General features: G+C 35.4%; 1 protein-coding gene across 4 annotated transcripts; it reads left to right on the forward strand.

Annotated features, from left to right (window-relative positions):
• Positions 1 to 28,715: 28,715 nt before the first annotated feature.
• Positions 28,716 to 37,790, forward strand: LOC148209712 (uncharacterized). Of its 4 annotated transcripts, XM_088127931.1 has the most exons (7): positions 28,716 to 28,939; positions 33,874 to 33,973; positions 34,057 to 34,195; positions 34,273 to 34,353; positions 35,812 to 35,891; positions 36,336 to 36,478; positions 37,289 to 37,790. In XM_088127931.1, exons 2-7 carry the CDS (start codon positions 33,968 to 33,970, stop codon positions 37,485 to 37,487), a joined length of 648 nt encoding a protein of 215 aa, XP_087984057.1. In that variant the 5' UTR covers positions 28,716 to 28,939; positions 33,874 to 33,967; the 3' UTR covers positions 37,488 to 37,790. The 4 variants fall into 4 exon arrangements, with proteins under 4 accessions (XP_087984057.1, XP_087984056.1, XP_087984058.1 ...); XM_088127930.1 differs by lacking the exon at positions 28,716 to 28,939 and having other exon boundaries at positions 32,510 to 33,973; XM_088127932.1 differs by lacking the exon at positions 28,716 to 28,939 and having other exon boundaries at positions 32,510 to 33,973; positions 34,303 to 34,353.
• The last annotated feature ends 23,158 nt before the right edge of the window (positions 37,791 to 60,948 follow it).

Consider the following 60,948-nt stretch of genomic DNA (forward strand, 5'->3'; position numbering starts at 1 on the left):
AACATTGTATAAGATAGGGCAACATTTTTATTTGGTTTACATGAACCCAACCGAACCGAATCGACCCCACCCGAATTAAATCAGTTCGATTCGGTTCGGGCACTTACACTCCTAATTTTTATACTCACTCTACGTGGTTTCGATTTTTCTTTTTTTTTTCTAGATAGTTATGTAGATGATGAGAATAACGTTGAGAATGACCTTGGCATTGACGAGGAGAAGATATGAAACACTTGAATTTATTTATAATTTATACTTGACTAGACCACATTTTTACTTTGTTTTATTTAAGGATGATAATTTATGATTTCGCTACTAGAGATTTATAAGTTAAGTTTTATTAAGTTATCGTTTCTATTTTTAGATGAAAGAACAAGTTTTTATCTTATTTTATTTTAATGAAATTATATTTTATGAGTAATTATCTCAATTTAAGATTATTAAATACATATAGAAAAATTGGGTCATTACATAAGGACACTTACGTAGTTTTTCAAGGGGTGGGTTAAATGCCTTAAGCAGCAAAAGACATGTTTAATTTCAGTTTGGTCTTCATGGTTCACTTAGTTAATTTTAGCCACTTTTTCTTTGCTATTTTAAACTTTCTATGATCTTTAAAAACACTTACGTAGCTTCCAAGGGGTGGTATATGTGCCTTAGGTAGCCTAAGGCATGTTTAATTTAATCAGGCCTCCATGGTTCTCTTAGTTATCCTTTAGCCACTTTTTTTGTTACTTTCTACTTTCTAGGAGCTTTAAAAACACATACCTAGCTTCGAGGGGTGGTTTAAGGGCATTCGGCTTGCGTCAATGGTTTGGCCTCCATAGTTCACTTAGTTATTATGTAGACACTTTTTTTTTTCTACTTTTTAGGTTGTGCTAACCACTTGAATGCCTTTTTTTTTTTAACAGAAATACCAACAAGAAAGAAAACTTTAGAGGCTCATCTTCGAGCTAAACACTTACAATGTCATTTTTGTATAGTGTGTCATTTTGGAGGTTCATATTGTCGTTAAACACTTTAATGTCATTTTTTTTGTAGTGGTGGAATTTCTGGAAACTCATTTTGTAGAAATACTAATTTGGAAGAAGATGGAAGGCTTTTATATTAATTATTTTTTGTTTTACATGTTATACGGATCAGAAAATTCTTATTTTCTACAATTCAAATTCCCTTTATTTAAGGAATTCAAAAGGGGAGGATATCCTGGCTTTAAGATTCAGGAGAAGATATCCTATATTCAAAGGGAGAAGATATCCTGATGGCCTCAAGATTCTCCCTAGATTCATATAAGATATCCTAGTGATACTAGGTTTTTTCCCTCTATAAATAGAAGGAAAATACTCATAGTTGAGGGACGCTACAAATCTTTACGTTTTTTTAACTACCTTACTCTTTATACTCAATTACTCTGATACTGACTTAAGCATCGAAGCCTGAGACAGGACCCAGAACGAACGAATCAACAAATTCTAGGAGAGATCCTGGATGAGATAAATCGATGGATTCCAAAACAAACTGTAACACCCCGAGTCTCTCAGGTTAGTTGGTCTCGAATCAGGAGATTTTTATTTTAAAATTAAGCCCTAATTAAATTTATATTTATCGGGCTCTAAACTCTAATTAGATTTATATTTATCGGGCTCCGTGTGGTGGGTCTAGTTTTAAGTTGGGGTGGTTTTCTTTTTTTCTCTTGGGCTTAGTTATGTTGGGCTTTTGGGTTGGGTTGGTTTTAAAACAAAAAGAAAGAAAAAAAAAAGAAAAGGAAAACCCTAAGCTCCATCTTCTCCTTCCTTCTCCTTCCCGTTGGTAGCAGCCGCCCCCTCCAGTCCACCTTCCCTCTCCGGCGACACCAACGGCACACGGGCGGCGTGGCCTGTTCGGCATCCTTCGAACCGACGGCTTTCTGAACGCCACGACAACAGCCGAACTTCGGTGACCCACAACCCAACGGCGCAGCAACGGTGCGGTTGCAGCTCGAGATTCGGCTTCCTCTAACGTGATTTCGAGCAATCCGACGAGATTCTACAGTATTCCGACGTCGCCCCTCCCTCCCGCACTGATCTGTGGCATCGTGGAGTAGCTCCGGCGTGACCACGGACTCCCATTCGACAGCGACTGCCGACAAGATCCGGAACGTCTCCGACACACCAGCAGCGTTTTCGTTCGATTTTGACGTCCCTCTAGCAAACGACCAGGTGGGACCCATAGGGCGCGCGTCTTTGCTCTCACCAGGGGGGATGTTAAGCATGCCGAGGCGGTGGTCACAAGTACCTTCTCTTTGCGAGTCTTGAGTTGTGTGTATATGCTTGTGCTTTATTGCATGCGTGTTACTTTTGCAGGGACTGTTTTAGTGCTTAGTATGCCTGCTTACGCATTATTTGTCTCTGGATCTAGTCATTCTTTCATTGCTTCTACCTTTGTTCGACATGCGGACCTAGAGCTAGAATCGTTAGGCTTTTTGTTGTCGGTATCCACACCGTCAGGATCTGTGTTAGTCACTAGTCAAGTGGTGAAAGGAGGCCAGCTCTCTTTCGATGGTCAGACCTTGGAGGTAACGTTAATCCAATTGGATATGCAGGATTTCGATGTGATACTAGGCATGGATTGGTTAGCTGCTAACCGGGCTAATATTGATTGCTCGAAGAAGGAAGTTAGTTTTCGCTTGCCCTCCAGACAAAACTTTACCTTTAAAGGAGTTAAGGTCGGGGCCCCACAGGTGGTGTCGGCATTGAAGGCCAGCCATTTTCTCCAGCGTGGTGCTTGGGCCTATTTGGCTAGCGTTGTGGATGCAAGGAAGGTTGTGCCAAGCATTGAGGCGGTTCGTGTGGTTAATGAGTTCATTGACGTGTTCCCTGAGGACCTGCCTCCGTCTCGCAAAGTGGACTTTTGTATAGAGTTGCTGCCAGAGACGGCTCCCACCTCGAAAGCACCTTATCGAATGGCTCCGACAGAGTTGAAAGAGCTGAAGCCACAGTTGGAAGAATTACTCGACAAGGGTTTCATCCGCCCAAGCGTGTCCCCTTGGGGTGCGCCCGTGTTCTTTGTTAAGAAGAAGGACGGTTCTATGCGACTTTGTATAGATTATAGGGAATTAAACAAAGTTACGGTTAGGAATAAGTATCCGCTACCACGTATTGATGACCTTTTTGATCAGCTTCAGGGAGCGAAAGTGTTCTCGAAGATAGACTTGCGTTCGGGGTACCACCAGTTAAGGCTAAAGGAGGCCGACATTCCAAAGACAACGTTCAGAACAAGGTATGGACACTATGAGTTTATCGTGATGTCTTTTGGACTCACAAATGCTCCGGCAGCCTTTATGGATCTAATGAATCGGGTCTTTAGGGATTATTTAGATTCATTTGTCATTATGTTTATCGATGACATCCTGATATACTCCAAGATTGAGAAGTGTCACGAGGAGCATCTCAGGCAAGTTTTGACTACATTACGAGGAAATAAGTTGTATGCAAAGTTTTCAAAGTGTGAGTTCTGGCTGGACAAAGTGGCTTTCCTAGGTCACATAGTCACCAGGGAGGGTATTGCAGTAGACCCCACCAAGGTAGAGGCTGTTAGCAATTGGCCAAGACCTAGTTCAGTTACAGAGATTCGTAGTTTCCTCGGCTTGGCTGGTTACTACAGGAAGTTCATCCAGAATTTCTCTCCGATAGCGGCACCGTTGACGCAGTTGACTCGTAAGAATGCTACCTTCACTTGGAGCAGCGAATGTGAAGAGACTTTTCAAGAACTAAAGAAGCGATTGGTGTCTGCACCGGTGTTAACTGTCCCCGATGGGACGGGAGGTCTGGTGGTTTACAGCGACGCCTCGCGAAAGGGCTTCGGATGTGTGCTGATGCAACATGGGAAGGTTATAGCTTATGCTTCTAGACAGCTGAAGGTGCATGAGCTTAACTACCCCACTCATGACTTAGAACTAGCAGTAGTGGTCATCGCCTTAAAGCTGTGGAGGCACTACCTTTTACGGAGAAAGAATTCAGGTCTTCACGGATCATCAGAGTTTGAAGTACCTTTTCACACAGAAGGAGCTTAACTTAAGACAGAGACGGTGGCTAGAGTTGGTGAAGGACTATGATTGTGAGATTATTTACCATCCGGGTAAAGCAAACGTGGTGGCCGATGCTCTTAGTAGAAAGGCGGCAAGTGTGGCATCTCTTGTAGCGGCCTGCAGTCCAATGCACAGCAAGTTGGAACGCTTGGAGGTGGAGCTGACGGTGGATGATGTCTCCGCATTGTTGGCTCGACTCTCAGTGGAACCTAGCCTGAGACAGAGGATCATTGTTGCCCAAAAGGAAGATTCTAGCTTGGCCAAAGGCTTTAGTATGGTGGGCCATGGAGATTTCACTCTTTCGGGTGATGCAACTTTGCTTTTTCGCGAAAGGTTGTGTATGCCAAAGGATTATTCTTTGAGGAAGGACTTACTGGGAGAGGCACACAATGCTCCATACTCGGTCCATCCAGGAAGCACCAAAATGTACCAAGACCTTAAGAAACATTATTGGTGGAATAACATGAAGAGGGAAATAGCTCAGTTTGTTAGCAAGTGTTTGACATGCCAACAGGTAAAGGCTTCAAGACAGAGACCTGTTGGATTGCTGCAACCTTTGAGTATACCAGTTTGGAAGTGGGACGATGTGGCTATGGACTTCATTACAGGACTACCAATGACGGTTAAGGGATTTACTGTGATTTGGGTAGTCGTAGATCGTTTGACCAAGTCTGCTCACTTTATTCCCGGCAAGGCCACGTATACAGTAGAAAAATGGGCGGAAATGTATTTGCAAGAAATTGTCAGGCTACATGGTATACCGGTATCCATAGTGTTCGATCGCGACCCGCGTTTCGACTTTTTGGCAGAGTTTACACAAGTCCCTTGGAACTAAGTTGGACTTTAGCACAGCGTTTCACCCCCAAACCGATGGTCAGACGGAGCGTGTGAACCAGGTTTTAGAGGACATGCTCAGAGCTTGCATGTTAGACTTTGGTGGTAGTTGGGACAAGTATCTCTACCTAATAGAGTTCGCTTATAATAACAGATTTCAGGCCACGATTGGGATGGCTCCATACGAGGCACTGTATGGGAAGAAGTGTCGGTCTCCGATTAATTGGGACGAAGTCGGAGAAAGAGTTCTCTTGGGACTGGATTTGGTGCAGACGACTAACAGTGCCATTCAAAAGATCGGGGGAAGGATGCAAATTGCACAAAGCCGTCAAAAGAGTTATGCAGACGTCATGCGTAAGGAGCTCGAGTTTGTGGTAGGTGAACGGGTGTTTCTTCATGTGGCACTCGTGAAGGGAATTTTACGATTTGGGAAGAAGGGGAACCTCAGTGCAAGGTTCATTGGGCCTTTTGAAATTTTGGAACGTATCGGCCCAGTCGCGTATAGGTTGGCTTTGCCACCATCGTTGGCAGCGGTTCACAATGTGTTTCACGTGTCCATGCTGAGGAGGTACATTCATGACCCTTCGCACGTTTTGGACCCTGAACCATTACAACTAGATGAGTCCTTGTGCTACGAAGAGGTACCTGTCAACATTTTGGCAAAAGAAACCAAGTTGTTAAGGAACCGGACGATTCGCTTGGTTAAGGTTTTGTGGAGAAACCACCAAGTGGAAGAGGCTACTTGGGAACGGGAGGACGATATCAAGGCGAGATACCCTGAACTGCTGGGACAGTCAACTTTCGGGGACGAAAGTTTTTGAAGGAAGGAAGTCTGTAACGCCCCGAGTCTCTCAGGTTAGTTAGTCTCGAATCAGGAGATTTTTATTTTAAAATTAAGCTCTAATTAAATTTATATTTATCGGGCTCTAAACTCTAATTAGATTTATATTTATCGGGTTCCGTGTGGTGGGTCTAGTTTTAAGTTGGGGTGGGTTTCTTTTTTTCTCTTGGGCTTAGTTATGTTGGGCTTTTGGGTTGGGTTGGTTTTAAAACAAAAAGAAAGAAAAAAAAAAGAAAACGAAAACCCTAAGCTTCATCTTCTCCTTCCTTCTCCTTCTCGTTGGTAGCAGCCGGCCCCCCCAGTCCACCTTCCCTCTCCGGCGACACCAACGGCACACGGGCGGTGTGGCCTGTTCGGCATCCTTCGAACCGACGGCTTTCTGAACGCCACAACAATAGCCGAAGATCGGTGACCCACGACCCAACGGCGCAGCAACGGTGCGGTTGCAGCTCGAGATTCGGCTTCCTCTAGCGTGATTTCGAGCAATCCGACGAGATTCGGCGGTATTTCGGCATCGCCCCTCCCTCCCGCACGGATCTGTGGCATCGTGGAGTAGCTCCGACGTGACCACGGACTCCCATTCGACAGCAGCTGCCGACAAGATTCGGAACGTCTCCGACACACCAGCAGCGTTTTCGTTCGATTTTGACGTCCCTCTAGCAAATGACGTGCCCCTCCCTCCCGCACCGATCTATGGCATCGTGGAGTAGCTCCGGCGTGACCACGGACTCCCATTCTGTAACATCCTGCGTTACTCAGGTTAGCTTGCCTCGAGTTCCGGGAAATTTTTATAACAAAATAGATTTTTTATTTATTTATTTCATTTTATTTTGTTTGATTCATCAGTTATCTTTATTTAATTTAAGTGTGGCATCTCGGTTATTGTGTATTACTACAGAATTAGTGGTGAATTAGTCGCGTGTAGTTATTTATCAAATTATGGTTTAGTACGGATTCCGTTATGTGACACTTGTTTTGGGCCATTGGGCCAATTACGAAATTATATTATTGGCTTGTTTTAACAAGGAGCGGTTGGGTAAGTGGGCCTTAATCAAAAGGAAAAGAACCCAAGCCCAAAGGAGTTAAAAGTTTAAAACAAATAACCCTAGCCCTTGTTCTTTTTCCTCTTCTTCTTCCTCCCTTTCCCTCTCTTGTTGAAGCCGCCGGCCACCCCCCCCCCCCACTCGGATTCTTCTTCTCCGGCGAGCAGCTCCGTTCAGGCGACGCGACGAACAGCGGCGACATCGTAGCAGCAGGTGCGGCGTCGGGACAGCAGCACGGCAGCAGCAGCGTCGGGCTCGGGTAGCAGCAGGCGGCGGCGCGTGGTCTCAGGAAAGCAGAGGTGTGGCGGCGGCGGTGGTGGCTGTCGCGGTGTTTTCCTCGACCCTCGATCCGACAAACTCCAACGACTCGAATAGCTTAGATCCGGGAAGCCTGGTAATTTTCTTTGACCCACCCTTGTTCGAAGTTAGATTTGGATTACCCACACCTAAACGAAATCGATTTGGAATACCCACACCTAAGCGAAATTGTTTTGTAGTAACGGACATCAAATCGAAGCCGTTGGAGGTCGTTTTGGGCGTTTTTCGCTGCTGTAAAAAAACGTGGACAACAGTGTTTTGGGTGGTGTCCGGCGATTATCTTCATCCGTTCGAAGCCCGATTTACGCTACCCACCCCTTGCAAGCTAGATCTAATTACCCACACCTACACGAAGTCGTTTTGCGGTAATGAGACCCTTTGAACCCTCTTAGAGTGTTTTTCGAAGGCTGAACAGTATATTTATATTGCTGTAATTTTTTCCGTTTTTGTGCTTAGGTGTGAGTTCGACACAAACTTAAGGACGTGGTTGGGTAAGTTGCACCAGGGGGCGAGTGCGTGCGTTTTTTAGCGTTAACGGAATGGTTTTGATGCTGATTTTTAGTTAAAATAATTTAATTGTGCATGTAGGGATTGTTAGTTTTGATTTGTGAACTTCTAGTGATTTTGTTGCCGTCTTTCTATTATTGAACACTTATGAGGAAACATGCTTTCTATTCTTATTGTTAGAGGTGACTAGTAGATTCTGAATTGTTATGGTTAAAAGTAACTGGCTCATGACGTTTTGCAAACATGTTGTAAATGAAATGCTCGCGTTGTTAAACTGATAATTAGTTTATATTGTTTTAATTGTGAGTTGTTGGGTGGTGACTTGTTTATTACAAAGAAAAGCATGCTTGCGAACTGTGTAGTGAATTGGAATGTGGAAAATATACTTGTAGGTGGTCTTGGGAGGGCTAGTGGGAGTGGTGAAGGGTGAAGGGTGAAAGGACGGGTTGGCAGTCCGTTAAACTATGGGTGGTCTGATCTGAAAATGCATATAAATCGCTTGGAGGTTCAAAGCCTTGAATAGTTGCCTTGGGAATAAATGACAAGGCCGAACGTCAAATTTCTGTAAATGAGTATTGGGGTCTTGGGGATAAATGTCAAGGACCAATACGCTGGGAAGTCATCGGTACCTTGGGGATAAACGGCAAGGACCGGTGCACAGTTCAGGCCTTGGGAAATAAATGGCAAGGCCGAACATCAAGTTTCTGTAGAGGAGTATTGAGGCCTTGGGGATAAATGTCAAGGGCCAATGCGACTCGAGGAGTTAGGCTTGAAGGACTAAAGTAGAGTGGTGCTTGCGAAGTAGTGGTGCTAGGCCTTGGGAATAAATGGCAAGGTCGAACATCAAGTACTGTAAAATGAGGGGGGCGGTATCTTGGAAATAAATGTCAAGAGCCGTCATGCCTCGAGAAGTTAAACGGGGAGTATCACAAGGGGGTGTAGAGGGAGGTTTATTACTGTGGGACAAGGGCTAGTGAATCATATGGTTGTAGTCTTGGAAGTTCCGACGCATGGTTGTTGTATGTAAATGTCAAGTTATTGTTTTTTTATCTCTCGCTGTCTATTTAATTGTCTTGCTATCGTTTTATTTTATATGCCGTGACTGTGAGCATGATTTTTTTGTTAGTTAGAAAGGGCTACTTACGGAGTACCTTATGTACTCACCCCCCCCCCCTTTATCCTTATTTGTTTTCAGGTGTGAACAGGGTCGACCGTGGTGATGACGTGGAGGGGGCTTGACCAAGGAGGGATCACTAGTCGAGTTAGTGAGGATAGAGGGAAGGGTCGTTTGGTACGAGTAGCGTTGGGATTTATTTTATTGCTAGGTGTGGACCCGAGGAGCGATTTTGTTTTCTTTAGAACTACTTTTATTTTTTTTATGGATGTTATTGTTAAACGCGTCACTGTTGTCGTTGGAGTTTAGGTGTACGATTGTTTTATTTATTTAAGAATTTTAGCCACTGAGGCGGATATGAGATGTTTTTTTTTTTAATTGCCCACGGAGAGCGAAGTTTCGACAGTTTATAAAATTGATATTTTTGGTGGAATTATGGGAGTCGGAAGCTTTATTTTCTTTAAATTATTTCCCAGGGAGTTGGTTATCTCGTGTTTAGAGTTAAGACTAGACAGGTGGATTATTTAGCATTACCTAGGATGGTATATAACATCCTGGGGCGTTACACATTCGACAACGGCTGCTGACAAGATCCGGAACGTCTCCGACACACCAGCAGCGTTTTCGTTCGATTTTGACGTCCCTCTAGCAAACGACGTGCAGCTGTAGTCTTCTCTCCTATCCACGACCCCTCAACGACCCACGAACCCGCGACCAGCACGTGAATCAACGCTTCGGTGACCCGTTCTGTGATTCCAACACGAGCAGCAGCATTCCGACGTATTTTGGCTTTGACCCATACCAAATCGGAGCTCGATTCATGATACTCATGCTTGTTTGAAGCTAGAATTAAGTTACCCACACCCCTACGAAGTCGATTTTGGTGGTAATGAGTCATTTGAACCCTTTTAGAATTGATTTCGAAGGCCGAATAGTGTACGTAACTTGCTGTATTTTTCTGTTTTAGTGCTTAGCTGGAAGATCGACGCAAAACTTAAGGGCGCGGTTGTGCGTAAGTAGACAAGGGGTGTGTGCGTGCGTTAATGTGTGTTAAATGGTCTCTAATGTACTGGTTTTGTGGCGTTGAATATTAATTTTGATACGTCATTGTGCTAAATAACTCTCGTTGTGTTAATCGGTATACTTGGAGTAGCGTTGGATATTTGTCGGTGAAAATGGTGAGATTTCTGCTTTGCTAAACTGTTGAGTATGCTGTGGAATGTTTGTTGTCTGAACATGCATGAATTGTTCGGCGTGTTTTGTTGTGAGTTATTATACTTAGTAATGCTTATTGAATATTATTTGGATATTAAGCATGATTGGGTTATTATTTCATTATTAGAATGTTGTTTATGTTGTGGAAGCATGTTGAATTGGTTGTGAGCTGAAGGATGTATGGGTCATGGCTTAAGAAAGTATATAGTAAGACTCTGGGAGAGTTGGATTCTTGGAGAAAGTGAATGGGTGAGTGTCAGGGCCTCGGGTATAAATGGTCGGGGACTGATACATCACTAATTGAGTATCGAGGCCTCGAGTAAAAATGGTCGAGAGTCGATGCGAGGAGTCTTTTGGAAGGAAAGCTATTGGGGCCTTGGGTAGAAATGGTCAAGGGCCAATAGATGGTGAAGTCATTGGGGCCTTGGGTAAAAATGGTCGAGGGGCCGACTCTACTCGAAGGAGTTAACTGTGGAAGGCTAGGATAGCTGTGATAAGCGTAGAGGTACTTGAGATGTTAGGGAGACTAGAGGTTAGTAGTTAATGTGTTCCTGGTTGTGGTTGTCACCGGATTTTATAGAATGTGTCTATGTTTGAATGCATAATGTGATGAAAAGCATGACTATGAATGTTTCATGATTTAGTTGAGCATGATGTGTATGTGTTGTTGGTGAGGGCTACTTACGGAGTATATTTTATATACTCACCCCCCCTCTACAATTATTGTTTCAGGTGAAGGACTCGTTGGCGACCATGGTGATGAGACGGAGGAGACATGACAAGCGAGGACCATAGGCTGCTTAGTCACTCTTGCTTAGCTTAAGTTATTAGTTAAGACCTTATGTTATGGTCAATAAACTATTTGTTCGTATTAGAATAATTGGGAGGTTCCCACTTGTTGTTAATTTTATTTCGGGATAGGTGTCTATTTTAGTTTTCTTCCATTCATTGAGTTTTGCCTAGTTTGAATAATAAAATTGCCTCGTGAGGTTGTCCACGGATGTTATTGATTGATATTCTTTGAAATTGATTTATTGTTGAATTGATGAGAGGTGGAACTTGATTTTATATAATTGTTGCATAGGGAGTTGGCATCACGTGTTTGGGGTTAAGTTTAATCAGTTGGGTAGTTAACGTGACCTAGAAGCGTGTGGGAAATTCTAGGTCGTTACACAAACTTTGGGATAAACGAGTCAATAAATCCCAAAAAAGAAAAAAGAACTGATTAACATACGAAGTTTTCACTTCAAACAATTGTAAGTTTGCTATATAATTTTGGTTGTTTACGATTACGAAAATTTAGGTTTAATTTTCTGGTAATCGCATATTTGGTAGATCGCATAATTTAGGATTGATTTTTTGGTAACTGCATGTTGATAAAGTCAAATATTATGTTTCCAAAGATACTTACTCGTTTGTGATTTAAAAAAGCTCCTAGCATCTTAAATTTAATTAATTCTTTATTACTTGAGCAATTATCTCTTTATATATTCTTAATAAGACTTTGGACATTTGAATTGTAATTAAATCTTTATTTCTTGAGCATTTATCTTTTATTCTAAATGAAAATCCCTCAAGTGGGGGTATGGATAAGTCAATCAACAACTGGTCAAGGAACTCGAATCGAAGCAAACCTAAAAGCAGATCGATAAGCTAGAAGTCAGTCAATGAAACCAGGGAAAAGAATCCTAACGGTGCTGAAAGGCATGCGTACAAGCCTAGCAAGGTTAAAACAAAAAACAGGCAAGCCTAATCAATCAATGAAATCCAGGGGTAGAAAACCATTTGGTAAAAACCAAAATAGGTTAAAAATTACCCAGGGGTGTTGATGTTGGGTTTTATGCCCTAAACTCGTGGTTTGTAAACATAAAACAAATATTCATTCAATAAAGTTGTTATTGATAGAATTGCATTAACCCAAATCCAATAAACAAACATCCTAGGTTATGTGATGTAACTAGAACAGTATATAACAGATATACAGTATATATTTAATATACAGCGTATATATTTGATATACAGTATATATTCGATATACAGGTGGATAATATTCCAGTAGTAACCTAAAGGGTCTATAGTATATGGATAAGGTTGGGTCCTTATCCTGGTAACATTATGGATACGACCCACTTTGTAATAGTTACAAATGACTTGATCCGGGTCATTCGTGTGGAGACATACAAGTGGGGGTATCCTATACAATGAGTTTGTATAAGACCCGACCACGAAATAATTGATCTTTAGATTAATATTTCAATAGGATGACCAGGTAACTCAATCTCAATCCTGAATGAGTTATGGACTCCTGCCTATTAGAGCTCATCCTTTGATTTGTATCGGTGAGAGTGGCAAGTTGCCGACTCAATATGCCTACAATTTTGGGGACAAAACCGAGTGTGGAGTTGGGAACATAACTACACAAGATGGAATTCACTCCTTCCCGACTTTAGGGTAAATAGATGAGTGTTCTCTTAAGTGCTGACTTTGGGACTTGAACAAGGGGCCTCACCCTCTCACTGGCCCGAGAGGGACTTCCAGTTATTGGTTGGACCATAACTGGGTGGTTCATTAAAGGATCAGCAGTACTTAAGGTACAAGATGTAACATAGGGGTAAAACAGTAATTTGACCCAGTTGTGGTTACGAACACTCGTGAAAGATTGACTTACCGTTAATGGTCAAAATCCATGGACGCAAAATATTCTACAGTGAGAAGAGTGCAACTGTGGGTCTTTAGTGGAGTGACCGACAGTTAACGAATGTTGGTTAATATGGTTAATGAGTTTAATCAATTAATCTCATATCGTTGGAGTTTCCGATCTATAGGTCCATAAGGTCTCCTTGCTAGCTCGTAAAGGATAATTAAGAGTAGTTAGTCTTGAAAATAATTTGAATTGTTCAAATTAGTTAAAGGGAATTAAGATTAATTGTATGAGATGGAATTAATATAATGTATGTTGATACATTATAATATAAGGTTAATTTTTGACTTGGATTCAAAATTATGAGAGAGATATATATTGGAATTTGATTCTAATTAATTTTAGTTTAATTTGATTAAATATGATTTAATTAAATTAATGGTATATGTTGATTAATTTAATTAAATTAATGACTTATGTTAATTTGGTTAAGTTAAATTTGATTTAATTTAATTTCATTAATAATTCTTTTTTGATAATTAATTAAATATGATTGAATTAATTATTAATTTAAATAAAATAGTTTTAATTAAATTAAAATAAAAAGAAAATGAAAAAAATGGAAAATGAAAATGGGAGGAAAAACCTCCCACTTTCCACCATTAATGGTGGGAAGTGGGGAAGTGGTGAGTGGGGAAGTTATGACTTCCCCACCACTCTTCCTCCCTTATAAAAGGGACGCTCTCCCTTCTATTTTGGCTCTCGATTCCTGAGAAAATCTCTCTCGCTCTCTTGATTTACCTTCCAATTATAAGACGGTTCCCAGAAACCAAGTTCTTAACGTCGAGAGGATATCGAGGAAGACTTTGTGGTGGCATTGATATCTACATTGAAGAGGTGTCTTCAAAGGTATGTATCACTAACTTCTTGTCATTCATGCTTATGTGCCTTTTCTTTGTTGTAATTCTAAAACAAGATCAAAGCACACGCGTTCGCGCGCTTCCTCTATAGGATCTGATCCCTTCAGTTGATTAACTTAGGGTAAAAAACCGGCAAAAGCCAAAAAGTTAGAAACCCAAAGCCGACTAGACTCATGGTATAAAACCATTGACGAAAGTCAAATAAGTTAGAAACCCAAGAGTGAATCCTGGGTATAGAACCATGGGCAGAAGCCAAATAGGTTAGAAACTCAAAGAAGTACCACTAGCCCTGTTGAAAAGTTAAATCCCAAGGCCAAAATCTAATGGTAAAAACTAACCGTATAGCAGTACCTAAGAGACTTGATTACAGCCAACTACAACAAAATAGAATGTGGGCTATGACAGTTAGCCATAAAACAACAACCGACAACAACAAAAGCGTATCGACTGGACTCAAGATATAAAACCATTGGCAAAAGTCAAATAGGTTGGAAACCCAAGAGTAAACCCTAGAGTATAAAACCCTGGGCAAAATCAAAACAGGTTAGAAACCCAAGGGGTACAACTAGCCCAACTGAAAGTTAGATTCCAAGGTCAAAATCTAACCGTTAAAACAAACCGTATAGCAGATCCCAAGAGACTTGATTGCACCAACCACGACAAAATGGTATAGGGGCTACTCTACAAAAGTAGCCACTTATGGAACAACATCCAACTACGACAAAAGGATATGGAGGCTATTCTACAAAAAAAAGCCAGCCCATAAAATGACAAAAAACAGTTGCATCACTAAATGGCCGACAATCGACATACGACAAATACTGTCAAAGCAAAAGTCAAACGTTTCGACTAACTCATTATCTTCAACTTTGAGAGTGTGGGCTATTGTTATGGATGAGAAAATCTTTATTTTCTACAATTCAAATTCCCTTTATTTAAGGAATTCAAAAGGGGAGGATATCATGATAGCCTTAAGATTCAGGAGAAGATATCCTATATTCGAAGGGGAAGATATCCTGATGGCCTCAAGATTCTCCCTAAATTCAGATAAGATATCCTAGTAATACTAGGTTTTTCCCCTCTATAAATAGAAGGAAAATACTCATAGTGAGGGACGCTACAAATCTCTACTTTTTGCTAACTACCTTACTCTCTATACCAATTACTCCGATTCTGACTTAAGCATCGAAGCCGGTGTGGCGAGAGCCACACCAGTCTTTAATGCTATTCTATTTTGCAGGTCTCATCGATCCCTTTTATTATAGAAGATTGGTGGCAATTTGGCGAAATTCTGGAGGCCAAATTTCTACATCAATAACATGTATTTTGACACTTTCTAAACTTTAACGAAGAACGTACTGCAAAATTGTCTTAAGATTGTTGGAGAAATATACATAGAAAACTTAAGGAAACCCAAAATTAAAAATTCGAACCCAACGTAGCTTTGTTACCTTAAGACAATTTTGTTCCCTCTATGGTGCTCAAGGTTTCATGAACAATTGTCTCCCAGGATAGGATGGACATACCAACCTGTGAATGCAGCACTTCACATACAGGACTCAACAAACTCACATTATTTAAGTATTCGTATAGAGGAAACGAGAGAATTTAGAAGGATCGATTTTCTGTTTTTTCAAAATTGAGAAGAATCACGTATTTTTAGACTATTTGTGACCATTAAAATAGTCATATCTTTTCATATAAAGTTACGTCTTTTGATAAAAGGACATAACCTTTACAAAAGACGCACCAGTTCATGAAAATTTATGATTCTTCAATTTTAACAAAAATAATTTTATTCAAAAAATTCCAACAATCCCCCACGTGAATAAAATTTATTTTTAAAAACGTGTACGATTACTCATGAATAATAACTACATCAGGATAAGTAGTCTAAGACTTTGAACTTTCCTTAGTAAAAGTATGGAGTTTACATAGTCGATCAGTAGTTAAAGAACTTTGAACTGTCAACTTTTTAAGAGTAGATCAAGTCCATAATAATTACATAAATAATCTTCGAAATAATAATGGTTCTCATGTTTGTATTCATTTTGGCCCTGAATATCGCTGGGTATCATGAGTGTTTTTAGAGAATTTAGCCTTGAAAATCCTCATATAAGTGGCCCCTTCACACCCACATAGGTGACTTCTTTAAAGAGTATCATGGCAATACCCCACTCTTATAAAAGAGCAAAAGAGTCATTAAAAGCATATCTTAACCTCATCCGTTTCCAGGTTAGCACTAATTTTTGTAATAGGAAAGGTTAGGAATTTAGTGCTCCTCTAAGTTGTATACATAAATTTGTTTTCCCTTTTAAACCTAGATCTTGGGATCTCCCGTCAACTAGGTTGGGTTACCATTATGTTAACTCTTATATTATAGGCTTCAATCCTATTCCTATTGAAGACAATTTCACTTGCTCTCTTGCCAAAGCTTTCGTAAGTGGATCTGTAATATTATCTTCTGATTTCACATAATCAATTGATATAAGTCCATTAGAGAGCAATTATCTTATGGTATTATGTCATCGACGTATATGTCGAGACTTACCATTATACATTATAAGTTGTACTTGAATTCATATTACATTGAATATGATCCACCTTTGGATTTTGAATCATTTATATCAAAGATCTAATTTTCATCACTTTATCCTCCAAGTATGAGGGCAACCCGTCATTTTGGATATTTAAATATCTATAACATCATCACTTCTCAATAATCTTTTCCAAGATTATTTGCAAATTTTATAAATTTACTCACTGCATATGGTAAGTCCAACCGTGAACAATTTGTAAGATCCATTGGACTACCAACCACACACAATATTTCAATTGTGAAACACTACAACCAATATCTCTTAGATAAATGGAGATTTTACATCAATGACAGCCTGTTGGACTTAATTAAGAGTATTTTTCGCTGTTGCAAGGCACCCCCACAATTTCAAATATTTATATGAAGTCATCGTTCCACAACTTCATATGATATTGCATTTTACTCTCCTCATAAACTGTATGTGAATACTTTAAGGTATATCATTCATAACAAAAATATACCAATTGCAAGAGCAATTTGGATATTTAACTATATCCGATTCAGGCATTTAAACATGCCACTAAACTTAATTTCATATAAAATATGAAATTACTGTATATAGTAATTACTCAACACGTAATTACATCCACACTCATTCGCTATAATGAAATCATAACTCTCATGAATTATAGAAAGTCATCTCCTTCAACCATAACAGGAGAATCCCCTTTGAGAAATTGTGTCGAACACAAAGTTTTGAGATAGAACACCATCTTTTGTTGTTATGTTTGAACTCATTGTCATTAGACTACTCAGGCTTTTATCCTTTGATTTCTACCACCATGTGGTACGGACGAATCATCAATGATATTTTTGTGAATTCATCACAAAAAATACTTCTCAAAATTTGTTAAACATAATAAACAAATAACACCACCAAACAATTTTATCTCAACGATAATTAACTATAAAGGTGCTATTAAATTATGCAGCATGGAGCATAACGAAACAAAATAAATTCTATGTAAAGAATTGACCATGTAAATAACAAGATTAATACATACATATCAAAATACCCAATTTCAACATTGACACAAAAGAATATAATATCCAATCAAGTTTTCTTAACAAAATAACTTAAGAAAATAAGCATCATCGATCCTTGAAAAACTTATAAAAACCATCAAAAGAATTGAAACACAGTGGCCAATACGGAATCAAAAATTAGTATCCATAAAACCATAAGGAAAAATCCCAATAATATGGAAAGATCAAGGCTATGGACTAAGCAAAATCCGTCAGAGAGATGCATAAACAAAAAAACAAAAAAAAAACCTTATGCAAAATTGTCTTAAGGAACAACGCTACGTTGGGTTTGGATTATTTTATTTCATGTTTCCTTAAGTTTTCTATGCATATTTCTCCAACAATCTTCAGACTATGTTGGTTTTTAGTTGGAGAAATATGCATAGAAAACTTAAGTAAACACAAAATTAAAAATCCGAACCCAATGTAGCGTTGTTTCCTTAAGACAACCTTTGTTCCCTCTACAGTGCTCAAGATTTCATGAACAATTGTCTCCCAGGATAGGATGGATATACCAACCTATGAATGCATCACTTCACACACAGGACTCAACGAACTCACAGTATTTAAGTATTTGTATAGAGGAAATGAGAGAATTTTGAGGGATAAGTTTTCTGTTTTTCAAAACTAAGAAGAACCACGCATTTATAGACTATTTGTGGCCATTCAAATAGTCATATCTTTTCATGTAAGGTTATGTCTTTTGATAAAAGACATAACCTTTACAAAACACACACCCGTTCATGAAAAGTTGTGATTCTTCAATTTTTAACAAAGATAATTTTATTCAAAAATTCGAACAATCCCCCACATGAATAAAATTTATTTTTAAAAACGTGTACGATTACTCATGAAGAATAACTACATCAGGATAAGTAGTCTAAGACTTTGAACTTTCCTTAGTAAAAGTATGGAGTTTACATAGCCGATCAGTAGTTAAAAGAACTTTGAACTGTCAACTTTTTAAGAGTAAATCAAATCCATAATAATTACATAGATATTCTTCGAAATACTAATGGAATAACCCACTAAATCACAATATTTACAAATCTCAATTTTGGAGAACCATAGTATTTTGAAGAATATCTATGCAATTATTATGAACTTGATTTACTCTTAAAAAATTGACAGTTCAAAGTTCTTTAACTACTGATCGGCTATGTAAACTTCATACTTTTACTAAGGAAAGTTCAAAGTCTTAGACTACTTATCCTGATGTAGCTATTCTTCATGAGTAATCGTACACGTTTTTAAAAATAAATTTTATTCATGTGGGGGATTATTGAAATTTTTGAATTAAATTATTTTTGTTAAAAATTGAAGAATCACAACTTTTCATGAACGGGTGTGTCTTTTGTAAACGTTATGCTTTTTATCGAAAGACATAATCTTACATGAAAAGATATGACTATTTGAATGGCCACAAATAGTTTATAAATACGTGGTTCTTCTCAGTTTTGAAAAATAGAAAACGATCCCTCAAAATTTTCTCCTTTCTCCTCTGTACGAGTGCTTAAATACTTTTAGTGCGTTGAGTCCTGTGTGTTGAGTGCTGCATTCATAGGTTAGTATATCTGTCCTATCCTCGGAGACAATTGTTCATAAAACCTTGGGCAACGTAGAGGGAACAAAATTGTTTTAAGGAAACAATGCTACGTTGGGTTCGGATTATTTTATTTCATCTTTCCTTAAGTTTTCTATGCATATTTCTCCTACAATCTTAAGATAATTTTGCATAAGTTCTTTGTCATGCATCTTTTTAAAACTTTATGTCCCAATACTTTTCCTATTGGTATTGTTTCGTTCCTATCAGGCCTTGTAAATTTGATTTTAATTCATTGATATATCAGGTCCTTTTATTTTGTTTTTAATTCATTATGTGTTTTTTAATTTTTATATTATGTGCTTCTGTATCTTTCATGAAGTATAAGTTTGAATTCAATTTCGTTTTGCACTCACGGATTGCAATTGAAATAAGTTTCTTTTCATTTTGAGTGTTCGTTATTTTTTTTAAATTATTCTAATTCTTTTCTGACGGCTTTTTGGATGTTTAAGAGATTTTTTTTTCTTTTGGTTTTTTGTGCTCCTCTGGTTTTGGTTGGTGACTTCTTTTGTATGTGGTAACATCTCCATGCGGGTGGAGTTCTTTAGTTTATTAATTTTAATTTGTTACGCTTTATACGCCTCTGTAAGTCGTGAGATTCGAGGTTTTGGTTAAATATCTTATTTTGCACTGAATACTTTTGTTAGCAGTTTTTAATTAACTCAGTTTTATGTGGTTCATTGGGAAATTTTTATTATTTATCTTTACATTAAACTTTGTTTGCCGGTTTTGCGTTGTTATATATGCTTAGTTTTTTGTTTTAGCCCCTTGTATTGTATACTCTGTTGCATAATTTTTAATATAAATTTTTCTGTACATTATTGAGTTTGATTAATAAAAATTTCACAAAAGTAATCTTTGTGTTCAATTCACAGAAATGTCTTCGACAATACCGAAGATACCGAGTCCTATACCACATGGTGTTCATGGAAATGACTTCAAACGATGGCAACAAAAGATGTTGTTTTATCTCACAACTTTGAGTCTTGCACGATTTCTCAAAGAAGATCCTCCTGTTCTGGACGAAGGAGAGACTGACGAAGAAAAGTTGCTTGCACTCGATGCATGGAAACATGCAGAATATTTGTGCAGGAACTATATTTTGAATGGGTTGGAAAACACACTCTACAATGTTTATAGTGGAGTTGATTCGGCAAAAGGTCTTTGGGAATCATTAGAGAAGAAATACAAAACGGAAGATGCTGGATCAAAGAAATTTATAGTCGGAAAATTTCTAGACTTTAAAATGGTTGATTCCAGAACCGTGATAAGCCAGGTTCAAGAACTTCAAGTTATTTTGGATTAGATGCATGCTGAAAAATGTTTGTTAGTGAATCTTTTCAAGTTGCATCGATAATTGAGAAGTTACCCCATCGTGGAGAGACTTATCTCAAGCATAAACGCAAAGAGATTAAACTTGAAGAACTAGTTGTTCGGTTGAGAATCGAGGAAGATAACCGAAAATCTGAGATGGAAAATGGAGGCAGTGATCCTATGACCTCCAAGGCCAATTTTGTAGAAGGATCTTCAAAGGTCAATCATAAGAAGAGGAAGTTTCTGGGGCTGGTCTAAGTCAGCCACATAACAAAGACATGAAGTTCAATGGCAATTGTTACAATTGTGGAAAGCCTGGACACCGATTCAAGGATTGCCGAAAGCCAAAGTCTTTCCAGAAGAAGAAATCAAATGCTCAAGCACATGTAACATAAATGGATAATCTTTCTGATGGAGTTGTTGACATTGATTTATCAGTTGTAGTGTCTGAATGTAACTTGGTAGGCAATACCAATGAATGGTGGGTAGACATTGGTGCCACTCATCATATATGTGTCAATAAGTGGATGTTCTCTACTTATACACTAACTGGAAATAGAGAACAACTTTACATGGGTAATTCTTCAAGTTTCAGAGTTGACGGACGAGGAAAGGTAGTACTGAAAATGACTTCTGGCAAAGAACTGACTCTAAATGAAGTGTTTCATGTTCCAGACATTCACAAGATGCCTTCTTCTTTCATTTTCATTTCCAAATCTCTTGGAAAGGCGTTAGGGTTTGGAGCCCTGTAGAGAATGAAGAGGGGCCAAGCATATTCCTCTCAACAGTGCTTCTTGAGGCTCCACTCTCCCCGTGAACTTAGTCTCTGGTTCTCTGCTAAACAAAAATGGGTTCAAATTGGTGTTTGTTTCCGATAAGTTTGTACTTAGTAAGCATGATGTCTATGTAGGGAAGGGTTATTTGAGTGATGGTCTATTTAAGATGAATGTAATGATTGTTGTACCCATGTCCCCTACTATTAATAATAAGAATATTTCTTCTGCTTACTTGACTAACTCTTCTAATATTTGGCATGAGCGACTGGGCCAAGTTAATTACAAAACTTTAAAGAAGTTGTGTAATATTTATTTAATAACTAGTTTCACATTAAATCATAATAAAAAAATGTGAAATATGTGTTGAATCAAAGATGATAAAACCTCCATTTTATTTAGTAGAAAGAGAAACTGAACCTCTTGAATTAATTCACAGCGATATATGTGATTTGAAATTTTTTACTATAAGAGGAGGTAAAAAGTATTTTACAACATTTATTGATGACAGTACGAGGTACTGTTATGTTTATCTGCTAAAAAGTAAAGATGAAGCCATATAAGTGTTTAAACACTACAAGGCTAAAAGGGAAAATCAACTAGGCAAAAAGATTAAAATGTTTCGAAGTGATCGAGGGGGAGAATATGATTCACCTTTTGAAGGTTTTTGTTCAGAAAATGGAATTTGTACATCAAACTACTGCTCCTTATTCTCCTCAATCAAATGGCATAGCAGAACGGAAAAATCGAACACTAAAAGAAATGATGAATGCTATGTTGATTAGTTCAGGATTACCACAAATTGTGGGAGGAAGCGTTTCTTACATCAAATTACATCCTGAATAGAATTCCATATAAGAAAACACAGGAAATTCCATATGAATTATGGAAGGGACGAAAACCGACTTATAAATTTATGAAAGTGTGAGGGTGTTTGGCCAAGGTGGCGATTCCTAAATCAAAAATGGTTAAAATAGGTCAAAAAATGGTTGACTGTGTGTTTATTAGGTATGCAATTAACATTAGTGCATATCGGTTTCTTGTACATAAGTCAGAAAATCTTGACATACATGCAAATACAATTATTGAGTCAACGAGTGCATCATTTTTTGAGAATGTGTTTCCTTATAATATGAAAAATGAGTCAAATATAAGGAAAAGGACACATGAATCATCATCTAATCAAGACATTTTGGATGAGGTTCAAGGGCCGAGAGGTAGTAAGAGAACAAGAGTTGAAAAAACTTTTGGGCCAGATTTTCTAACATATTTGTTGGAAAATGAACCTCAAACGTTTGCTGAAGCAATTTCTTCTCAAGAAGCACCATATTGGAAAGAGGCTATACAAAGTGAAATTGATTCCATTATGCAAAACCATACATGGGAATTGGTTGATCTTCCTACTGGTTCTAAACCATTGGGTTGTAAATAGATTTTTAAGAGGAAGATGAAAGCAGATGGAACAATTGATAAGTATAAAGGTCGTCTTGTAGCCAAAGGCTATAAACAAAAAGAAGGGTTGGATTATTTTGATACATATTCATTCGTCACTAGAATTACTTCTATTTGCATGTTAATAGCCTTAACAGCTTTATACAACATTGAAATACATCAAATAGATGTAAAAATGGCTTTCTTAAATGGTGAATTAAAGGAAGAAATATATATGGAACAACCAGATGCTTTTGTTGTTCTTGGACAAGAGAAGAAAGTATGCAAACTGGTCAAATCTCTTTATGATTTGAAATAGGCGCCCAAGCAATGGCATGAAAAGTTTGACCATGTTATAATAACAAATGGTTTCAAAATCAATGAATGTGACAAATGTGTCTATGTTAAAGGAACTCAAATAGAGTTCGTAATTGTATGTTTGTATGTTGATGATATGTTAATAATTGGTAGCAATAAAGAAATTATATTTGCTACAAAACAAATATTGACTAGAAAGTTTAAGATGAAAGATATGAGTGTCGCAAATGTTATCTTGGGAATCAAGATCCATAGAACATCTGATGGATTAGCACTTTCTCAGTCACATTATATCGAAAAAATTCTTGAAAAATTCAAGAAATGTGATATAAAAGTTGTAAAGACACCATTGGATGCTAGCCATTCTTCAAATACGAGTGATAGTATATCTCGATTGGAGTACTCTCGTATAATAGGAAGTTTAATGTATGTTATGAATTGTACAAGACCGGATATAGCATATCCGCTAAGTATGTTAAGTCGATATACAAATATCCAAGTCCAGATCACTGGAAATGTCTTTTACGAGCTTTGGGCTATTTAAAATATACTCAAAATTACGGCTTACATTATATTAGATATCCAGCTGTACTTGAAGGGTACAGTGATGCAAGTTGGATAACTAGTATGAAAAATTCAAAGTCAACAGGTGGATATATCTTAACACTCGGAAGTTGAGCTATATCCTGGAAATCTTCCAAGCAAACGTGTATAGCAAGGTCAACTATGGAATCTAAATTCATAGCTTTGGACAAAGCAGGGGAAGAAGCCGAATGGTTACGGAACTTTTTGGAAGATATTCCTAATTGGACGAAACCTGTACCCCCAATATGTATACATTGTGATAGTCAAGCCGCTATTGGAAGAGCGCAAAACTTAATGTATAATGGTAAGTCTCGACATATACGTCGACGACATAAACCATAAGACAATTGCTCTGTAATGGAATTATATCAATTCATTATGTGAAATCAAAGGATAATATTGCTGATCCGCTTACGAAAGCTTTGGCAAGAGAGCAAGTGAAATTGTCTTCAATAGGAATGAGATTGAAGCCTGTAATATAAGAGTTAACATAATGTAACCCAACCTAGCTGACTAGAGATCCCAAGATCTAGGTTCAAAAGGGAAAACAAATTTATGTATACAACTCAGAGGAACACTAAGAAAAGGAATTATAAATTCCTAACCGTTCCTATAAAAATTAGTGCTAATCTGGAAACGGATGAGGTTAAAATACACTTTTAATGACTATTTAGCTCTTTTATAAGACTATTAATTACTAGTATAAATAATTAGTTTTAAAAACCTCTCTAATATTTGTTTCTTAATTTTTTAAAATAGTTAATAAAAAATATATTTATTATTTAAAAAATGGGATTGGGGTTGGGGTCCTTCCCTGTTCTTGGTGTAGATATCCAAGAATATCATGAAACTAAAGATTTAAAGCGATAAAAGAAGATATTTTTTAAAGGAGAGAGAGTAAATTTATAGAGATAAATAAAGAGATTTAGAGAAAAAAAAACATTTAGTGAGAGACAAGTTAAAACGGCAAAAACTTTTTTTAGAAGGTGAGTAAAGTTGAGAGAGCAAACGTGTTAGAGAAAGAAAGAAAAAAAAAGGAAAATCATAGTGAGAACAAATTTTTAGGGAGGAAAAGATTTGAGATATTTGTTGGAGAAAAATAAATAAATAAAAGTTATAGCGAAAGAAAATTGAAAGAGAAAAATTAAATAGAGAAATGTTGGAGTTATATTTGCTACAGAAAAATAATTAGAAACATAAATAAAAGTTATAAAATGCGAAATATTAGAGAGAAAAAAGTTTGACTATTAAATTAACCACAAGAATGATATGGTAGATAGAAATGAAAATTTTGGAGAGAGAAAAAAATAATAGTAAATATTAAAAAGATGAAAATTTTAGACGGAGATGGATAATTTTCTAGAGATAAATTTGGGCATAAAATTGAGGGTGAGAAAAAGATTTGTTGCACTGACTAGAAAAAAAAGGTTGAGGCTTAGATGAAAAGTACTTATCTGCCCCGTGATTGGAGGTGGTGGATGGTGGTGCCAATGACATGTCTTTTGAGTTCTAAGTTCGAATTTCATTTTGTTAATCCTTTCTCTAGAATACAAAGATTCAAACATTCCAGTTAATTATACTTGTTAATATGTTAAATTAACAAAAGCAATTTAACTTTTTCAATAGACTTGGTAGCACGATCAAGTATACAATCTCGAATCATTTTACCATAGTTAACTCTTATACCTTGATTTCATGTGGTTCCATACACATTATTAATATCTTTCTTTTAAAAACTACATTTTTTTAGTTTTTTGAAATTTTAAAAATAAAAAATTAAAATTGAATTCCTTATCAAACAAGGATATTTTTAAAAAATAAAAAACAAAAAGTAAAATAGTCATCAAACGATAGTAGAACTATTATAGGGAGAAAATAGAGATCAGGCTAAGCAACCGAAAAGAGGAAAGAGAGTCGAAGAAGGAGCGGACCCAGAGAGAGGTAAGCGGGTCGGGGCCCAGCGACCCGGCCGGCCGTAGCCGACCCGGGGTCGGCGCGTAGCACTTCTTGGCACCAAGGAGTTCTCGGCCTAGTGGCTAGAACCTCTCCAGTGATTCCCGACCCCCATGCAAGCCCAGTCCAAGTCGACTTGGTCTCGACCTTGAATAGTACAACGTGAAGCCCATTCTGTGATCTCCTGAGTGCATAAGGATTCGACGAATGTAAATCCTAGGAGGATTAGGGTTCAGCTGATCTTGAAGGGATTAGGGGTCGACGATTATAAATACAAGGGTAATTCAAACCCTAGAGGTATGCCTAACAACCCTACTCTTTATACCCGACTACTCCGATACTAACTTAGGCATCGGAGCCCGTGTGGCAAAAGCCACACCGGTCTTAGTGTTGTACTATTTGCAGGTATCATCAATCCCTTTGTTCTAGAAGATTGGTGCGAATTCGACGAGATCCCAAGAGGCCAAATTTCTGCGTCAACAAGAACAATTTATAAATGAAGAGGTGGACAATGAATTTTGTATAGAATTAAACAAAATAAATATATATATAATAGTGGTACCATACCTTAGAAGATTCTTAATCTTATTGTATGCATACGTGTAGATGTCTAATAGATCTTTTTTACTACAACTCCATCACAATAACAAGATTGGTGAGAACCTTGTTGAGAAGTAGGACGACTTTCTCCAAAAGTGGTAGGAAAAGTTTAGTGACACGACCCGTCCCAAAACACCTACTAGTCCCAGAACGAGTCGTGCCGACCACAGACCCCGACTAACTACGAAGTCAATGGTCAACTTTTTCCTTCCTTTGACCTGAACCTTGACTAACAAACCCTGAATATGGATGTACAATAAAAGTAATAAACTTACAGAACAACCATTCTTACATCCATTCTATACATTTTTTTCCTATCAACATGGTGCAGATAAAATTTCTTACAAACCAACTAAATTACATACAAAGTGATATGCAACTCTTGAACTATCCTGGGTGGTAGAAGCTGAACTAAATTCTTCTTGAAACTCAGAAACTCAGTTACTCAGGTACAGCCTGGGGGAAAACAAAATATAAACAGTGAGCTGGGAAGCTCAGTGAGTGGTAAGTTAATAAGAAAATAATTTCATCAACTTTCTTTCATAAATAATTGAAAATTCAGTTCTCAAAGCAAACTTCATAAAACTGAAGTACAAACATTCTGATTTAAAATTCCATAAAACTCGAGTAAAACTAGAGCAACGTTATACATTTCATAAAACTCAATAAACTTCTCAAAATCAAACTTGTAACAACAATTTCTCTCCAGGCAAATCGAAAAGACAACGCTCCCAAGTCCAAGATTTGGAATTCGGATTTGGCCCTTATCGCCCCAACATTCACTGCGTCTCCTGCAACCTAGTTACGCTAACTTCTGAACCTGCTCTAAAACACATTCTAAAACATATAAAACATTCTTCTTCAAACATAAAACAGATGGATAAAACTCAACACCACACATGTATCCACATTCTATTTTGGTCTACTGGCGTAGAGTAATCTCAATACACACAGAAGAATAATTCTTGTCTACTAGCATAGAGTAATCTCAATACGCATAGCAGAATAATTCTCTCAACACGTGGAGTAAAATGGTCCCAAAGACCTTCTATTTCTGGGTATACTATAGAAACACATTCACATAACATATGGGTAGTCACCTGGATACAATAACATGGTGGTTTGAAAACTTCTTTTTCAATCTCATAAACTGTTCTAAAATTCTTCTTTTCTTCTTTCTAAGAACATTTCTAACTTTCTCAAATCATTTCTAAAATACTTCTCTCTAAACAGAAATTCTAAAATCATTTTTCTGAAATCTCTTTCTAAATAACACTTCATAACTTTCTCGAACATTTCTTTGAAATCATAAAGCATTTCTATTTCTAATAAACATTTCTAAAATAATTTTTTCTAACACATTTTCTTTAATTCTTAGCAGAAATGCTAAAACATATATAATATATACTTTCTTGAAATTCTATTATAATATATATACTTTCTCAGAAATTCTATAATAGATTTCCAAAAGCATTTAATAAAATGACCACTCACAAATTCCAATAATAATATCCAAAACATTTAGTAAAGTAACCACTCACAGATCCCTCAAACTCGGTCGTCCTCTGTTCCAATTTCTGCTCGACCTGAAATATCGATTCAATACCAAATTAAGTCATGCTTTAATCCAATTTAATTTCAACATATTCTTATTTCCAATTGAAATGACATTATCTTCCAAATTAGTCCACATAAATCCAATTTTATAACTCATTCTCTCTCTTCATTAAAAACCCATCTTTTTCTCTCTCATACTATTTACAGGTGGGTTCCACCAAAACCCATTGAATTTCTCTTCCTTTCATCTTCTCACGTGATTTCCCCCTTTCTTTTACCAATTCATTTTACTTTTCTTAATTAAATTCTATTAAAAAATTTATTTCTCTCTCTTCCAAAAACTATTCATCTTCTTCTTCTTTCTTCTCCAAAACCCACAGATTTTCTTCCTTCCTTCCATCCTCTTTCCCTGTTTTTCCGTCTTAATCTTCAACCAAGAACCACAATTTTAACCTCAAATAACTTGTCATTCACAAAACCCACAAATTAAAGGAGTCTGTACTCGAGAATCTCATGGTTTAAGACAATGAAACTTATCCAAAAACAAACTTCAAAAACTCAAACCGGTTAAAAGAAAAACTCTTCCTTCCTTAGCCGAACACCTTCGATTTCTTTCTCTTCACTATTCATTCTTCTTCTCCTTCGTTGTCTCTCTCTTTTCTTCACATTTCTTTCTTTTATTTCCTTTTTCCGTTCTTATGCTTTCTTTTTCTTTCTTTTATTTATTCTCTCTCTTCCCCTCCTTTTATTTTCTTTTTAAAACACCTGTCACACACCTTCACTAATCAACAACACACACATGCCTTTAAAAAAAAACTTCCATTTTTTCAAAATTACCAAAATGCTCCAACTAAAATTCCAATTTTTTTCCTTCTTTTTTTTCTTTTTTTCTTTTTTTTTCCACTTTCAAACAGTCCTTACATTTAGAGACTTTATTTTTTTATAAAATCTCAATCATTCAAATTAGGCTTAGCCCTATTTGAGTCTACTCAAATTCCTATCTTATCTTTTAATATATCTTATATATTAAAGTTTTAATTATTATTTTATTGATACATTGAATATATATAAATAAAATATATATTTTCTCTCTTTTATTTAATGTAGCCAATATACATTATAAAAAAATACATTATTTCTCATCAATTTTTTATCTAATACATTAAATATAAATTTGTGTTGAGTATTGATAGCTTAAGTCTGGTGATTGTCAATATTTTCTTATACTCAAGTTATACTAACGTGGGCCCAGCAATTTCCCCTTGGTGTGATGTGGAAAATTTTTGACATGAGTTTTGGTGGAAATAACAAACTCCTATGTGTCACCAATGAAAAGCACGTGTCTTTTATGTAAGTGCTGTAATTTTTCTTTCCTTGTAAATAGAAGGAAATTAATTGAGATTGGGATATTAAAGAAGAAGAATCCAAAACAAAAAGTCGAGTGGATTGAGGGTCGTGTATGTGAGAAAAGGGGTTGAGAGAATTCCAGAAAGAAGGATATTGAGACTTTGTTTTCTTCTTTAATTTGAGTCTACTGCAAATACTCTGTAAAGGCTGATTTTTGGTTTGATTAAGCCTTGGGTTGGAAGATGATCATGTAATCGAGACCTTGCTGAAACAATTATCAATGGAAGTGACTCAGTGGATGTAGATCAAATTTTGGATCGAACCACCATAAATTGTTTGCTGTTCTTCCCCTCTCATTCTTCTTTTATTGTTTTAGTTTTGTTTGACTTCTTTGAATATGAGTGTTCTGAAATCTGGTTGAATTTGGTCATTTTGTTCATTGTTGAAACGATTTTGAATTACAAAGTGGTATCAGAGCCTAGAAATCTCACCCGAACGTTGAAATAATATATTATTAGAATTGTCTGTGATGACAGCTAAGTTTGAGGTAGACAAATTCGATGGCAAATGAGATTTCTCCTTATGGAAGAAGAAAATGAAGGCGCTCCTTGTACAGTAGAAGGTTGCAATAGGCCTCGATCAGTCTGATGATAAACTCGAGGATATGACTGATAAACAATTTAAGGAAACGAAGGAAATCGCCTACAGCTCGATAATTCTCTACTTGGCAGACAATGTTTTGAGGCAAGTTAATGAACAATCTACGGCAAAAGATGTATGGACTGAATTAGATGAAATTTATCTTACAAAATCTCTTTCTAATAAGTTGTACCTTAAGGAAAAGTTATTTGGATACAGGATGGATGTGACTAAGGATTTAGAGCAAAATCTGGATGAATTTAATAGAATTACCATTGATATGGTTAATATTGGTGAGAAACTTGAGGATGAGAATAAAGCTATAATTCTCTTAAATTGACTTCCAGAATCATATAATGAAGTTAAAACTACTATTAAGTATGGCAGGGATAGCTTGACGCTTGATATTGTTATCAATGCTCTGAGGTCACGAGAATTACAAATGAAAAAGACAAATTCAAAGGAAGGTTAAGTACATTTCACCAAAGATAGATCAGATAAGAAAAATTTTAAAGCAAGTAGCAGTAGAGGGAGATCAAAAGCCAACGGGGGAAGGTTTAAGTGTCAAGGTAAAGTAAGAAGATGTTACTACTATCACAAGGAGGGACATATTCATAGAAACTGTTTAGAACTGAAGAATAAAAGAAAATTAGAAAATAAGAAGCTAGAGGAGGCAATTAATGCAAACATTACTAAAGGATATGACTCAGCGGAAGTTCTAACAGCTTCTGAAGTATCTTTTGGTTCAAAATGGATCCTTGACTCTGGGTGTTCGTTTCATATGATGCCAAACCGCCACTGGTTTCAAGACTTTGAGTCTCTTACCGAAGGAAAAGCCATATTAGGGAACCATCAGGAATGCAGCATAAAAGAGATTGGTTCTATACAAGTCAAAATGTTTGACAATCAAACAAGAGTTCTCTCAGATGTAAGGTATGTCCCAGATCTGAAAAGAAGTTTATTGTCATTGGGAGTGTTTGATAAAGCTGGGTATACATGTAAAACAGAAAGAGGTACCATGAAAGTTATCAAAGGAGCAATGGTAAAATTGAAAGGAAAGTTGGTTAATGGACTATATGTCCTAGAAGGAACCACTATTTGTCGTACAACAGCTGTAGCATCACAGAATGAATAGGATAAAGCCAATGTATGGCATAAACGACTGGGACATGTAAGTGAGAAAGGACTTGTTGAATTAAAGAAACAAGGTTTACTTGGATCCTCACCTATTGGATCACTTGGAACTTGTGAACATTGTATATATGGCAAAGCAACAAGGGTCTCTTTTGGTAAAGGAAAACATATATCTAAGTCAATTTTAGATTATATACATGCTGACCTATGGGGCCCAGAAAAAACACCCACACTTGGTGGAGCAAGGTATTTCCTCTCCATTGTTGATGATTACTCAAGGCGTGTATGGGTATATCCTCTCAAAACAAAGGATGAAACCTTTAGAAAATTTGAAGAGTGGAGGGTTTTAGTTGAAAAGAAAACAAGTAAGAGGCTTCAATGTTTGAGAACGGACATTGGGCTTGAATTCCTTAGTCGAGAGTTCAAAAACATGTGCTCTAAAGAAGGCATTGAAAGACACTTCACTGTGGGAGTAATTCCACAATAATGGTCTTGCTGAAAGAATGAACTGAACCTTACTTGAAAATGTCTTTTTTCTAATGCAAACCTAAATAAAAGGTTTTGGGGAGAGGCAGTAGTGATTGTTGCATACCTAATCAATAGGTGTTCAGCCATAAACAATAAAACTCCCATGGAAATGTGGACTGGAAGTCCCCCTGACCTTTCTGGTTTAAGGATATTCGAGTGTTTAGCCTATGCTCACTCTAAAGAAGGAAAGCTTGACCATAGAGCTAAAAAATGTCTATTTCTGGGCTACCCCCAAGGTGAAAAGGGCTATAGATTATGGAGTTTAGAAAAAGGTGAGGAAAGACGTTTTATTAGTAGAGATGTTATTTTTTATGAGACAACAATTGCAATGAGTAATAATGTCTCAAGAAACTCATCTGTTAAAGCACCAGAAAAAATCACCTTCAAAATGGAGTTGGATCCTCCAATGTCTAATAATTCTAGAGTTGAAAACTTGAATGAAATAGAAAATAAAGGTGCAGAAGACTTAGATGCTGAAGTTGAGAACATTGATGTAAACACCAATGATGGTGGAGCTTCTGACCATGATGCACAAACTTTAACACTTAACCCACAGCCCATTGATCTTAAAAATTATAGACTTGCAAGAGATAGACAGAGGAGGGAAATTAGGCCCCCATCCAGATATGGAAATGTAGATTTGGTTTATTATGCTTTGAATACTGAAATTAACCATTCAGATAATGAACCCATGGATTATGCTGCTGCAATAAATTCTTCTGATAGTGAAAAATGGCTGAAACAGTAGATCCAAATGAACCAATAAGATATAAAGCTAGATTGGTTGCCAAGGGGTTTACACAAACTAAGGGAGTTGATTATTTAGAGATTTTTTCACCAGTTGATCGGCATACATATATTAGGATTCTGATGTCTCTTACAGCTGCATATGACCCCGAGATTAGAACAACTTGATGTAAAAACAGCCTTCTTACATGGAGATTTGGAAACCATCTATATGCATCAACCTACAGGTTTTTATTACCAAAGAATCAGAAAATAAGGTATGCCTCTTGAAAAAATCACTCTATGGCTTTAAACAATCACTTAGGCAGTGGTATCTTAAGTTCGATTCTTTCATACTATCTTGTGGATTCTCTAGGAGTAAATTAGATCGGTGTGTCTATTACAAACAATTTGATTGTAGAGCTTCCATCTACTTGGTTTTATACGTAGATGATATGCTAATAGCCAGTAGAGATATCCTGGAAATTGATAAGTTGAAGAATCAGCTGAAAAAGAATTTTGACATGAAGGAACTTGGTGCTGCCAAACGGATTTTAGGTATCAATATTTTAAGAGATATAGAAGCAGGAATCTTAAAAATATCTCAAGAACATTATGCAAGTTCAAGATGGATCAATGTAAGGCTATATCTGTACCCCTTGCAAAACATTTTAAATTAACCATGCTTCAATCACCTCAAATTGATAAAAGAGAAGGAGAATTTGTCAAGTTTCCCTTATACAAGTACAATTGGTAGTTTAATGTACTTAATGGTATGTACAAGACCATATTTGGCACATTGCATGAGTGTCGTGAGTCGATACATGGCGAACCCAGGGGAACAACACTGGTTGGCGGTAAAATGGATTATGCGATATGTCAAAGGGACACTTTCATATGGGCTCATTTACACAAGTAAGTAATTTTGAAAAACATCTGATTGGCTATGTGGATGCTAATTATGCTACAGATTGTGACAGAATAAGATCATTATCTAGGTTAGTTTTTACTTATTTGAGTAATACTGTAAGTTGGAAGTCAACCCTTCAATCAATTATGGTCCTGTCCACTACAAAGGCAGAATACATGGCAGCTACTGAAGCAATCAAGGAAGCTTTATGGTTAAGAGAGATAACAAACGAGCTGAAGAAAACTGACAGTACATTGATTGTATTTTGTGATAGCCAAAGTACTGTTTGTTTGTCTTAGAATCAAACATACCACGCGCAAACAAAACATATCGACATTCGCTACCATTTTCTTAGGGATATACTCAGTGAAGGTTTGATTAAGTTAGAGAAAATTATCACACTTGAAAATATGCATTTACTAAAGTTCTCCCATTGAATAAGTTTGAGAGTTAGCCTGCAAACTCTCAAAATTGGTGCTGGATAATTTTCTGTGTGTTTGTAGTCACTTCCCTATTTGTGCAGGGTTTAAATCAAATATGACTAATGCTATCAAGGTGGAGATTGTTGAGTATTGATAGCTTAAGTCTGGTGATTGTCAATATTTTCTTATACTCAAGGTATACTGACGTGGGCCCTGTAATTTCCCCTTGGTGTGATGTGGAATATTTTTCACATGAGCTCTCGTGGAAATAACAAACTCTGATGTGTCACCAATGGGAAAGCACGTGTTTTTTATGTAATTGCTGTAATTTTTCTTTTCTTGTAAATAGAAGGAAATTAATTGAGATTGGGGTATTAGAGAAGAAGAATCCAGAACAAAATGACCGAGTGGGTTGAGGGTCGTGTATGTGAGAAAAGTGGCTGAGAGAATTCCAGAGAGAAGGGTATTGAGACTTTGTTTTTTTCTTCAATTTGGATTTGCTGCAAATACTCTGTAAAGGCTGAATTCTGGTTTGATTAACCCTAGATTGGAAGATGATCATGTAATCGAGACCTTGCTTAAACAAATATCAATGGAAGTTACTCAGTGGATGTAGATCAAGTTTTGGATTGAACCACTATAAATTGTTTGTTGTTCTTCCTCTCTCATTCTTATTTTATTGTTTTAATTTTGCTTTACTGCTTTGAATGTGAGTGTTCTGAAATCTGATTGAATTTGAACATTTTATTCATTGTTGAAACGATTTTGAATTACAATTTGACTATTTGGTTTTACCCTTGTAATACATATATTTTTTTTAAGTGAAGATAATAAACAAAATTAAAAGGAAGCCGACACGAAAGTGGTTAAAGCCCTAAAATCACGCAAAATTAACTCTTCCAATTCCAGCGATGCCTCTTCCAGTCAAACTCTATCAGTGCCCACCTCCACCGCCATTTTAGCTGCCGCGTGAGCTGCTGTCTTTCCACCTCTTCGACAATGCATGAAGGTAATTTCTCTCATCTAAGTCGCCATTATTTGAATTTCATTGCAGATGAGTCCCACCTCTGACCTCTCCTCCTTTGCTTGAAGCATCGCAAAGACTCGCCACGAATCAGCTTCCACTATTATGCTACCAAAACCAACTTCTATCACTACACTCAAACTATCTCTAATCGCCATTGTTTCAACCACCACAACCTCAAAGCTTCGATTGTACACTCTAAGAATGGTAAGAAAATTTTCAACTCATTCATTTCTGATTATCTCCTTCCCTCACCCCTTTCTGTTGTAACTCCTTTCTTATAGTTGCTTCTATATTCAATTTCAATGCACTAGAAGAGGGTGGGTTCCAGTGGCCATCGCAGCTCTGCACCACACCTCTTTCAGGTAATCTCTGATTCACTACTCTATACTTTTCATTAACTAAAATAACCTATTGGTCATAAGATTGAACCCACTACCATAAAGCCCGTCCATCCATTGTTGGCCCCCGATACGTGCTCCTCGTAAACACCACCTTATTACATTGGTTTCAGATAGCCCATAACATATTAGGAAGTAGTTGAATTTTCATTCCTCAAGTTGATCCTTGAACCACCACATCAGGTCACTAAGGGTAGCAATCGGTTTTAGCCATTGAGTGTGATAAAATGGTGTTTCTTTCCACATATTCTTGTTATGACTCCACAAGCACATGGTGTGTAAGGAATCTTCCCCAAAATGTCCTCACCGTTCGTACCTTTCAGCCCCTCGAATTTCTCTGTTTCAAAAATTCACTCCGGAGGGAATATAATCTTTAAATGCTTTCCAACTAAAGATCTTAATTTTAGATGCATTTGAAGGCGCCAGTAAAAAGACCACTTCTCCATATCTTCACTACAAGGCATATCTAGTCAACCTTTTTGGAGAAACAACCATGATAACCACTCCTTACATGATATTTTTCATCTTTACTATAATGACACATTGGAACATCTTTAAACTTTATCTTTGGTAGGGGAATAGAAATAATATTTATCGCGTCTGAAGGGTGAAACATTCTAATTATCAGATCTGCATTCCACTCACTCCCTCAATTAAACAAAGTTGAAACCAACCTCATCGGCTTCCCCCTGAAATGATAGATTAGTCTAGATGTAGAATTTGTAGGAATCCAATTATGTAGCCAAGTACACACGTTGTTTCCATTTACAATTCTCAACAAATTCCTATATTCAACAATTCCCTTCCCCAAAGGATACTCTTTCACATAAAAGAAGCATTACTTTTTTTTAGCTACAAAAAAGGAGGAATACCAAAACTATTTGCTTTTTAGGACACAGGCCACAAACGAGTTAGGATTCGTTAGAATACGTCATCCCTACTTTGCTGGTAACGCTTGATTGGCACATTCTTAATCTGGAAAGCTCAGCCCTCCTTTTGTTTTTTGACCACACATTATCACCCATTTACACCAATGATTTTTCATCTTCTCCTCCTTGCCACCCCACTAGAACCTTGTTGCTAGCCGGTTGTGCTGAAGGATAATAACTTTTGGAAGCTTGAAACACAACATAGAGGAGCTAGGGATTGCTTGGATTACCTCTTTTATGAGAATTTCTTTTCCCCCAATAGAGAAAAAAGTCTTGTTTCCACATTTGGAGATACTTCCAAATCCTATCCTTAATATAGGACAATGAGGAAGATTTCACCTTGGTAGAAAAAAAGACGGGAGGCCTAGATACCTTTAATGTAAATTGACTCTCCTTTAAGTTCTAACACCCAAAAATCTCTCTTTCTGTCTCACGTTAGGGCAAAAACAAACTGTTGATTTTTTAAAGTCTACCTCGTGTGATATTGGTATAGGTCATCCACGTCTGGGAAATCGATTTTGCCTCACTTTTCTTTGCTTTAATGAAAAGCAAGCTGTCATATGCAAAGAAGAGGTGAGAACAGTCTATTATACCTTATGTATCACTATCTTCTAATGAACAATCTATTTATATTCAAGTCTTAAACTATGTCATTTTGAGGTGAGAGGGTGAACCCCATTATTCAACTTATAAAATTAGCACTTAAAGGAACAACTCATCTACTTACTTTTATACGGGAAGAAGTAAATTTCATCTTGGCAAATTATGTTCCCAAATCCACATATTGTCATGTTCCCAAAATAGTAGGCTTGTTAATGTTGGCTTTTTGGCCCTTAATCTTGGTTAATTAATTTAATTTATTAATTTTTTTCATGATAACAAACCGGCTAAGTTTTAATTTCTTTTGGTGTTTTAGAATTATTGTTATAAAGCATAAATTTACTATGAATTTCAATTATACTAAATGTTTTATTGATAATGCATCTTTAATTAATTGATGATTTTGGTGCTTTAAAGTGTCCACAGCTAGAGCTCAAAACAATGATTCCAACGCATCATCAATTACTCAAATTGAAGTTCAAACGAAAAAGTGGTGGTCAAAAGGAAATCAAAGGCAAATCTACGTGGCAGTTGAATCATCCTTCTGGAAGAAGGAGAAGGTGACATATGGCGAATATGAAAATGTAGAAGAGAAGAAAAGAAATAAAAATTTTAAAAAGAAAAACAAACAAAAAGTTACCGCTGTAAAAAAAATAGTCAACTCAATTTAAGAGACATAACATTTCAATTAAATAAAAAAATAATTATTTTTTTTTTTACTTAAATCTCAACATTTCATTTTTATTTCACCTCAATCCAATCGCCCAAATTGATTCTTATTTCAAACCAATTTTAAACCCTTTTTCCCTTTTATTTAAACAACTATTCTTTCCCAAAGGAAATGAATTTTCTCTCTCAAAAAAATCTCTCCAATTCTTTCCTTATTCATCAGGTAAAGCTTAAATGTTATTATAATTTTTTGTGAGATAAATTTTATTTTGAGGGATCTTTTACACTTTTAATTTTATTTCTCCGGGTCATTTGAGGGTTTTATTTTGTAAAAAATTTTCTTACAATTTGTGAGCAAAAAATTTTATATCCACTATTTGAAAGAGTTAGTGAGATTGTTCTTCATTTTCCAATTCCTTGTAAGGGTTGCTCTTGAACTCAAAAAAAGAGTGTTGTAACGATTCGAGCCTAAACCGTGGAAAATATCGTGTTTCTTCTTGCTCCATAAAAAAGAAGTATTGTATCGGTTTGACTCGTACCGTAAAAAGAGTCGTAACACAAGCTCAAATTACCAATTGTTTCTGATCATAGGTTCACCCCAATTTAGGTCACCAAACAATTGTATCTATTAAAGTAGCATGAAATCATCCCCATTGATTCACCCACACTAATGAGCAAAGAGTTTTGCTTCGGTGATACAGCCACAAGCGAGTTGATATGAACCAAGGAGCTCCCTTTGTCATGCCTCATGGACCGATTACAAGATCAAGAGCTCGGAAACTTCAACAAGCCTTTCTACTTCGTGTCCAAGCGTTTGTGAACTCGACACGAGAATTAAAGGAAGATGTGCAAGATGTTGGAACAATTCACTTCAATTTGGTGCAAGTTATGCATTTTTAAGTGTTTTTAAGGCAAGTCAAAGTCCACTTGGTCATGGTCAAAGTCAACTCCATCAAGCCAAGTCAAAGTCAACTCATTCAATTCAAAAACCAAGTCAAACACTCACATCCCTCATTATGGACAGAATTGCACTTATTTTGGTTGGCTTTCCATGTTCTTAATCTTTTCATTTGCTTGTCTTTTCATTTTTTGTAAGTTATGTCTTTTCATTTACAAGTCTTTTCATTTCTTGTAAGTTACAAGTCTTTTCATTTGCTTAAGACTTTTCATATGGCTTGTTTGGATGGCTATATATAGCCTTGAGATGTCTTGTTGTAAACACAATTTGAAGTTTAATGAAAAGTGAGTTTTCTCATTAGCTTGGTTGAGAGCTATCTCCCATTTCTTGTGCAATTTCTTGTATCTTTAGAATTTGCATATTAGGATCATTCAAGCGGTGTTAATCATACCTCTTGTGGAGTGATTCGAATCACGAGTATAGAAACGAGTTTTCTCTACTCTTGATATTGATCATCAAGGTAATCCGTTCTTAAACTTTTCCTTGGGTTGATTCCATACTTGTTTTCGGGGTTTTTGGGACTGAGTTATATGGGTCTTGTTCGTTAGCAAGGTTCTTAGGTCCAACTCTCAAGGTTTTCTTAACACGAGTTCTCATTATTGATGCTCTGCCTACATTAACAGTATGAGACAACTCGCTCAGATATCAATTATTGGACCGGTATGACAATCCAGGTGAATAGGGTTTAATGAAACTTTATAAAGTTTTTAACGCCATTGGCCCATTTAATCAAATTAACACACTTTTTATAAACAATTTAATTAGAAAATCATACACTCTAATTCATTCTACCAATTAAATATTTATATTCCTGGTAAAATATTTTTCAAATATCTTTTGATATTTAACCTATTTTGTTAAATTTTGAAAAATTATTTGAAAAGCTGAGGGCCAATATGGTAGACAATTTAATTACGTTTCTTGTTTTTAGATTCACTTTGATTCAAGGAGTATTATTTTACAGACTTGTTTTTGTGTCTCTTTTATGGATCATATTTATTTCATCGATATTATGCAATCAAGACATGCATAAATTTAATTATAACGAAATTTCTCACAATTTCATTTTATTATTACCTTTCCCCTTTTAGAATTAGTAAAAAATATGAAACAAAATTAAGAAACATGAAAGCTCCCAATTTTTAAAACAATTTATAACTTCACTCGATAAGAGACGAAAAATCATTTAGCACATGCTTTATACAACTTCTCCTATCAAGATGGCTTAAAAAAAGTAATAAGAAGATGAAGAGGCATCAATTAAGAAATTCTAAAATAATTTTACTTCAAATAATACTTACTTCCTTAAATAGATAAACAATATGCATAAAAAGAGTACACAATTATAAAGGAAAAAAAATATTAAATAAAGTGGTTTTTTTTTTTGAAAAAGTAAAATGAAGCAGTAAACCAAAAAGAGTTAAAGATTGACCTAATGAGTGCAACCAGTTTGGAGGTTCTGAATTCAACACCTTTGTTCTGTCTTCTTCTATTGCTGATATGAAGCAATGAGCTCCTTTTGTCATGCCTTATAGATCGATTATAAGATCAAGAGCTAGGAAACTTCAACAAGCCTTACTACTTCTTGTGCAAGCGTTCGTGAGCTCGACAAGGGAATTAAAAGGACATTTTGGAACAATTCACTACAATTTTGTATAAGTTATGCATTTTTAAGTGTTTTTAAGACAAGTCAAAGTCAACTTGGTCAAGGTTAAAGTCAGCTCATTCAAGAAAAGTCAAAGTCAACTTGGTCAAGGTCAAGGTCAGCTCATTCAAGACAAGTCAATGTCAACTTGTTCAATTCAAAATCCAAGTCAAACACTCACATTCCTCATTATGGACGGGATTGCAACTTATTTTTGTTAGAATTTGCATGTTAGGATCATTCAAGTGGTGTTGACCATATCTCTTGTGGAGTGATTCGAATCAAGAGTTTAGAAATGAGTTTTCTCCACTTTTGATATTGATCATCAAGGTAATTCATTCTTAAAATTTTCCTTGGGTTGATTTCGTAATTGTTTTTAAGATTTTTGGAATTGAGTTCTATGGGTCTTGTTAGTTAGCAAGGTTCGTAGATCCAACTCTCAAGGGTTTCTTAACAATCGCCCACTTAACGAGGGCATGCGCAACCAAAATTTGCTTCTCTTTTGATGTGCATCGTTGAAGAAACTCCAATCTCTCCAGCAATCTGCCTTGCGTCTTCGGTTAGCCATGCAATTTCAATCAGATACTCTTGTTGATATTGAAGAAGACGAATCGCCAAAAGGGAGTTTGATTCAAGATGAAGGGACTTGTGATTTATGTTAGATACCTCTCTCAACCCTTCACAAAATTGCCATCATTTCCAAGTAATGGACATCGCGCTTCTATCTTATATGAAAACAACCGACTCTAATTAAGTTCCCTTTCACATCTCTTATGATCCAAACCAACCTGCTAGTGCTTTGCTCTTCGTTCCATGCTGCATCGTTATTAATTTTGCAGGCACCGCTCGGAGGAGTGTTCCATCGAGTCACCATTTTGTCTCCTTGTTGCTACATCAAGTTTCAATTCATTATTCCCGTTTTGTCACTATCTAGATTCTGATTTGAAATTTGTGATATGTGTTCGTTTTATGCTATAAACTCGTGGTTTGTAAATGTAAAACAAATAATTATTCAATAAAGTTGACATTGAAGTTCCTTTTATAATTCCACTAACCCAAATCCAATAAACTAACATCCGAGGTTATGTCATATAACTGGAACAGTATATAACTGATATACAGTATATAATTGATATACATAGTATATACTTAATATACAGCACAAGGTATATATTCGATATGCAAGTGGATAATGTTTCAGTAATAACCTAAAGGGTCTATAATATATGGGTGAGGTTGGGTACCTTATCCTGGTAACACTATGTATGCGGCCTACTTTGTTATAGTTACAAACGACTAAATCCAAATCGTTCATGTGGAGACATGTGAGTGGGGCTATCTTATGCAATGAGTTTGTGTAAGACCAAACCGCGAAATAATTAATCTTTAGTTGTAACACTACTAATAGATTATTATTTCATACGAAGACCAGGTAACTCAATCTCAATCCTGGGTGAGTTATGGACTCCTGCCTATAAGGGATCGACTTTTAATTTGTATAGGTGAAAGTGGTCCAGGTCGCCGATTCAATATTCCTATCATTTTGGGGAGGACGAGACCGAGTGGGGAGCCGGTAACATAACTACACAAGATGGAATTCACTCCTTCCCAACTTTAGGGAAAGTAGATGAGTGATCTCTTAAGTGCTAACTCCAGGACTTGAATAAGGGGCCCTACCTTCTCATCGGGCCTAAAGGGACTTTTGTTTAATGGTCGAACCATAAATAGGTTGTTCATTAGAGGATTAGTGGTACTTAAGGAGAAAAGAAGTAACTCAGGGGTAAAACGATAATTTGACCTAGCTGAAGTTACAAACACTTGTGAATGATTGACTTACTGTTAATGGTCATTATCCATGGATGCAAAATATTCTACAGTGCGAAGAATGCAGATGTGAGTCTTTAGTGGAGTGACCCGCAGTTAATGAATGTTGGTTATTTTGGTTAACGAGTTTAATCATTTAATCTCATATCGTTAGAGCTTCTGATCTATAGGTTCATTAAATCTCCCGCTAGTTCACAACAGGTAAAACAAAGATCATGACTTGTGAAAGAATTTGAGGGATTCAACTCATTTAAGGGAATATAGGTTAATTGTATAAGATATAATTAATATAATGTATATATATACATTTTAATATAAAGTTAATTTTAAATGACATTCATAATTAAACTATATAATATGAGAGTTATTTTTGAATAAGATTCAGATAATGATTAATATGAATTAGATTCATATTAAGACTACAGGTTAAAATTAATGTGAATGAGATTCACATTAAAACTATATGTTGTGAGAGAGATATACATTTGAATATGATTCAAATAAAGCTATATATATATACTTTTAACAGGAAAAGTTGTGTTAAATTAAGCCACTAGGACATCAATTGAAGGTTCATCCCCTTGTACATAGTCCAAAAGCCAGCGAAGGAAAAAGGATTGCCATACACACGTGGCAGATGGGGAAGAAAAACACCATTTTGCTAGATGGTGGGCCAAACGATTGCAGCTTCGAGGGGCATGGCTGAACGAAATGAAATCGAAAGAACGTGCTAGGGATTTCACCTTAATTAACTAGCATAACTCATCCCCCATGGTGTGAATCTCTTCACGAATCAAGCGGATGGCCAACAGGGAGTCTGATTCGACTTCAACACGGGAGCAATTTTGTGTAGCAGCAGAGGAGACATCGACAAAAAGGTTCAACAAGATTTTGCTGCAATTAGAGAACCAGTTGGGTCCCAAATGACCAGGCCAAAACCTATTGCAGAACTTCGAAATGCAGCATCAGTGTTGATTTTGAGAGTATTTTCTACAGGAGGCTTCCATCGCTGAGGGATTTGAGGGTGTGAATCTCCCTATAACAACCTGTATTTTCTAATACGGTCATTCTGACAAAATGCGGAAACTTAACTTTCAAGAAACCTTAAGAACTAAAATTATTCAGCGGAAGCAATTTCTTTACAGAATTTTTCTAAACTAACTTAACTAAATAGGAGGATGACTTTCAAACTCATGCCAGTATGCTAAACTTCACCTTTTACCAGAACGATCATTCAATCCTTCATCTAACAAATATTTAGGAAAACAAAGATGAGTACAAAAATACTCAATAAGCAATTTCCATATCGAATTTCAAAATTCATTTTCCTTTCAAAACATTCGTAAAAAAAAATACGAACAGATCAAAACTTTTAAAGTCTTTTAAAATATTTAATACAATTTTCAAAACTTTCAAAACAAACTAAATTTTCAGAAACAAAGTCTTCAAATAAGGTAAAATTTTCAGTCAATCAAAATAAACTTTCATTCTTTCAAAACAAACTTTCATTCATTCAAAACGAACTTTCATTTGATCACACTCAAAATCCTTCAAAACAAACTTTCTTCCAATCAAAACCTTCAAAATTCCTTCTAAAACATTTGGTACAACTTTCAAACTTTCGAATAACTAAATCACTCAAACATTCAAAACAATCTTACATTCATTCATACTTTCAAAATCAGAGTGGAATGTTGCATTATTTGGGTAGCCTATAAAACATATGTGGTTACCCGTCGGTAACACAAAATCAATCAGAAGCTTCTATCAGAGTTGTCGAATTAATATCGACCAGAACAGAGTTGTCGAAATAATATCGACCAGAACAGAGTTACTTAAATGTGAGATCATGTGAGTGAATAACACACACATGAATCTTCATTCCCAATGAATGCCAAACCACAAAAGTGTCTTCCCACAAATAAGCCAGAACAGAAATCTATCAATTCCAAATTAGGCTACTACCCCAAATAAGCAAAACGTTCCTCAAAACAAAATCATGACATATCCGGATAGCCCTATGAAATCAATCAAAATATCTTTCAAATAAAATGCAAAACAAATACTTACTTTCAATATTAAATTAATTCAAAACATTGAAATAATTTAAAACAAACTTTATCAATCATCCCAAAACATGATTTCAAATATTTCACAAACAAAATATCAATTTCAAACCTTTAAATACATTTAAACAAAACTTTATCAAATCATTTAAGAATACTTCAAATACTTTGCAAATAAACATAATTTCAATTGTCAAATTAGTTTTCAAATCTATAATAAAACTTCAATTTCATATGCAAGATATCAATTTCAAATCTTCCTATCAAATCCAAAATACATTTTAGTTTTTGAAATACGACAAATCACTTACAACACTTTTGGAAGGTATACGGTAAATTACTTACAATACTTTTTCGAAGGGATATAACAAATTACTTACAACACTTTTCGAAGGGATATGGTAAATTACTTACCTCTTTCAGAAATCCTACGAATCTAATTAACTTCTTCCTTGGTAGATGTCAACTTAGAGGCCTAGAAACAACAAATATCCAAAATCAATTCTTAAATCCTATCCAAGGATTTAAAATTCAACCAATTACTAACTCAAATCCTATCTACCCAATTTTCCCATTCAAAACACTTTTTTATGTAAAATAATTAGAAAAGTATGGATTTGGGGCTACAAAACCATATCTGAAAACTAGGTTAAAAAGCCTCTAAATTCAACAATAACAAATTTTAAAATTAGAAGAATCGATATAAATCAATACGAACAAAATTTACAAAAAGTTTCTTAATAAAACCAGCTTAAAAACCTTCTAAACAATTGAAAATTTGGGGATTTTAAATCTGAAAAATTTTCTGTTTTATAAAATAAAACTTCCAAGAATTTTCCATAAAACAATTAACAATTTATTGATTTTTATAGAAAAATCAGATCTGAAAACTTTATAGAAAACCTTTAAAATTTGGTAAAAACATATAATTTTTCATGTAAAAATCATAACAACAGATTATAATTTATAGGATACAAATAGGTAAACTTTTTATGCAAAAAAAAGTCTCAAAATAACCCAAAAACAGTCTTATAAACAAAAAGATTCAAACCAAAAATTCTGAAAAATTTTTAGGATAAAAAGTCCTTAAAATCTTTTATTTTAAAAAACAAAGACCTCAAAACTTTTCCCAATAAACTGAATTAAAGAACTACAAATCAAGAAAAATAAAACTAAAATAATGAGAAAAAGATCTTACCGATCTTTGAGAGAAAATACCAAACCCTTCTTCCTTTCTTTTCTTTTTCTCTTTGAGATAAAACTAGGTTTAACAGTTTAAGAAAATAAAACCTAGGGTTTAAGGGCTTTTATAACAAATCCTAATGAATCTTTATTTGAAAAGGATAATAAAAAGATAAAGATTTAATAAAAGTCTTTCTTTTCATTTTTTTCAAATTCTAAGAACAAATTATCTTTCAAAAATAATTTCTAAACCAAAAAGGTTTATCTTTGAGAAAATAAAAGAAAACAACTAAAAAATAATCTTAATTTAAATATATATATATATATATATTTATATTTTTTTTTGGTTGTTACACTCCCTTTGTGAGGTAGTGATTCTTGTTTGTGCTTGCTTGTAGTTGTTTAGGTACGACAGAATCCAATCACATCTGATATCTGGAGGAGAGATTTGTTGTCCATGGAGCAAAGAATTGCGATCCATCCAAATGGCCCAACAAGTAATCGCTGCCAATTTTTTTCATTTGAGTTGAGGTGTTGAGATTAAAAACAATCCAGCGATCCATAAACTTGAAATTTTGATGTGCAGAGAGACTGGATAACGAAGGGAAAATGGTCTGTTAGATGATTCGAGCTTGCTAACAAAAGAACAGAGCATGGGACATGCTTTCATCATTCTTTAAATAGAAAGAACAGACAGGTAACATATCAATCCCTCTAGAATGAAGATTATATGATGTGGGAATATGATCATGAGCTGCTTTCCTCTCCGTAGGAATAACTTGATTTTGTTGGGACATATAGCTTCCATAGAGATTTCCAATGGTCGCCTTTGTAACCATTGCTATTAGATTCCATAGAACATTTTTGGTGCATAAAGAGTTTGTAGCCGCTTTTAACACTATAAGAACCTCTTTTGTCCTAGTGTCATATCCAGGAATCTTGTAGGTTACAAGAGCTTTTGGGAATAGATAGGATATGATGTCTGCCTTCTGCCAAAAAAAAAGGTTGAGATTAATTGAGCTTTAATTAAATATATGATATTTAATAATTGATTGATTAATTAAAATTAAAATTAATTTAATTTTAATTTAAACAACCCAAATGCAAGGGAGTGGGAAGTTGGTGGGTGGGGAGGTTGCTTCCTCACCACTTCTCTCCCTCCTGGGAGCGATGGTTTTTGTTCAAAGGTTGAATATTCTCTCTTAAAAAGCTCTCTCACAAAAACCAAATTCCCTCACTTTCAAAAGAAGGTTCCCACAATCCGGTCATTGCCAAGAGAATAGCGGGGAAGATTTTTTGGTGGTGTTGGTTCGCTCGTTGGAGAATGATCTTCAAAGGTAGTGTCTCAAGCGTTCACGCGCTTCCGCTGCGGGATTCGATCCCTATAATATGTCTGTATATTGCTGCTTGAATCCCTTCGATATCTATCTTTACTCCTCTAAAAGTTGCTATATTTCTTGAATCCCAAATTTGCCAAGCAATAATCATGCTCATTTCTAATTCTCCAACAACAGCCTTCTCAATTAGCCAATCGTCCTAAGTCGTGGAAAAACTCCTGTCAACACATTAGAAATTTGTGGTAATAGAAATATAGTTTGCCCAAACTTCTTTCATTACCTTGTAGTTCTAGATGAGATGTGACATGATTTTTTCCTCCTTTGTACAAAAAACATAGTCTAGATCAGTGATAATTCCCTTTTTCAAGAGATGCACTTTGTGGGGAGAATGTCATTATACATCTTCCAATAGCAAATTTTTATTTTTGGAGCCATATTGGATTTTCATAATTTCTTCCAACTAATTTTATGCATCTCAAAAGTGGAAGAATAGCCTTCGTTAGCTTGGTCAAGATTCATTCCTAGATGGTAGGCGCTCTTGATATTAAATAATCCTCGTTTATCCATATGCCAAATAATTTCATCCTCTCTACTTTGCCTAAGTAAAGGAATCTTTAGAACCCACTCAGCTTCCTCATCAATGAAATTTTCTCGAACAAGGTCTACATTCCACCTTCCACCTTCTCCCATAAGACTAGCAACATAATTATGTATCAACCTCTCCTCTACAAAAATAGGCTTAAGATTTCTATTCCTTGGGATCCAAGGATCATTTCCTATATATTGTCGTCCCATTTCTAATCAGCCATCTACGGCCCCTAGAGAACAGCTTCTTACTTCGCTAAACATAGGATGGGTTTTTCCCCATCAGCGATCTCATAACCTTTGCTACAAGACTATCCAGACCTTTAATCAATCTCCAATGTTGCTTTGCTACCTAGTTAAAAATGTTGATGTCCTTGAACCCATTTCCCTTTTTTCTTTGTTAATACAAAGTCGCTTCCAGCTCCACCAGTGTCTTTTTCTTTAGAGAATCATATGAGTTCCACGAGAATTTAGCACAAATTGAATTAATCTCTTTGCACAAACCTATTGGTGGCCTAAAGCAACTCATCGCATAATTAGGAATAGCTTGCGCAACTACTTTAATCAAAACTTTATTTTCCTCTTGTTGAAAATTTTTTTACTTCCACCCCTAAAGCACATTCCACACTCTTTCTTTTATTGTATTGAATACCTTACATCTATTTCAAGAGATCTTAGAAGGTAGACCCAAATATTAGCCCAAAGAATTAGTGTGGTCGATGTGTAGCTCATCTCAGATAATATCAGCCACCTCCGACCTTGTGTTCTTGCTCACCATGAACACATACTTTTCATAGTTTATGACCTGAGCAGAAGCTTTCTTACAGGTATATTGTTGGATCGATATGGCAACCCTAGAAGAGAGTGAATAGAGTTTAATTAACAAAATGTAAACTTTTTTACAAAATGGGTCCAATTTAGCAAAAATAATACACTTTTTGAAATATGCAATTTTGACAAAGTAAGATAAAATAAATTCTAAGGCAAATAAGAGAAATTTAAAGCAAGCAATAAAATTGTAAAATTTATTGCAAAAATAAATAAGAGAGAGAGTTAGAGAAATTGAAACCGGGAATTCTTATAGTGGTTCGACGCAACCGTCCTACCCCACTTCCTAAGCATCTCTTAGGTATTAAATTGAAATTCTAGCTATTTCCACGGTACGAGTCAAACCGAAAAACCGTCTTTCTCAAAGCAAAGTCGATCTTCTCCACGGAAATGATCACACCGTTACAATAAGTTGGAAATTTGAAATATACACGTACAAACTCTCAAAGAGAGTAGATTTCCAAGTTTGAGTTTACAATCAACTAAATCCTCACAATAATAAAATCTCTCTTACAAATAAGATGAAAAGAAAAATTGAGAAATTTCGAAAGAATATCAATTGAAAATTTTGAGATTAAGGAGGATTGAAAATAAGAGAATTGTGTTGTGTAAATTTGAAGAAGATGAGTTTAAATAGAGGAGAGAAATTGGTAAAAAAAAATCAAGTTTTATTTTGAACTATTAAATCTTAATTATCAAAGGGAAGGGGGAGATTATTTTGAAAAGTAATTAAGAATTATATAAATATATAATAATAATAATATATATATGTGTGAGACCAACAATTAGTTAAAAAACTTTGATTTTTTTAAACAAACTGATACATGACAACATTTAATGCTTGACATGATTTTTTTTATTTAAAGAGTTACCTAACGTTAACTTTTTGAAATATTCTATTTATTTATTTATTGTTTTTTTAATTATTTCTTTTTAAAAAATGTGTTCTATTTTTTGTTTTAAACTTAATTGAATTTTTTTTGCCACGCGTCGTCTTTTCGTTGATCCCGTCATCTTTTCGGATATTTTCCTTCGATCACAAATTCTTCGTTTGAGCTTGGATTTGGATGATTTAAGAGTTGTTGGAATCATTGAAACGAGCTCTTTGTTGTTGTCACTTTAAAACACTATAAATTTCAATAAATAAAATTAGGTTTGTTATCATCAAAATATTAATTAAAATTAATTATTTTGAGATTAAAGGCCAAAAAGCCAACAATCTCTCACTTTTTTAATGATGACAAACCACCAAACAAAAATATATAGATATTTAATAATCATGACATTAAATCCAACAAATCACTATCAATATCATACTTAGAAATCATTCAAAGATTAATTTCTTCCCCCTAAAATAATAAACCAATAATAAATCGTTGAAACAATTTTAGAGCAAATTTTTTTTCTTAAACTTCTCTCCCTTTGGAATCATCAAAAAGACTATGAACGTTACAAAATCTACCCCTTTCTTAAAAGTCCCCCCTGAAAAAATATGAACACAAGCTTGCATAAAAGCTCTCCCTATCAAAATGCATTCTAAAAAACCAACTAGTAACAACAATTACAAAATCAAGATGCATGACAAGAATAATACCAAGCTCAAGCCTAATTTTGCAAAAATACTGTTCATTTAAAGGCTTGGTAAAAATATCCACTAATTGATTATTAGAACTTACAAATTCAAGAATAATATGACCATTTTGCACATGCTCTCTTATAAAGTGATGTCTAATATAAATATGCTTAGTCCTAGAATGATGTATAGGATTTTTAGTCAAATTTAAAGCACTTGTATTATCAAAAAATATAGGTACATTTTCAAACTTTAAACCAAAATCACAAAGAGTTTGTTTCATCTAAAGAATTTGAGCATAACAATTAGCAACCACAATATATTCTGTTTCGGTAGTAGATACGGCAATCGAATTTTGTTTTTTACTAAACCAAGAAACTAAGGAACTACCAAGAAACTGGCAAATCCCACTAGTACTCTTTAGGTCAAGTAAACTACCCGCAAAATCCGCATCAGAATATCCTACCAAATTAAACTCAACATTTCTAGGATACCACAAACCTAAATCAATAGTTCCAAGCAAATATTTAAAAATTCTTTTAACGGCATGCACATGATATTCCTTAGGACACGATTGAAATTTAGCACAAACACATACACTAAACATGATATCAAGTCTACTAGCGGTTAAATAAAGTAAAGACCCAATCATACCTCCATAGATCTTTACATCCATACATTTACCTTTTTCATCTTTGTCAAGCTTAGTGGACGTGCTCATAGGAGTTTTGGCAATTTTACTTTCATTGAATTTGAACATTTTGAGCAAATCCTTTGTATATTTCTCTTCACTTATGAGATATCATCCTTGAGTTATTTGATTTGGAGTCCGAGAAAGAAGCTAAGTTCTTCCGTCATACTCATTTCAAACTCATTATGCATACATTTAGAAAACTCTTCACACATAGAAGGATTATTAGAACCAAAAATAATATCACCTACATATATTTGCACTAAAAGCATATCATTTTTTTTAGACTTGATAAAGAGATTAGTGTCAATTTTACCCAATTTAAAACCATTTTCAAGAAGAAAATTACTAAGTTTATCATACGAAGCTTTTGGAGCTTGTTTTAAATCGTAAAGAGTCTTTTCCAACTTAACAATTGTTAGGTGTGTTGCCCTAAACTCGTAGTTTGTATTTTGTAAAAACAAATGTCTATTTAATAAAGTTTTATTCAATAAATTTATTGTTGAATCATAGCTTTGCATTGTCCAAAATCCAATAAACTAAACATCCAAGGTTATTTATAATGTAATCGGGACAGTATATATACTGGGTATATAGTTGATATACGGGGTATATATTTGATATACCCCTGATATATGAATGGATAATGTCCCGTGAATAACCTAAAGGGTCTATAGTATATGGATAAGGCTGGGTACCTTATCCTGGCAACACTATGGATACGGCCCACTCCGTAAAGGTTACAGACGACTCGATCCAGGTCGCTCATGTGGAGACATGCGAGTGAGGATATCCTATACAATGAGTTTGTATAAGACCGGACCGCGAAATAGGCAATCTTTAGATGTAACACCGTTAACTAATAGATTGCCATTTCTTTAGGATGACCAGGCAACTCATTCTCAATCCTGAGTGAGTTATGGACTCCTGCCCGTGAAGGCTCGTCCTTTGATCTGTATGGGTGAGAGTGGCCCAAGTCGTCGACTCAACATTCCTACCATTTTGGGGACGAGACCGAGTGGGGAGCTGGGAACATAACTTCACAAGATGGAATTCACTCCTCCCTGTCTTTAGGAGAGTAGATGAGTGTTCCCTTAAATGCTGACTCCGGGACTTGAACCAGGGGCCCCACCCTCTCATTGGCCGAAAGGGACTTCCAGTTATTGGTTGGACCATAACCGGGTTGTTCATTATAGGAGTAGTGGTGTTTAAGGAGTAAGATGTATCTCAAGGGTAAAACGGTAATTTGACCCAACTTGAGTTACGGACACTCGTGAAGGATTGACTCGTCATTAATGGTCGTATATCCATGGACACGAAAACATTCTGCAGTGAGAAGAGTGCAACTGCGGGTCTTTAGTGGAATGACCCGTAGTTAACGAATCTAGATTAACTCGGTCAATGAGTTTGACCGATTAATCTTGCATCGTTGGAGCTTCGGATCTGTAGGTCCATTAGGTCCCCTTGCTAGCTCATCACGGGTAAAACGAGGATCAAGTTTTTGGAAGAATTTGAATTGTTCAAATTACTTAAGGGATTATATGTATATTGATACATTATAATATATAGTTAATTGTAAATTAAAACTATATATTATGAGAGATATTATTTGAATGAGATTCAAATAAAATTAATATGAATAAGATTAACTATATATTATGAGAGATATTATTTGAATGAGATTCAAATAAAATTAATATGAATAAGATTCATATTAAAACTATAGGTTAAAAATAATGTGCATAAGATGTACATTAAAACTATAGGTTATACGAGAGAAATGTTTTAGAATATGATTCTAATTTTATAATAAATAATTAAGTGTTAATTATTTATGTATATATATATTTATTAATTATTAATCGGATTAATAATTAATTATATTAATTAATTAATTTGATTAATTAATTATATATATATATATTAATTATGATATATATATATATTTATATATATATATATTATATATTATTTTTGTTTATTATTATTATTATTAATATTCACCCTTCTTCTTCTTCTCCAAGTGTTGAGAATGAGAGGAGAGGTGTTACAGAAAAGAAAAAAAGGAAACTCCCATCATTTTTCTCTCAAATTCTCTCAATCTCTCCCTCTCTTCGATCAAGGTGCTACCACAAGCACGACCACGAGACCCAAGAGGATAGCGAGGAAGATCCGGTAGTGGTGTTCGAGGGGAACTCACTGAAGAAACGTTCTTCAAAGGTTTGATTTTTCCCCTGTATTTCCTTCTTTCCATTTGAATTTTGTATCCCGAAAATCAGCAACGAAGATCTGCTTCCGCTCCGGGAATCACATCCCTTCAACAACATGATTACGAAAATCAAAACTTTCAAAGCCCGTAGATTGTTCCACATAAACTTCTTCCATAATGTAACCATTTGAAAAAGCACTTTTCACCTCCATTTGATACAAAATAAAATTTTTATGAGAAGCAAAAGCAAGTAACATTCTAATAGCTTCTAATCCAGCAACGGTACAAAAGTTTCTTCATAATCTATTCCTTCCTCTTGACAGTAACCTTGACCTACGAGTCTAGCTTTATTTCTAATGATATTTCCATTCTCATCTATTTTATTTCTAAAGACTCATTTAGTCCCAATTATAGAAGCATTAGAAGGTCTAGAGATTAATTCTCAAACTTTATTCCTTTCAAATTGATTCAATTCTTCTTGCAAAGCTAAAATTCAAAATCCATCACTTTTGGCATCTTTAAAACCTTTGGTGCAATTTGGTTATCTTCATAAGAGCAGAATAACGCTTCAATAGCATAATTTTGCATAACTTCAATTGAAAAAACATTCAAATGAAATCCATTCAAACTTTCATTTTCTTGAGCTTCTAAACAAAAAATGCATAAAAAATAGATCATTAGATAGTGATTTTGATTTTCTAGTCTTGAGTATACTGTAAAGTATGAATGGATTACTTGCTTAGACGAACGATATCTGCTTCTTAAGAAACAAATGAAGAATAAAAATACTGGCTTTACATTCAATCTCAAATATTTAAATTTGATTTACCTAAAAATGGTTTGTAAAGTTGATTAAATATGCTGGAATAACAAAGAGGTTGAGGCAAGTGCTTTTAAAGCTTTGACATGGTAACAACTCTTCTATTTTACTATGAAACCACAAACAAAAAACTTACCCACTACCATTTGGTGTTGAAGATTTGCTAATCTAAGGCATAGTAACAGAACCTGGGTATTGTGGCATTGAAACCACCCTTCAGTAGCTCTGCATCTTTCCTTAATATGTATATCATTTCGACTCTCTATATTCCTTAGAATTTCCAAAGCTTCCAATATCGATGGCCTCGTGTCCTTCGCACTTTGCAGGCATCAAAATGCCAACTCTACAACTGCACATATCATATCTTTGACACTTTAGAGGTTGTTTCTTGTCCCCAAGTCATTCAAAAGACTAGGAAGTGGACCATTGGGAATGATTCATAAGATTTTAGAATTTTGTGGCATAAGAATTATGATTGCTTCCAAATTTTGGATGAAATGTAATCACTACTACAAAACTAGGCCTCTATGATAGTTATAAAGAGATCAAATCCCGCAGCGGAAACGCGCGAACGCTTGTGCTTCGATTTTATTTTAGAAATACATCCAAAAAAGACAAAAGCATTATTAAAAGGGAAGTAGAATCTACCTTTGAAGATCGTTCTTCACCGTAGATCAACACCACCAAAATGCTTTCCTTGCTATCCTCTGGACGTAAAGAACTCGTTTTGTGGGAACCTTCTTAAATTGGGAAAGATTGAGGGATTGAGAGAGATGCTTTGTTTTAGGGTTTAGAAACTCAACAACACCAATACCAACAAAAGTGGGAGGTTTTCTCCCCTTTATTTATTTATTTAATTAAAAAATTAATTAATAATTAATTGAATCGGATTTAATTCATTACAAAAAAGAATTATTAATTAAATTAAATTAAATCTAATTCAATTAAACAAATTAACATAGTTCAATTTAATTAAATTATATTTAAAACAATCAACCATATTAAAATCAAATTCAAATATCCATTTTGAAGGGATCGAATCCCCAGCGGAAGCGGTTGATCGCTTCTGATTCGATTCGGTTTAGAAACTATACAATACCGATTTTAAAACAAAACAATTTCTATTAAATTATAGGTTAAGCCTCTTGGGAAGAAGGTTACTTACTTTTGGAGACCATTGGCAAATCTTCTTCCCCGAGCACGGATCTTGATTCGGCATGAACAAATATAACGAACGCATGAACCAAAGGTTAGACACCACCACGAAGTTTCCTCGTCATAACTATGACTCTAGCAACAAGAACCCGAATTGTGGGATCCTTCTTGGAAAGAAAATGATAAGGAATTTCTTGTTTTTCAAGATTACGAGAGAGATCTTATTTGCAGTATGTTTTCGACAGGGAAAAATCAATCCCAAAACACATAACTTATGTGTTTTTTAACAACAAGACGGAGGAGAGTGAAGGAGAGTAACCTCCCACTCTCCACCTCACCACTTCCTAGTAAAATTGTTGGGATGTGGTGAGTTAATTAATTAATTAATTTAATATATATTTAATTTAATAAATAAATAAATTAATTAATTAATTAAATTAAAACTATTTCAATTAAATTAATATTTAATAAAATCTTATTTAATTAATTAATTAAATAAACATAATTTAATTAAATCAATTAATATTTGAATCATATTCAAATATACACTTCCCTCGTAACCTATAGTGTTTAATATGAATCTAATTCACATTAAACTTTAACTTATAGTTTTAATATGAATCCTATTCACATTGTTCTCTCATAATATATAGTTTTATAATGTATTGTCATACAGTATATTAATTTGTGTCATACACAATTAACTCAAATTCCCTTTAATTAAATTTGAACAATTCAAATTCCTTCTAAGATTTAATGTTCTTAATGACCCTTTACGAGCTAGCAAAGGGACCTAGTTGACCTATAGATCAGAAGCTTCAACGTTGCGAGATTAATTGGTTAAACTCATTAACCACCTTAATTAACATACGTTAACTACGGGTTACTCCACTAAAAACACGCAGCTACACTCTTCTCACTATAGAATATTTCTGTGTCCATGGATATCGACCATTAACAGCAAATCAATCTTTCACGAGTGTTTGTACCATATATGAGTTAAATTATCGTTTTACCTTTACGTTACATCTTGTACTTTAAGTACCGCTGATCCTCTAATGAACAATCTGATTATGGTCCGACCAATAATCGGAAGTCCCTCTCAGTCCAGTGAGAGGGTAGGGCCCCTCGTTCAAGTCCCGAAGTCAGCACTAAAGAGAATACTCATCTACTCCCCTGAGGTTGGGGAGGAGTGAATTTCATCTTGTAAAGTTATGCTCCTAGCTTCCCACTCGGTCTCGTCCCCAAACTGGTAGGAATGTTGAGTCGGTGATTCGGGCCATTCTAACCCATACAAATCAAAGAACGAGCCCTCATAGACATGAGTCCATTACTCACTCAGGATTGAGAATGAGTTGTCTGGTCATCCTATGAAATAGCAATCTATTAGTCAACGACGTTACATCTAAAGATTGATTATTTCGTGGTTCGGTCTGTACAAATTCATTGTATAGGATACCCCCACTCGCATGTCTCCACACGAACGACCTGGATCAGGTCATTTGTAACATTTAAAAAGTAGGTCGTATCCATAGTGTTGCCAGGATAAGGTATATAACCTTATCCATATACTATAGACCCTTTAGCTTATTCCCATACATTATCCACTTGTATATCGAGGGTATATCAAATATATACCCAGTATATACATTGCTGCAGTTACATGATAATAACCTTGGATGTTTAGTTTATTGGATTTGGACAATGCAATGATGTTTAGTTTCTCCAACCACAAATTTGTTAAATAAGAAAAACAAAATTTTATTGAATATAAATTTGTTTTTACATAATTACAAACTACAAGTTTAGGGCAACAATCTCCCACTTGAACTAAACTCTAGTAGGGTGTACATAATCATAAAGCAAATGGACAAACACAATAAACTAAGGCATACACTATACCTATTACATGTCTCCCACTTGCCCTATACTAATCGTACAGAGCTCGTAGACCTAGACTTTCTAGACGGCCCTAAAAAACTTTAGTCGTGAGTGCCTTCGTAAAATGATCAGTAATGTTGTGCTACGAAGCGATCTTTGTGATGATCATATCTCCTCGTTGCACTATCTCCCATATAATATGGTACAACCTTTCGATGTGCTTGCCTCTCTTGTGGCTTCGAGGTTCTTTAGAATTTTCACAGCACCACTGTTATCATAATAAAGTGTGATAGGCAAGTTCATGTTTGGAACGACTTCCAAATCGGTTAAGAACTTCCCAAGCCGAACCGTTTCTTTTGCTGCTTCACAAGCTGCAACATACTCTGCCTCCACGGTGGAGTCTGCGATACATCATTGTTTTGCTAAAGTACTGCTCCTCCGTTAAGAGTGAATACTAACCCCAATGTGTATTTTCCTTAAATCTTTGTCCATTTGGAAGTCAGAGTTAGTGTATCCTGTAAGGATTAAATCCATAGAGCCATACACGAGCTTATAGTCCCTCGTTCTCCTAAGATACTTGAGGATTCCCTTAACAGTAGTCCAGTGATCATATCCTTGGTTGAATTGATACCTACTGATCATCCATGCTGCATAGCAAATGTCTGGCCTTGTACATAATAAAGCGTACATCAGGCTACCCACTACTAAAGCATAGGGTATGCGTCTCATATCCTCAACTTCTTGGGTCTTAGGACATTGTTCCTTAGACAGATGAACTCCATGCCTGAAAGGCAATAAGCTCTTCTTGGAATTCTACCTCGAATATCGAATAAGCATCTTGTCGATATAGGTTGCTTGAAACAGGGCTAGCGTTTTGTTCTTGCGATTCCTTAGAATTTGGATGCCAATAACATATTGAGCTTCCCCCAAATCATTCATTTGGAAATAAGTAGCTAGCCACTTCTTTATGTCAGTGAGGTATCCTACATCATTTCCAATGAGTAGGACATCATCCACATACAACACTAAGAAGGCTACAGTATTGTTGATGATCTTCTTGTATTATTAAGGTTGACTTTTTACAACAGAAATGTGTGTTGGTAGGCCTGTTTGACCATGATTTTGAACCCTTTCCCATTATTATTTACCAAAAAGGATTACATATTCTTAAGTAGAACATGCATAGAATATTTTTAGAAAAATTGCAATATATGGTACTTTAGGAAAAACATGGTCAAAGTTCGAAGAAAATAACAGTTTTCCGATTTTACAGGAAATTGCGCCTAGCGCAATTTGGGAGCTTTTTTTTCCAACTTTGCTAAAATGTGCATTTTGATTAATGAAAGGTAAGGGGGACATTTCCTATATGTTTGAATCAAGCTACAACTGTGAGTCCAAGTCAAAAAGAGGTTGTTAGGTGAATCTCAACCCATTTCCACCTAAAAAGATGGGGAGTTCAACCAACTCAAGGGCCTATAAAAGGAAGCCTCTCCCTCAGCATCAAATCATCCCTTCCAAGCTCGTTTTCAGCTTCGTCTCATTCCTTCTTTGTTGTAGAACTCATTCTTATGCTTCGAATTTAAGTTTTAGTTGTTATTTCCTTGTATTTTTATACTTTTGCTTACCGTATTGCTTTTAATTCAAGTTCTACCTTTTGTTCTTCATTTATTCAGTTTTTCTTTAGTTCTTTAGCGAGTTTATACTCCCCTCACACTCAAAAGAGAATAGGGTCAAGCTAGAACTCTTTGTACGGCTCATTTATTCGTTTTAATTCAATGAAAAATACTTCCTTTATGTTTTCGTGCATTTTCTTTCCTTTAATCATGTTCTAAATTAGTTATCAACCTCTTTGTGGAATCCTTAGTCAAAATGATTTGATTTTCAACACGCTCGAGATTTTGCCCAGAATTGCGCCTGGCACTTTTTTGGGTTGGTTTCTAAAAACTTCTATTTACGTCTTTTTTCCATTTGGCCAGTGGGAACATAATTTATACACTAAAGCCCAATCCTGAGAATGGTGAGTTAGATAAAATAATAGGAAACCAATATGGGATGTGACTTAGACATAAGTGCATAAAACATGATCCCAGACATAGGTCCTCTGACCCATAATGCAAATGAGTTGATAAATATTCTCTAAGATTGTAATCACACATAAACATATGATTGTAGGTTACCCTAGCCTCTGCAGAACCGGTAGTGAAAGAGTAGACTCAATTTCTGAAGAAAAGCCAAAATTGCACTCGGTGCATTTTCCCAACATCGTGCATTTCCCATGTTTTGCATCAAAACTAAGGTAGGAAGCAAAGAGGTTGAGTTTTATTAAATTGTTTGATATTTAAAACCCCAAACAACAACATTCATCACTATTTTCTTCATAAATCACAATTGTAATTTTAAACCATTCACTTCATTAAACTGTTTTGAAAAGTAACAAGTCCTTGAGGATTCAATCTTGGATTACTCTCAAGTGTTACTTGTGACCGTGTGCACTTGCACGAGTCTCTAATCTTTTTAAAGATAGAGGAAGTCCCAACATGTATACACAAAGCTCATCAACGTTTTAGTTAAAACCATAAGATTTGATCGCAGTATCAAACATTAATTCCAAGATCGGGATGCTTGTTTCAATCCATATATGGACCATTTAAGCTTGCAAACCTTTTGCTCTTGACCTTATGCTACGAACCCTTCAGGGTGAGACATATAAATACTTTCTTCAAGATTGTCATTCAGAAAGGCAGTCTTAACGTCCATTTGCCGAATCTCATAGTCATAATATGTGGCAATGGACAAAAGTATTCTTATGGACTTGAGCATAGCTACAGGGGAGAAGGTTTCTTCATAGTCCACCTCTTTCCTTTGTGTGTGGCTTTTCGCCACAAGCCTCGCCTTGTAGGTCTGTACCTTTCCTTCGACGTCTTGTTTTCTCTTATAGATCCATTTGCACCCTATGGGTTTTACCCCTTCGGGTTGATCTACAAGTTCCCAAACAGAATTGACACTCTATTTTTTTAGGATCGAATAAGAAACCATCTCGTCTCTTTAGGGTAACCTACAAATAGGCATACTTTTGAACGAAACTCCAGTTTCTTTGGGTTAGTCACGAGCACATGTGTCGGACATCCCCAAATGCGGAAGTGAGGTAACCTAGCTTTACAACCCTTTCAGAATTCAAAGGGTGTTTCAGAAACATTCTTCGATGGAACTACATTCAAAATATAAACCACAGTCTCCACAGCGTAACCCCAAAATAAGTTAGGTAATTGAGCATAGCTCATCATTGATCGAATCATGTCTAACAGGATTATGTTTCTCCTTTCTGATACATTGTTCTGTTGAGGTGTACCAGGGACTGAGAGTTGGGACGTGATTCCATGTTCTATCATATAGTCTTGGAATCTAAAATTCATATACTCTCCACCCCGATCGGATCGAAGTGTTTTAATGGTTTTACCTGATTGATTTTCAACTTCGGTCTGTACTCTTTGAACCTTTCAAGGGCTTCAGACTTGTGATTCATTAGGTATAGATAACCATACCTTGAATAATCATCTATAAAAGAGATGAAGTATTCATACTCTCCTCGAGCTTTAACATTCATCAGACCATAGAGGTCAGAATGTATAAGTTCTAAGGGCTCTTTGGCTCTGTAACCTTTTTCAGTAAAAGATCTTTTAGTCATTTTGCCTTCAAGACAAGATTTACATGGTGGTAAAGATTTATCTTCTAACTCGCTTAGAAGCACATTCTTAACCAATCTCAAAATCCTATTGAGATTAATGTGACCCAATCTTAAGTGCCAAAGATAGGTATTTTCTTTGGTAGAAACTTTTTGCCTTTTAGTTTGAGTTTTAGCATTTTTAAATAACTCGGTATTTAAAACTGCTTTAGTTACGGTTGGTCTGAGCACATACAAGTTATTTTCTAACTTGGCAGAACAAATGTTAACATCATTTCTAGAAATGAACACTTCATTCAATGAAAAAGAAACAAAGTACAATTGTTCTAATAGACAAGAAATTGAAATCAAGTTCCTCTTAATTTTAGGACACTAGTAGAAAGTTGGCCTTCAATGACAGTTGTGAACAGTAAAAAAGTTTGAAGGAAAAAAAACTGTCATAAATGATGGGGGCGCGTTTTTGGCGGGAAAAAACGTTATTTTTTGGATTTTGTAAATTTTGTGAAAGTTAAAAACTGTCATGGAAATCGAATTTTCAATGACAGTGAAAAACTGCCACGAAATGGTGAAGGAGCGATTTTGGCGGGATAAAAGGTAATTAACGAAAATTTTCATGCTTTTATGACATTTTATAATTGTTAAGAAAAATAAAAAAGTTCCAAGTATTCCATGACAATTATCTTGACCATCTTGAGAATGTATGACATACAAAAAGTGTCACTGATTTTGAGTGCGTTTCATTTCTGTCAGAAAAACTGCAGTTTTGTTAACGATATTAATTATTTTGGGATTGTCCGATCGAGTATAGATTTATGTTTAATAATTTCCGCAAATACTCCATGAAACAAGTAGAAAATGGTATTTGGTATAGTGGTATGCTTATCCTGCGTAATTGTGTCGTTCCTCTCTTCGGTCCCGAGTTTGAGCCATATGAATTTAAATTATTTTTTCAACCTTCTATTAATATATTTTTATAAAAAAATAATATAAGTTCATTCTAGTTTCACCAAGCATTTCGTAAACAAAATATTCATATTTAATTTATACCCGAGTTTTTTTTATTGGAATGAAATGTAGTCAACTTAATCGAATGCTTATGAATTGTTTTGGGTTTAAATTGGAGACTATTTATCGCCGGCCATGTGTCGACAAAAGAAAGGTATTGTTATTTAATAATATCTTTGATCAAGATACTCTGTGCAAGTCTCTTCAAGTTGGAATGTTTTGTTGAGCTAAACTGTTCATTATATTTTATCGACCGACCTAGAAGTTTAGAGTCGACCTACGCGAAGATGTCCGCAAGAGTGTTGAATTACACATTAATCAAACAACACGTTGCGTTTTACGGGCGATCGGATGACCGTTAAGCCATTGTCGGAAGTCTTGTTGGAGATCATCTCTATAAATAGAATTCAATTTTATTATTTATTGGGTGTGTATTTTTTTTATTATTTATTTTTGTAAGAATTCAATACTTACTCTTATCCTCATTTGCTGGCAAGAATGTTCAAGAAATGATTTTAAATTTCGTAATTTAAAGTTAGAGAAATTATTCAAATATCATTTTTACTACAAGAAATTGTCGTTGCCTTTGTAGACGTACATTTTTTCATGTTTTGAAATTCTCACATTTTCTGTAACGTCCGCGATCTCTGGCTTGTTTATTTCACACTACAGCAATTATCACCTTTAATGTTAGTTGGTTGCTTGTAAACAATGACGGTTTGAGCTATATGTCGGTTTTAAAAAGCCGGATCTTTAATGTCAGTTCAGAATTGACATCAAATATGAAGATACGATGTCAGTTGCTAAGTGACATCGAATATCAAAAAATAAATAGATAAAAATTAGAAGGCGTAGGGATATGGTGTCGATTGAAAAATGACATCAAATATTAAAAAATTAATTAATTAAAAAAAATATGT

Source organism: Momordica charantia (genome assembly GCF_013281855.1).
Source record: "Momordica charantia cultivar OHB3-1 chromosome 8 unlocalized genomic scaffold, Mcharantia_2.0 BLBB01000008.1, whole genome shotgun sequence".
NCBI classification, from domain to species: Eukaryota; Viridiplantae; Streptophyta; class Magnoliopsida; order Cucurbitales; family Cucurbitaceae; genus Momordica; species Momordica charantia.

Excerpts from the sequence above, each read along its gene's own strand:
- LOC148209712 (XM_088127931.1), top strand. Across the intron at positions 34,196-34,272 it reads GATTGTACACTCTAAGAATG|TTGCTTCTATATTCAATTTC; the intron begins GTAAGAAAATTT and ends CCTTTCTTATAG. Across the intron at positions 36,479-37,288 it reads CCTTCTGGAAGAAGGAGAAG|CCACAAGCGAGTTGATATGA; the intron begins GTGACATATGGC and ends TCGGTGATACAG.